At 44.5% G+C, this 72,089-nt stretch overlaps 2 protein-coding genes and 1 long non-coding RNA gene across 11 annotated transcripts; all 3 read right to left on the bottom strand.

Annotated features, from left to right (window-relative positions):
- Window positions 1-32,933: 32,933 nt before the first annotated feature.
- On the bottom strand, window positions 32,934-33,772 carry LOC120968371 (uncharacterized). Its single transcript, XM_040395065.3, has 2 exons — window positions 33,554-33,772; window positions 32,934-33,475 (listed from the first exon to the last, which is right to left on the bottom strand). Exons 1-2 carry the CDS (start codon window positions 33,666-33,668, stop codon window positions 33,120-33,122), a joined length of 471 nt encoding a protein of 156 aa, XP_040250999.1. The 5' UTR covers window positions 33,669-33,772; the 3' UTR covers window positions 32,934-33,119.
- A 15,798-nt stretch (window positions 33,773-49,570) lies between these two features.
- LOC109771240 (uncharacterized) lies at window positions 49,571-64,757 on the bottom strand. Of its 9 annotated transcripts, XR_012190178.1 has the most exons (10): window positions 64,383-64,751; window positions 63,824-63,936; window positions 62,625-62,766; window positions 60,925-61,018; window positions 53,501-54,153; window positions 52,737-52,838; window positions 52,560-52,659; window positions 51,185-51,750; window positions 50,346-50,436; window positions 49,571-49,924 (listed from the first exon to the last, which is right to left on the bottom strand). It is a non-coding gene; the product is annotated as an uncharacterized lncRNA (long non-coding RNA). The 9 variants fall into 9 exon arrangements; XR_012190177.1 differs by having other exon boundaries at window positions 50,346-51,750; window positions 64,383-64,754; XR_005761496.3 differs by having other exon boundaries at window positions 49,571-50,436; window positions 64,383-64,750.
- A 1,312-nt stretch (window positions 64,758-66,069) lies between these two features.
- Window positions 66,070-66,947, bottom strand: LOC109782779 (uncharacterized). Its single transcript, XM_020341395.3, has 2 exons — window positions 66,696-66,947; window positions 66,070-66,572 (listed from the first exon to the last, which is right to left on the bottom strand). The coding sequence occupies exons 1-2, from the start codon at window positions 66,880-66,882 to the stop codon at window positions 66,307-66,309; spliced, it is 453 nt and encodes a 150-aa protein (XP_020196984.1). The 5' UTR covers window positions 66,883-66,947; the 3' UTR covers window positions 66,070-66,306.
- Between the last annotated feature and the right edge of the window lie 5,142 nt (window positions 66,948-72,089).

The following is a 72,089-nucleotide window of genomic DNA, read 5'->3' as shown; positions in this document are numbered from 1 at the left end:
ATATCATGATGAATGTTTATTATTCATGCTACAATTGTATTAACCGGAAAATTAGTACATGTGTGAATACATAGACAAACAGAGTGTCCCTAGTATGCCTCTACTTGACTAGCTCGTTAATCAAAGATGCTTAATTTTCCTAACCATAGACATGTGTTGTCATTTGATGAACGGGATCACATCATTAGAGAATGATGTGATGGACAAGACCCATCCGCTAGCTTAGCATAATGATCGTTTAGTTTTATTGCTATTGCTTTCTTCATGACTTATACATATTCCTCTGACTATGAGATTATGTAACTCCCGAATACCGGAGGAACACCTTGTGTGCGATCAAACGTCACAACATAACTGGGTGATTATAAAGATGCTCTGCATGTGTCTCCGAAGGTGTTTGTTGGCATAGATCAAGCTTAGGATTTGTCACTCCGAGTATCGGAGAGGTATCTCTGGGCCCTCTCGGTAATGCACATCACTATAAGCCTTGCAAGCAATGTGACTAATGAGTTAGTTATGGGATGATGCATTACGGAACGAGTAAAGAGACCTGCCGGTACCGAGATTGAACTAGGTATGATGATACCGAAGATCGAATCTCGGGCAAGTAACATACCGATGACAAAGGGAATGACGTATGTCGTTATGCGGTTTGACCGATAAAGATCTTCATAGAATATGTAGGAACCAATATGAGCATCCAGGTTCCGCTATTGTTTATTGACCGGAGATTTTTTCTCGGTCATGTCTACATAGTTCTCTAACCCGTAGGGGTCCGCACGCTTAACGTTCGATGCGATTTGTATTATGAGTTATGTGTTTTGGTGACTGAAGTTTGTTCGGAGTCCCAGATGAGATCACGGACATGACGAGGTGTCTCGAAATGGTCAAGAGGTAAGGATTCATATATTGGAAGGTTATATTCGGACATCGGAATGGTTCCAAGTGATTCAGGTATTTTATCGGAGTACCGAGGGGTTACCGGAACCCCCCGGGGGAAATCATGGGCCTCATGGGCCATGGGAGAGAAGAGGAGACATCCCCCCCAAGGGGAGTCCGAATAGGAAAGGGGGCGCGGCCCCCCTTTCCCTCTTCCTCTACTCCCCTTCCCTCTTTACCCCTCCGTTGGAAGGAAAAGGAGGGGGGCCGAATCCTACTTGGACTAGGAGTCCAAGTAGGACTCCCCCCTTGGCGCGCCCCTCCTAGGACGCCGGCCTCCTCCCCCCCTTTATATACGGGGACGGGGGGGGGGGCAACCCAAAGGCACACCAAGATTTCTCTTAGCCGTGTGCGGTGCCCCCCTCCATAGTTTACCACCTCAGTCATATTATCGTAGTGCTTAGGCAAAGACTTACGTGGATCACATCACCATCACCATCGCCACACCGTCGTGCGGACGAAACTCTCCCTCGACCCTCTGCTGGATCAAGAGTTCGAGGGACGTCATCGTGCTGAACTTGTGCTGAACACGGAGGTGCCGTACGTTCGGTACTTGGATTGGTTGGATCGTGAAGACGTTCGACTACATCAACCGCGTTAACATAACGCCTCCGCTTTCGGTCTACGAGGGTATGTGAACACACTCCTCACATCTCGTTGCTATGCTCCTAGATAGGTCTTGCGTGATCGTAGGATTTTTTTTGAAATTGCATGCTATGTTCCGCAACAACTGTAACACGCATCGGCCGACGCAACCATTCTCCTCTTCAAGATTTCTCTCCTTGCCATATCATGCCTTGTTTCGGTGAGGTCGTCCATGTCATTGCGGTTCATTGAGATGATCTTGTTCTCTTTGGCGAGCAACTTGGACATGGCTATGTTTTCAGCGGCGCGTGCTCTTCTCTCCTCAATGGCCGCTTTGTGCAGCCCCTCTTCCTTGAGCAATTGCCACTTTTCTTGCTTCTCCTTTGCCTTCTTCTCGGCCAACTCTTTCTTGATCTCCAACGACTTCAACAACATCAACTCGTTTGATTGGACCATGGCATCAATCTTCTCCTTCAAGCTCAATTCTTCTTGCTCTCTCTTCATCTTCTCCTTAGTCTTCTTGTCGCCATCGGGCTTGTTCAAATTTCTTGGGCCATCATCATCCTCATCTTCATCCATGTTTGTAAGTGAGCCTCTCTTCGGTGGGTATTCTTTGTCGATCAACTTCCACTTCTCGCACTTTTGGGGCACCTCTTTCTGGGGCGGAGTGAGCAGATGAAGGAGGCGGCTCCTTTGTAGCTGGAATCCTCTTCCTCTTGCCGCCGACGGCCTTGGCGACCTTCTCCGTCGCCGGCCGATTGAGATCGCACAACAGCGTTGGCGCCCGGAGCGGGGGCCTTCGCGGTGGGGGCTTCCCGATTCCCGCCCTGCACGACCACGTTGCCCTGCCGCTTGAGGGCAGGCGCGGCGTTACCTTGGGCGACGGCGGGGCCAACATGGCCGGCGACGAGATCCGCCCGAGGGTAAGGAGCGAGCGCGACCTTGACGGTGATGGGGGACAACAAGGAGTGATGTCTACTACGCAACCTTCTTCTTGTAGACGTTGTTGGGCCTCCAAGTGCAGAGGTTTGTAGGACAGTAGCAAATTTCCGTCAAGTGGATGACCTAAGGTTTATCAATCCGTGGGAGGCGTAGGATGAAGATGGTCTCTCTCAAGCAACCCTGCAACCAAATAACAAAGAGTCTCTTGTGTCCCCAACACACCCAATACAATGGTAAATTGTATAGGTGCACTAGTTCGGCGAAGAGATGGTGATACAAGTGCAATATGGATGGTAGATATAGGTTTTTGTAATCTGAAAATATAAAAACAGCAAGGTAACTAATGATAAAAGTGAGCGTAAACGGTATTGCAATGCTAGGAAACAAGGCCTAGGGTTCATACTTTCACTAGTGCAAGTTCTCTCAACAATAATAACATAATTGGATCATATAACTATCCCTCGACATGCAACAAAGAGTCACTCCAAAGTCACTAATAGCGGAAAACAAACGAAGAGATTATGGTAGGGTACGAAACCACCTCAAAGTTATTCTTTCCAATCAATCTGTTGGGCTATTCCTATAAGTGTCACAAACAGCCCTAGAGTTCGTACTAGAATAACACCTTAAGACACAAATCAACCAAAACCCTAATGTCACCTAGATACTCCAATGTCACCTCAAGTATCTGTGAGTATGATTATACAATATGCATCACACAATCTCAGATTCATCTATTCAATCCAACACAAAGTACTTCAAAGAGTGCCCCAAAGTTTCTACCGGAGAATCAAGACGAAAATGTGTGCCAACCCCTATGCATAAGTTCATGGGCGGAACCCGCAAGTTGATCACCAAAACATACATCAAGTGAGTCACGTGATATCCCATTGTCACCACAGATACGCACGGCAAGACATACATCAAGTGTTCTCAAATCATTAAAGACTCAATCCGATAAGATTACTTCAAAGGGAAAACTCAATCCATTACAAGAGAGTAGAGGCGGAGAAGCAACATAAGATCCAACTATAATAACAAAGCTCGCGATACATCAAGATCGTGCCAAATTAAGAACACGAGAGAGAGAGAGAGAGAGATCAAACACATAGCTACTGGTACATACCCTCAGCCCCGAGGGTGAACTACTCCCTCCGAGTCATGGAGAGCGCCGGGATGATGAAGATGGCCACAGTGAGGGTTCCCCCCTCCGGCAGGGTGCCGAAACAGTTCCCGATTGGTTTTTGGTGGCTACAGAGGCTTGCGGCGGCGGAACTCTCGATCTATTCTGTCCTCCGATTGTTTTAGGGTATATGGATATATATAGGCGGAAGAAATACGTCAGGGGAGCCACGAGGGGCCCACGAGGGTGGAGGGCGCGCCCTAGGGGGGTGGGCGCGCCCCCTATCTCGTGGCTCCCTCGTTCTTTCCTGACATGCACTCCAAGTCTATCAGGTTGCTTTCCTTCCAAAAATAACTTCTCCAGAAGGTTTCATTCCGTTTCGACTCCGTTTGATATTCCTTTTCTTCGAAACACAGAAACAAGGGAAAAAACAGGAACTGGCACTGGGCTCTGGGTCAATAGGTTAGTCCCAAAAATAATATAAAAGTGCATAGTAAAGCCCATTAAACATCCAAAATAGGTAATATAATAGCATGGAACAATCAAAAATTATAGATACGTTGGAGACGTATCAACATCCCCAAGCTTAATTCCTGCTCGTCCTCGAGTAGGTAAATGATAAAAACAAAATTTTTGATGTGGAATGCTACCTAACATATTTATCAATGTAATCTTCTTTATTGTGGCAAGAATATTCAGATCCATAAGATTCAAGACAAAAGTTTAATATTGACATGAAAACAATAATACTTCAAGCATACTAACATAGCAATCATGTCTTCTCAAAATAACATGGCCAAAGAAAGCTATCCCTACAAAATCATATAGTCTGGCTATGCTCTATCTTCACCACACAAAATATTTAAATCATGCACAACCCCGATGACAAGCCAAGCAATTGTTTCATACTTTTGGTGTTCTCAAACTTTTTCAATCTTCACGCAATAGATGAGCCTGAGCCATGGATATAGCACTATATGTGGAATAGAATGGTGGTTGTGGAGAAGACAAAGAAGGGAGAAGATAGTCTCACATCAACTAGGCGTATCAACGGGCTATGGAGATGCCCATCAATTGATATCAATGTGAATGAGTTGGGATTGCCATGCAACGGATGCACTAGAGCTATAAGTATATGAAAGCTCAACAAAAGAAACTAAGTGGGTGTGCATCCAACTCGCTTGCTCACGAATACCTAGGGAATATTGAGGAAGCCCATCATTGGAATATACAAGCCAAGTTCTATAATGAAAGAGTCCCACTAGTATATGAAAGTGACAACATAGGACACTCTCTATCATGAAGATTATGGTGCTACTTTGAAGCACAAGTGTGGTAAAAGGATAGTAGCATTGTCCCTTCTCTCTTTTTCTCTCATTTTTTTTATTTTTTTATTTGGGCCTTTCTCTTTTTTTATGGCCTTTTTTTATGTCTGGAGTCTCATCCCGACTTGTGGGGGAATCATAGTCTCCATCATCCTTTTCTCACTGGGACAATGCTCTAATAATGATGATCACCACACTTTTATTTACTTACAACTCAATACGTAGAACAAGATATGAATCTATGTGAATGCCTCCGGCGGTGTACCGGGATATGCAATGAATCAAGAGTTACATGTATGAAAGAATTATGAATGGTGGCTTTGCCACAAATACGATGTCAACTACATGATCATGCGAAGCAATATGACAATGATGGAGCGTGTCATAATAAAACGAAACAGTGGTAGGTTGCATGGCAATATATCTCGGAATGGCTATGGAAATGCCATGATAGGTAGGTGTGGTGGCTGTTTTGAGGAAGGTATATGGTGGGTGTATGATACCGGCGAAAAGTGCGTGATATTAGAGAGGTTAGCATTGGTGGAAGGAAGGAAGAAAAATGCGTATAATCCATGGACTCAACATTAGTCATAAAGAACTCATATACTTATTGCAAAAATCTACAAGTTATCAAAGAAAAGTATTACGCGCATGCTCCTAGGGGGATAGATTGGTAGGAAAAGACCATCGCTCGTCCCCGACCGCCGCTCATAAGGAAGACAATCAATAAATAAATCATGCTCCGACTTCATCACATAACGGTTCACCATACGTGCATGCTACGGGAATCACAAACTTTAGAACAAGTATCTCTCAAATTCACAACTACTCCACTAGCATGACTCTAATATCACCATCTTCATATCTCAAAACAATCATAAGGAATCAAACTTCTCATAGTATTCAATGCACTTTATATGAAAGTTTTTATTATACCCATCTTGGATGCCCATCATATTAGGACTAGTTTCATAACCCAAGCAAATTACTATGCTGTTTAGGACTCTCAAAATAATATAAGTGAAGCATGAATCATGTTAGCAATTGCCGCAGTTTATGAAATCTGGCAAATGAATAAACAAAACTGCATTCCTTAATGGATTTATTAAAGAAGAGTTGTATATGATGCAACCAGAAGGTTTTGTCTATCCTAAAGGTGCTAACAAAATATGCAAGCTCCAGCGATCCATCTATGGACTGGTGCAAGCATCTCGGAGTTGGAATATACGCTTTGATAATTTGATCAAAGGATATAGTTTTCTACAGACTTGCGGTGAAGCATGTATTTACAAGAAAGTAAGTGGGAGCACTACAGCATTTCTGATAAGTATATGTCAATGACATATTGTTGATCGGAAATAATGTAGAATTATTCTGCAAAGCATAAAGGAGTGTTTGAAAGGAGTTTTTCAAAGAAAGACCTCGGTGAAGCTGCTTACATATTGAGCATCAAGATCTATAGAGATAGATCAAGACGCTTGATAAGTTTTTTTTCAATGAGTACATACCTTAACAAGATTTTGAAGTAATTCAAAATGGAACAGTCAAAGAAAGAGTTCTGGCCTGTGTTACAAGGTGTGAAATTGAGTAAGACTCAAAGCCCGACCACGGCAGAAGATAGAAAGAGAATGAAAGTCATTCCCTATGCCATAGGTTCTACAAAGTATGCCATGCTGTGTACCAGGTCTATTGTATACCCTACCACTGAGTTTGGCAAGGGAGTACAATAGTGATCTAGGAGTAGATCACTGGACAGCGGTCAAAATTATCCTTAGTGGAATAAGGAAATATTTCTCAGTTATGGAGGTGACAAAAGGTTCGTCATAAAGAGTTACGTCGATGCAAGTTTTGACACAGATTTGGATGACTCTAAGTCTCGATCTTGATACATATTGAAAGCGGGAGCAATTAGCTAGAGTAGCTCCGTGCAGAGCATTGTAGACATAGAAATTTGCAAAATACTTACGGATCTGAATGTGACAGACCCATTGACTAAAATTATCTCACAAGCAAAACATGATCACACCTTAGTACTCTTTGGGTGTTAATCACATAGCGATGTGAACTAGATTATTGACTCTAGTAAACCCTTTGGGTGTTGGTCACATGACGATGTGAACTATGGGTCTTAATCACATGGTGATGTGAACTATTGATGCTAAATCACATGGCGATGTGAACTAGATTATTGACTCTAGTGCAAGTGGGAGACTGAAGGAAATATGCCCTAGAGGCAATAATAAAGTTATTATTTATTTCCTTATATCATGATAAATGTTTATTATTCATGCTAGAATTGTATTAACCGGAAACTTGATACATGTGTGAATACATAGACAAACATAGTGTCACTAGTATGCCTCTACTTGACTAGCTCGTTAATCAAAGATGGTTGAGTTTCCTAGCCATAGACATGAGTTGTCATTTGATTAACGGGATCACATCATTAGGAGAATGATATGATTGACTTGACCCATTCCGTTAGCTTAGCACACGATCGTTTAGTATGTTGCTATTGCTTTCTTCATGACTTATACATGTTCCTATGACTATGAGATTATGCAACTCCCGTTTACCGGAGGAACACTTTGTGTGCTACCAAACGTCACAACGTAACTGGGTGATTATAAAGGTGCTCTACAGGTGTCTCCGAAGGTACTTGTTGGGTTGGCGTATTTCGAGATTAGGATTTGTCACTCCGATTGTCGGAGAGGTATCTCTGGGCCCACTCGGTAATGCACATCACTATAAGCCTTGCAAGCATTGCAACTAATGAGTTAGTTGCGGGATGATGTATTACGGAACGAGTAAAGAGTCTTGCCGGTAATGAGATTGAACTAGGTATTGAGATACCGACGATCGAATCTCGGGCAAGTAACATACCGATGACAAAGGGAACAACATATGTTGTTATGTGGTCTGACCGATAAAGATCTTCGTAGAATATGTAGGAGCCAATATGGGCATCCAGGTCCTGCTATTGGTTATTGACCAGAGAGGTGTCTCGGTCATGTCTACATAGTTCTCGAACCCGTAGGGTCCCCACGCTTAACGTTCGTTGACGATATAGTACTATGAGTTATGTATGTTGGTGACCGAATGTTGTTCGGAGTTTTGGATGAGATCACGGATATGACGAGGAACTCCAGAATGGTCCGGAAGTAAAGATTGATATGTGGATAGTAGTGTTTGATCTCCGGAAAGGTTCCAGAATCCATCGGAAGGGGTTCCGGATGTTTCCCGAAATGTTTGGGCACAAGAACACTTTATCTGGGCCAAAGGGGAAAGCCCACGAGGTTTTTGGAAAGCGCAAAAGGAAGTTTTGCGGAGTCCAGGGGCCAGACGCCAGGGTCCCTGGCGTCTGGGTCCAGACGTCGGGAACCCTGGCGTCTGGCCCTGGAGTCCAAGAAGGACTCTTGCCTTTCGGGTGAAACCGACTTTGTGGAGGCTTTTACTCCAAGTTTCGACCCCAAGGCTCAACATATAAATAGAGGGGTAGGGCTAGCACCCAAGAGACATCAAGAAACACCAAGCCGTGTGCCGGCAACCCCGTCCCCTCTAGTTTATCCTCCGTCATAGTTTTCGTAGTGCTTAGGCGAAGCCCTGCGGAGATTGTTCTTCACCAACACCGTCACCACGCCGTCGTGCTGCCAGAACTCATCTACTACTTCGCCCCTCTTGCTGGATCGAGAAGGCGAGGACGTCATCGAGCTGAACATGTGCAGAACTCGGAGGTGCCGTGCGTTCAGTACTTGGATCGGTCGGATCGTGAAGACGTACAACTACATCAACCGCGTTGATATAAACGCTCCCGCTTATGGTCTACGAGGGTACGTAGACAACACTCTCCCCTCTCGTTGCTATGCATCACCATGATCTTGCGTGTGCGTAGGAATTTTTTCGAAATTACTACGTTCCCCAACACTTATTCCATAGTCCATCAACTAAATAGCACTCTCCAGTAAAAAGTTTTAGCTAATCTCGTGAGCGCTAAAGTTTCTGTTTTTTACAGCATGATCATAAAGACTTCACCCAAGTCTTCCCAAAGGTTCTACTTGGCACAAACACTAATTAAAACATAAAACCACATCTAAACAGAATCTAGATGGATTATTTATTCCTAAACAGAACCAAAAGTCAAGAAACTAAAATAAAATTGGGTTGCCTCCCAACAAGCGCTAACGTTTAACGCCCCTAGCTAGGCATGATGATTTCAATGATGCTCACCTAAAAGACAAGAATTGAAACATAAAGAGAGCATCATGAAGAATATGACTAGCACATTTAAGTCTAACCCACTTCCTATGCATAGGGATTTTGTGAGCAAACAACTTATGGGAACAATAATCAACTAGCATAGGAAGGCAAAACAAGCATAACTTCAAGATGTTAAACACATAGAGAGGAAATTGATATTATTGCAATATGTAGAAGCATATGATCCTCTCTCATAATAATTTTCAGTAGCATCATGAATGAATTCAACAATATAACCAGCACCTAAAACATTCTTTTCATGATCTACTTGCATAGAAATTTTACTACACTCCACATAAGCAAAATTCTTCTCATTCGGAATAGTGGGAGTATCATAAGAGACTTGAATACTATACATTGTTTCCACATTAAAAGAGTAATGTTCAGAAAAAGGGTAATCATAATCATGACAAGTTTTATAAATATAATCATCACTACTTCTTATAGCATAAGTTTCATCACAATAATCATCATAAGTAGCAACTTTGTTCTCATCATAATCGATTGAAACCTCTTCCAAAATAGTGGATACATCACTAAATAAAGTCATGACCTCTCCAAATCCACTTTCAAAAATATTATAAGATTCAACATCCTCCAAAATAGTGGGATTATCACTTCCTAAAGTTGACACTCTTCCAAACCCACTTTCATAAATATAATCATCATAAGTAGGAGGCATGCTATCATCATAACAAATTTGCATATCAAAACTTGGGAGACTAAGAATATCATCTTCATTAAACATAGCATCCCCAAGCTTGGGACAAACATTAATTACAGCAAATATATTCTCAAAAACATCTTCTTCAAACATAGCACCCCCAAGCTAGGGCCTTTTCATATCATAAGCATAATCACTCTCATCATTAATAGTATGGATAGCACCAATAGTATAGCAATTATCATATTCTTCCAAGCAAGTGCCAAAAAGATTTTCAAGATCATAAGAAGTATCATTATCTTCCCAATCATAATCATCACAACAAGCAATAGGCATAACGGGATCATCATCAAGTGCATCATCTTCCACAATTATTTTTGATTCATTTTCATGAGGCACAACAATAATAGGAGTAACATTATTTGGGAGAGGTATCTTTTCACCTCTCTTCCTTTTTGTTTTCTTCTTCTTCACCACATCATGTGTGGGTTCAATCCTCTTTTTGGAGTTCCTTATTGATGAGATTGGTTGAATAGAAGGCTCCTCCTCGTTACCTGATTCATCATAAGAAATAATAGGATGATATTGGGAAGTCTCTTCCCTTTCATTAGTATTCTCTTCATCTTCTATTTGCTTTATTTTCTTTATGTAATTGGCAATATAAGGATTTTCAATGCAATTCACCGCACAATACATATAAATTTCCTCTAGATCAAAACCAAGAAGTTTATAACGGGCAAATTCTGGAAGATGCTTAGTTATACGTTTCATTTCTTCGTAACCCATAAGCAAACTGAGTTCATTATAATGTGCATGGGAAATCAAGTCATCACAATTTTTGGACACGATTAGATCATGAAACAATTTCCATTGGATAGCTAAATGACCATGTTCATTGCAAAGTCCACAAGTACGGCCAAGAAAATTTAAATTTTCAGCACAAACATCTAGCCTTTCTTGCAACAATTTAGTTTCTAAGTGCTTATGCCTCTTGCAATATCTATCTTCCCTATTTGGTGTGTACTTGCAAACCCAATGCACTCCACAAAAATTGACATGTTTATAGGAGACATTTTCATCATAACTAGTGCAATCATCATTAGTACTATGGATATTCAAAGAGTTCATACTAACAACATTGCAATCATGCTCATCAATCAAAGATTTAGTGCCAAATATTTTAATGCATTCTTCTTCTAACACTTTGGCACAATTTTCCTTTCCATCATACTCACGAAAGATATTAAAAAGATGAAGCGTATGAGGTAAACTCAATTCCATTTTTTTGTAGTTTTCTTTTATAAACTAAACTAGTGCTAAAACAAGAAAAAAAAGATTCGATTGCAAGATCTAAAGATATACCTTCAAGCACTCACCTCCCTGGCAACGGCGCCAGAAAAGAGCTTGATGTCTACTACGCAACCTTCTTCTTGTAGACGTTGTTGGGCCTCCAAGTGCAGATGTTTGTAGGACAGTAGCAAATTTCCCTCAAGTGGATGACCTAAGGTTTATCAATCCGTGGGAGGCGTAGGATGAAGATGGTCTCTCTCAAGCAACCCTGCAACCAAATAACAAAGAGTCGCTTTGTCCCCAACACACCCAATACAATGGTAAATTGTATAGGTGCACTAGTTCGGCGAAGAGATGGTGATACAAGTGCAATATGGATGGTAGATATAGGTTTTTGTAATCTGAAAATATAAAAACAGCAAGGTAACTAATGATAAAAGTGAGCGTAAACGGTATTGCAATGCTAGGAAACAAGGCCTAGGGTTCATACTTTCACTAGTGCAAGTTCTCTCAACAATAATAACATAATTGGATCATATAACTATCCCTCAACATGCAACAAAGAGTCACTCCAAAGTCACTAATAGCGGAAAACAAACGAAGAGATTATGGTAGGGTACGAAACCACCTCAAAGTTATTCTTTCCAATCAATCTGTTGGGCTATTCCTATAAGTGTCACAAACAGCCCTAGAGTTCGTACTAGAATAACACCTTAAGACACAAATCAACCAAAACCCTAATGTCACCTAGATACTCCAATGTCACCTCAAGTATCCGTGGGTATGATTATACAATATGCATCACACAATCTCAGATTCATCTATTCAATCCAACACAAAGTACTTCAAAGAGTGCCTCAAAGTTTCTACCGGAGAATCAAGACGAAAACGTGTGCCAACCCCTATGCATAAGTTCATGGGCGGAACCCGCAAGTTGATCACCAAAACATACATCAAGTGAGTCATGTGATATCCCATTGTCACCACAGAGACGCACGGCAAGACATACATCAAGTGTTCTCAAATCATTAAAGACTCAGTCCGATAAGATTACTTCAAAGGGAAAACTCAATCCATTACAAGAGAGTAGAGGGGGAGAAGCAACATAAGATCCAACTATAATAACAAAGCTCGCGATACGTCAAGATCGTGCCAAATCAAGAACACGAGAGAGAGAGATCAAACACATAGCTACTGGTACATACCCTCAGCCCCGAGGGTGAACTACTCCCTCCGAGTCATGGAGAGCGCCGGGATGATGAAGATGGCCACCGGTGAGGGTTCCCCCCTCCGGCAGGGTGCCGGAACAGGGTCCCGATTGGTTTTTGGTGGCTACAGAGGCTTGCGGCGGCGGAACTCCCGATCTATTCTGTTCTCCAATCGTTTTAGGGTATATGGATATATATAGGCAGAAGAAATATGTCAGGGGAGCCACGAGGGGCCCACGAGGGTGGAGGGCGCGCCCCCCTACCTCGTGGGTCCCTCGTTTCTTTCCTGACGTGCACTCCAAGTCTATCAGGTTGCTTTCCTTCCAAAATAACTTCTCCAGAAGGTTTCATTCCGTGTCGACTCCGTTAGATATTCCTTTTCTTCGAAACACTGAAACAAGGGAAAAAACAGGAACTGGCACTGGGCTCTGGGTCAATAGGTTAGTCCCAAAAATAATATAAAAGTGCATAGTAAAGCCCATTAAACATCCAAAACAGGTAATATAATAGCATGGAACAATCAAAAATTATAGATACGTTGGAGACGTATCAAGGAGTCATCCATGGCGGCGAACGACGGCTGGGGAAGATGCACTGGAGCGTGCGGTGGCGGGGCAATGGTGGCGGAGGGTGGGGGAGTGGGAAAGGCCGCGCGGAAATGTCCCTCCCGCAAAATCTCGCTGCGGATAGGGGTTGAGCTCAGGTCGTCCTCCTAGCCCGTGAATCTAGAGGTTGGGGGAGATGTTTTGCCGCGCCCCGCGAAAATATTTGCTGGCCAGGGCGGGATGCGGGGTCTGGTCGGGCAGGTTTTTGATACGTCTCCGTCGTATCTACTTTTCCAAACACTTTTGCCCTTTTTTTGGACTCTAACTTGCATGATTTGAATGGAACTAACCCGGACTGACGCTGTTTTCAGCAGAATTTCCATGGTGTTATTTATGTGCAGAAACAAAAGTTCTCGGAATGACCTGAAACTCCACGAAACATCTTTTTGGAAAATAATAAAAATACTGGAAGAAAAATCCACGTTAGGGGGCCCACACCCTGTCCACGAGGGTGGGGGCGCGCCTGCCCCCTGGGCACGCCCCCCTGCCTCGTGGGCCCCCTGCAACTCCATATATTCACTTTCGGGGAGAAAAAAATCAGAGAGAAGGATTCATCGCGTTTTACGATATGGAGCCGCCGCCAAGCCCTAAAACCTCTCGGGAGGGCTGATCTGGAGTCCGTTCGGGGCTCCGGAGAGGGGGATTTGTCGCCGTCGTCAACCATCCTCCATCACCAATTTCATGATGCTCACCGCCGTGCGTGAGTAATTCCATCGTAGGCTTGCTGGGCGGTGATGGGTTGGATGAGATCTATCATGTAATCGAGTTAGTTTTGTCAGGGTTTGATCCCTAGTATCCACTATGTTCTGAGATTGATGTTGCTATGACTTTGCTATACATAATGCTTGTCACTAGGGCCCGAGTGCCATGATTTCAGATCTGAACCTATTATGTTTTCATGAATATATGTGAGTTCTTGATCCTATCTTGCAAGTCTATAGTCACCTACTATGTGTTATGATCCAGCAACCCCGAAGTGACAATAATCGGGACCACTCCCGGTGATGACCATAGTTTGAGGAGTTCATGTATTCACTATGTGTTAATGCTTTGGTCCGGTACTCTATTAAAAGGAGGCCTTAATATCCCTTAGTTTCCATTAGGACCCCGCTGCCACGGGAGGGTAGGACAAAAGATGTCATGCAAGTTCTTTTCCATAAGCACGTATGAGTATATTCGGAATACATGCCTACATTACATTGATGAATTGGAGCTAGTTCTGTGTCACCCTATGTTATGATTGTTACATGATGAACCGCATCCGGCATAATTCTCCATCACCGATCCAATGCCTATGAGATTTTCACATATTGTTCTCCGCTTATTTACTTTTCCGTTGCTACTGTTACAATCACTACAAAACCCAAAAATATTACTTTTGCTACCGTACTGTTACTTCCATATTACTTTGCTACTAAATACTTTGCTGCAGATATTAAGTTATCCAGGTGTGGTTGAATTGACAACTCAGCTGCTAATACTTGAGAATATTCTTTGGCTCCCCTTGTGTCGAATCAATAAATTTGGGTTGAATACTCTACCCTCGAAAACTGTTGCGATCCCCTATACTTGTGGGTTATCAAGACTATTTTCTGGCGCCGTTGCCGGGGAGCATAGCTCTATTCTTTGAGTCACTTGGGATTTATATCAGCTGGTCACTATGAAGAACTTGAAAGACGCGAAAACAACAATTTATCCCTCAAGTACGAGGGGAGGTAAGGAACTGACATCTAGCTCTGCACTTGATTCACCTTCTGTTTTGAGTAAGCTTGCGACACCTAAACCCGCTTCTGCTATTCGTTCTGATATGTCGCATGTTATTGATGATGCCACTTCTGCTATGCATGATACTTATGATGAAACTACTTCTATGCTCGATACTACTGTGCCACTTGGTGAATTTCTTGATGAACAACTTGCTAGGGCTAGAGAGAATGAAATTATTGAAACTGATAATATCGATGAAAGTGATGATGAAGACTCTCCCCCTAATAAATATGAATTGCCTGTTGTTCCTGAGGGTTATGTTCTGGAAGAAGGAGCTGCTAGAGCTATTTTAGCTTGCAATGATAGATATGATCTAAAGAGGTTATTAGCTAAATGGAAGCAGCGATCTCTTAATGCTAGAATTAAACCTGACCCTGCTTTTGCTACTTCACCTATCTGTGTTACTGATAAGGATTATGAATTCTCTATTGATCCTGATATAATTACTTTGGTTGAATCTGATCCTTTTCATGGCTATGAATCTGAAACTGTTGTGGCACATCTTACTAAATTAAATGATATAGCCACCCTGTTCACTAATGATGAGAGAACTCGCTACTTTTATATCCTTCAAAATTTTCCGTTCTCATTAAAGGGTGATGCTAAGATATGGTTTAATTCTCTTGATCCTGGTTGTGTGCGTAGTCCCCAGGATATGATTTATTACTTCTCTGCTGAATATTTCCCTGCTCATAAGAAACAAGTTGCTTTAAGGGAAATATATAATTTTGTGCAAATTGAAGAAGAGAGTCTCCCACAAGCTTGGGGGAGGCTTCTCCAATTACTTAATGCTTTGCCTGATCCTCCTCTCAAGAAAAATGAAATACTTGATATCTTTTATAATGGACTAACCGATGCTTCCAGAGATTACCTGGATAGTTGTGCTGGTTCTGTTTTCAGGGAAAGAACACTGGATGAAGCTGTAATTCTATTGAATAATATGTTGACAAATGAAAATAATTGGACACTTCCTGAGCCAGCTCCTGAGCCAATTCCTAAGCCTATTCCTAAACCAACTCCGAAGAAAAGAGGTGTTCTATTTCTCATTCCTGAAGATATGCAAGAGGCAAAGAAATCTATGAAAGAAAAAAGTATAAAAGCTGAAGATGTTAAGAATTTACCTCCTATTGAAGAAATACATGGTCTTAATTTACCGCCTGTTGAAGAAACATATGATCTTAATCCATTACCTATTGAAGAAACTCATGGTCTTGATAACCCGACACGGGTAGTAAAGGTAAATTCTCTCTATAGATATGATAAAGCTGAAATCTCTCCTACTAAAATTGCTAGCCAATGCTTGGATGAGTTTGATAACTTTATGGTTAAGCAAGAAGATTTCAATGCTTATTTTGGTAGACAATTAAAACAAAATGCTTATATGATCGAACACTTAGGTGATTATATGTCTAATGTTAAAGGTGAACTTAAAATCATTAGTAAACATGCTTCTATAGTTACCACTCAAGTAGAACAAGTACTTAAAGCTCAAAATGATTTGCTCAATGAATTAAATAGTAAGAATAATGACTATGCTGTTAGAGTGGCTACTAGAACTGGTAAAATGACTCAGGAACCTTTGTATCCTGAAGGCCATCCTAAGAGAATTGAGCAAGATTCTCAGAGAAATAATATTGATACACCTAGTCCTTCTAAAAAGAAGAAAAAGAAAAATGATAGGACTTTGCATGCTTCTAGCGAACCTATTGCTGAAACACCTGAGAATCCAAATGATATTTCTATTTCTGATGCTGAAACACAATCTGGTAATGAACATGAACCTAGTGATAATGTTAATGATGATGTTCATGATGATGCTCAACGTAGTAATGATAATGATGTAGAAATTGAACCTGTTGTTGATCTTGATAACCCACAATCAAAGAATCAACGTTATGATAAGAGAGACTTTGTTGCTAGGAAACATGGTAAAGAAAGAGAACCATGGGTTCAGAAACCCATGCCTTTTCCTCCCAAACCATCCAAGAAAAAGGATGATGAGGATTTTGAGCGCTTTGCTGAAATGATTAGACCTATCTTCTTGCGTATGTGATTAACTGATATGCTCAAAATGAATCCTTATGCTAAGTATATGAAAGAAATTGTTACGAATAAAAGAAAGATACCGGAAGCTGAAATTTCCACCATGCTTGCTAATTATACTTTTAAGGGTGGAATACCAAAGAAACTTGGAGATCCAGGAGTACCCACTATACCATGCTCCATTAAAAGAAACTATGTTAAAACTGCTTTATGTGATCTTGGAGCCGGTGTTAGTGTTATGCCTCTTTCTTTATATCGTAGACTTGATTTGAATAAGTTGACGCCTACTGAAATATCTTTGCAAATGGCTGATAAATCAACTGCTATACCTGTCGGCATTTGTGAGGATGTGCCTGTTGTGGTTGCAAACGTTACTATTTTAACGGACTTTGTTATTCTTGATATTCCCAAGGACGATAGTATGTCTATTATTCTTGGAAGACCATTTTTGAATACTGCAGGGGCTGTTATTGATTGCAACAAAGGCAATGTCACTTTTCATGTTAATGGTAATGAGCATACGGTACACTTTCCGAGGAAACAACCTCAAGTTCATAGTATCGATTATCTTTGGAGGTTTTGAATTTCCTCTTCCTACTGTCAAGAAGAAATATGATATTCTTATTATTGGGGATGTGCATATCCCCGTTGAGGTAACATAGTGTTATTCGAAATTTCTCCGGTTTCATGTTATTCAGAATGAGTTTGTTAACAAGACTTGATCAACCTTGTTAGTGGATTCCTTTTGATGAGCATGAGATGGATGAAACTAGAAGGCACAACCTTCTGTACCCTCCTTCTACTTTCTGTTATTTAGTTGAAGTAAAGTAAAAATAGTATTTTTCTGTCTGTTTTCTGATTTATCCGTGCTATATAAAAATACCCCGAAAATAAAAGTTCTCCAAATGCCCTGAAAATGGAATATGATTTTTTCTGGAATATTTGAGAATATCTGGCACTGAGAACACAGCAGGGGGAGCAAGCACCTGGCCACGAGGGTCCAGGGCATGCCCACCCCTACAAGGCGCGCCCCCCTACCTCGTGGGCCCATGGTGGCCCCCCTCCACTTATTCCTGCACCCACACACTCCTTCTTCCTCCTAAAAAAATCACCATCCAGCTCAAGCACGAGTTCTAGCTCATTTTGCTGCGATTTTCGATCTCCTTGCTCAAAGCACCTCTCACAAAACTGCTTGGGGGGATTGTTCCTTGGTATGTGACTCCTCCATTGGTCCAATTAGTTTTTGTTCTATTGCTTTATTCATTGCAAATTTGTGCTGCCTAGGTGACCATGTTCTTGAGCTTGCATGTCAAATTTATATGGTTCCAAGTAGTTCTAATGCATGATATAGTCTCTAGGCACTTGTAGGAGTAGTTGTTATCAATTTTGTTGAGCTTGGTTCACTTTTGTTTGAAGTTACTAAAAATTTCAGAATTTTTCAGAAAATAATGAAGAGATTTTTTAGGGGCTCATCGAGCCGAAGCTCGAAGGAAAAGCAGAGTGAAGAAGCACAGAGGCCCAAATATAATTTGCCTCGCACCGCGGAGGTTCGGCCATGTGAATAGCCTTCCGATGACTTCTTGAGAGCAGTCGTGATATATAATGATTTTTATGAATTGGCTGAGAATGCAGGCCTCACCGACTTCCTCCGCAACCAATGCGAATAGTATCTCTTACTCACCAATACTTTTGTGCAAAACATCTACTATTATCCTAAGGAATCACCTCCTTCAGTAGAGTTTCATTTATATGATGTGGTTAAGAAGATGCCACTAGATGAATTTTGCAAGGTTTGCAGAATACCTTTTGAGGGTAGTTTAGAGGAACCACATCGTAAAGATGTGGACGGGTTTATTGACACTATTACAGTGGGGGAAACCAGGAAGGTTTCCGATGCAAGAATCACTAGCATACATTTTCCTGTTTTATGCTACTTTGCCATATTTGCTAGTCGTTGCTTAATTGGTCGCGGAAACTGCAGAAACCTTAGTGTTCCTGATATCATCATTTTGTTCCATGGTTTATTCTGCGATAACACTGTTAGTATGGGCGGTATTATTGCTAAACGGTTAGGTTTGAACCATACAAAGGGCCCCATCTTTGGAGGTATTTACACTTCACGCCTTGCTGCACATTATAACATACCTATTAGGCACTATGAAAAAAGAAGAAAAATTGCTGCCCAATGCTTATTTAGATTATAAGTGTATGGTAGCGCATGACTTTATTGTTAAGAATAGGGAAGGGGCGCTTAAATACAAATTGTTCTTTGATAAACATCACCCTGAGACTATTACCTTGCCCGCTCCTTCCTTGTTTGATTTATCTGCAGGCCAGTATCTCGTTCCGCTGGCGGCCATTCACGCCTACCGGAACCCTACACCAGCCACGGAGCCGGAACCACAATTTGAACCTCCACGACAGTCTAATTACCAGTGGGATCCGGAGATGATTTCCAACCAGTGGCAGTCAGAGTCTTCTTCATCTCAGAACGACCCCAGCTACAACTATGGATATCCGCCAGGCTATCCGTGGCAATAGACCAACTTAGGCCAAAAGCCTAAGCTTGGGGGAGTACGTATTTCCCACCGACATTACATTCATGTTCACACACTCATTGCTAGATTTCGGTGCTCATACTCTTTCACTGTAATATCCATGCTAGTTTATTTTATTTTTCTTGCTTTCTTCTTGTGTGTTTGATAAACCTTAAGAAAAACAAAAAAAATTTAGTGTAGCTTTTAGTTAGTTTACTTTTCTTGCTGTAGTAGTAATAATTAAAAGAAAACCCAAAAATATTTCCTGTTCTTCTTTTGCTTGTTGGGAGCTTTCCCGTGAAAATAGTTTTATTTCTTTTCTTTGGGGTCTATAGGAGAAAGACCATAATTAAATTGTTAAAGTGGCTCATATATGCATTATTGTTGATTTAACCAAGAGCCCATATTGCCTTGTCTTCTCCTGTTTATTGAATGCTCACAAATTCTAGCTTAGTCCAATGCACGTGCACTCTTATTATTATTCACATCGTTCGGTCGTGCAAGTGAAAGGCAATTATGACGATATATGATGGACTAACTGAGATGAGAAAAGCTGGTATGAACTCGACCTCTCTTGTTTTTGTAAATATGATCAGTTCATCGTTCCTGATTCAGCTTATTATGAATAAACATGTTTGCAATGACAATTAGAGATTATAGTTGCTCATGCCATGCTTGATTAGCTATGAGTTATAATGGTTTACCTTGCGTGCCAACATGCTATTAAAATGGTTGTGATGTGGTATAGTAGGGTGGTATCCTCCTTTGAATGGTCTAAGTGACTCGACTTGGCACATGTTCACACATGTAGTTGAAACAAATCAACATAGCCTTCACGATATTTATCTTCATGGTGGATTATATCCTACTCATGCTTGTACTCAATGTCTATTAATTTTAATGCATGTTCATGACTGTTGTCGCTCTCTAGTTGGTCGCTTCCCAGTCTTTTGCTAGCCTTCACTTGAACTAAGCGGGAATACTGCTTGTGCATCCAATCCCTTAAACCCCAAAGTTATTCCATATGAGTCCATTATACCTTCCTATATGCGGTATCTACCTGCCGTTCCAAGTAAATTTGTATGTGCCAAACTCTAAACCTTCAAATGAAATTCTGTTTTGTATGCTCGAATAGCTCATGCATCAACTAGGGCTGTCCGTATCTTCCATGCTAGGCGGGTTATTCTCAAGAGGAGTGGAATCCGCTCCTCATTCACGAGAAAATGGTTGGTCACCGGGATGCCCAGTCCCATGCTTTATGCAAACTAAATCAAAATAATTGCAAACAAAACTCCCCGGGGCTGTTGCTAGTTGGAGGCACTCGTTGTTTCGAGCAAGCCATGGATTGATGCTTGTTGGTGGAGGGGGAGTATAAACTTTACCATTCTATTTGCGAACCGCCTATAATGTGTGTAGCATGGAAGATATCGCCATCTCTTGGTTGTTATGTTGACAATGAAAGTATGCCGCTCAAAATATTATTTATCTCTATTTCAAAATCGAGCTCTGGCACCTCTACAATTCCCTGCTTCCCTCTGCGAAGGGCCTATCTATTTACTTTCATGTTGAATCATCACCCTCTTATTAAAAAGCACTAGCTGGAGAGCACTGCTATCATTTGCATTCATTACTATTAATTTATATTGGGTATGACTATGACTGGATCTCTTTTACCATGAATTACAATGTCTAGTCAGTCCTTGATCTTTAAAGGTGCTCTGCATTTATGTTTTGCGGTCTCAGAAAGGGCTAGCGAGATACCATCTTGTTATATCATATCATGATCGTTTTGAGAAAGTGTTGTCATCCGAGATTTATTATTATTGCTCGCTAGTTGATTATGCCATTGATATGAGTAAACATGAGACCTAAGAGTTATTGCGAATGTGGTTAGTTATAATCTTTGCTGAAAACTTGAATGCTGGCTTTACATATTTACAACAACAAGAGCAAACAGAGTTTGTAAAAGTTTTTCTTTATCACTTTTAGTTTATCAACTGAATTGCTTGAGGACAAGCAAAGGTTTAAGCTTGGGGGAGTTGATACGTCTCCGTCGTATCTACCTTTCCAAACACTTTTGTCCTTGTTTTGGACTCTAACTTGCATGATTTGAATGGAACTAACCCGGACTGATGCTGTTTTCAGCAGAATTTCCATGGTGTTATTTATGTGCAGAAACAAAAGTTCTCGGAATGACCTGAAACTCCACGGAACATCTTTTTGAAAATATTAAAAATACTGGAAGAAAAATCCACGTCAGGGTGCCCACACCCTGTCCACGAGGGTGGGGGCGCGCCCCCCTGCCTCGTGGGCCCCCTGACGCTCTACCGACCTCAACTCGAACTCCATATATTCAGTTTCGGGGAGAAAAAAATCAGAGAGAAGGATTCATCGCGTTTTACGATATGGAGCCGCCGCCAAGCCCTAAAACCTCTCGGGAGGGCCGATCTGGAGTCCGTTCGGGGCTCCGGAGAGGGGGATTCGTCGCCGTTGTCATCATCAACCATCCTCCATCACCAATTTCATGATGCTCACCGCCGTGCGTGAGTAATTCCATCGTAGGCTTGCTGGACGGTGATGGGTTGGATGAGATCTATCATGTAATCGAGTTAGTTTTGTTAGGGTTTGATCCCTAGTATCCACTATGTTCTGAGATTGATGTTGCTATGACTTTGCTATGCTTAATGCTTGTCACTAGGGCCCGAGTGCCATGATTTCAGATCTGAACCTATTATGTTTTCATGAATATATGTGAGTTCTTGATCCTATCTTGCAAGTCTATAGTCACCTATTATGTGTTATGATCCGGCAACCCCGAAGTGACAATAATCGGGACCACTCCCGGTGATGACCATAGTTTGAGGAGTTCATGTATTCACTATGTGTTAATGCTTTGGTCTGGTACTCTATTAAAAGGAGGCCTTAATATTCCTTAGTTTCCATTAGGACCCCGCTGCCACGGGAGGGTAGGACAAAAGATGTCATGCAAGTTCTTTTCCATAAGCACGTATGACTATATTCGAAATACATGCCTACATTACATTGATGAATTGGAGCTAGTTCTGTGTCACCCTATGTTATGATTGTTCAATGATGAACCGCATCCGGCATAATTCTCCATCACCGATCCAATGCCTACGAGCTTTTCACATATTGTTCTCCGCTTATTTACTTTTCCGTTGCTACTGTTACAATCACTACAAAACCCAAAAATATTACTTTTGCTACCGTACTATTACTTCCATATTACTTTGCTACTAAATACTTTGCTGCAGATATTAAGTTATCCAGGTGTGGTTGAATTGACAACTCAGCTGCTAATACTTGAGAATATTCTTTGGCTCCCCTTGTGTCGAATCAATAAATTTGGGTTGAATACTCTACCCTCGAAAACTGTTGCGATCCCCTATACTTGTGGGTTATCAGTTTTCCTGCCCCGACCCACATTTTGGTGGTTATTTTGCGGGTCGAGGCGGGATGCGGGGCTGCTAGGGATGCTCTTAGAGCAACTCTAGCAGACCCCGCAAAATGCCCGGCCCGCAAAAATTCTGGCGAGTATGCGGGCTCGGGCCAATTTTCCGGCCAGAACAGAGCCCGCATACTCGCTCGGCCCGCAAAATTTTTTGCCGCAGCCCGCAAACCGCACGCCTAGAGCACTATAAGTGCGGTTCCGCGACCCTTTTGCGGGTCCAAACCCTATCCCCCTGATACGTCTCCAACGTATCTATAATTTTTGATTGCTTCATGCTATATTCTATTTTGGATGATTAATGGGATTTGTTATACACTTTATATTATTTTTGGGACTAACCTATTAACCGGAGGCCCAGCCCAAATTGCTGTTTTTTTGCCTATTTCAGTGTTTCGCAGAAAAAGAATATCAAACGGAGTCCAAACGGAATGAAACCTTCGGGAACGTGATTTTTGGAACAAACGTGATCCAGAGGACTTGGACTCTACGTCAAGAAAGCAACCAAGAGGGCACGAGGTAGGGGGGCGTGCCTACCCCCCCTGGGCGCGCCCTCCACCCTCATGGGGCCCACGTTGCTCCACCGACGTACTTCTTCCTCCTATATATACCTACGTACCCCCAAACCAACAGAAGCATCCACGAAAACCTAATTCCACCGCCGCAACCTTCTGTACCCGTGAGATCCCATCTTGGGGCATTTTCCGGCGTCCTGCCGGAGGGGGCATTGATCACGAAGGGCTTCTACATCAACACCATAGCCTCTCCGATGATGTGTGAGTAGTTTACCTCAGACCTTCGGGTCCATAGTTATTAGCTAGATGGCTTCTTCTCTCTCTTTGGATCTCAATACAAAGTTCTCCACGATTCTCGTGGAGATCTATTCGATGTAATCTTCTTTTGCGGTGTGTTTGTTGAGACCGATGAATTGTTGGTTTATGATCAAGTTTATCTATGAACAATATTTGAATCTTCTCTGAATTCTTTTATGTATGATTGGTTATCTTTGCAAGTCTCTTCGAATTATCAGTTTGGTTTGGCCTACTAAATTGATCTTTCTTGCAATGGAAGAAGTTCTTAGCTTTGGGTTCAATCTTGCGGTGTCCTTTCCCAGTGACAGCAGGGGCAGCAAGGCACGTATTGTATTGTTACCATCGAGGATAACAAGATGGGGTTTATATCATATTGCATGAGTTTATCCCTCTACATCATGTCATCTTGCTTAAAGCGTTACTCTATTCTTATGAACTTAATACTCTAGATGCATGCTGGATAGCGGTCGATGTGTGGAGTAATAGTAGTAGATGCAGGCAGGAGTCGGTCTACTTGTCTCGGACGTGATGCCTCTATACATGATCATACCTAGATATTCTCATAACTATGCTCAATTCTATCAATTGCTCAACAGTAATTTGTTCACCACCGTAATACTTATGCTCTCGAGAGAAGCCACTAGTGAAACCTATGGCCCCCGGGTCTATTTTCCATCATATTAATCTTCCAACACTTTGCTATTTTTATTTCCTTTTATTTTACTTTGCATCTTTATTATAAAAATACCAAAAATATTATCTTATCATATCTATCAGATCTCACTTTCATAAGTGACCGTGAAGGGATTGACAACCCCTTTATTGCGTTGGTTGCGAGGTTTTTATTTGTTTGTGTAGGTGCGAGGGACTTGTGCGTGGCCTCCTACTGGATTGATACCTTGGTTCTCAAAAACTAAGGGAATACTTACGCTGCTTTACTGCATCACCCATTCCTCTTCAAGGGAAAACCAACGCAGTGCTCAAGAGGTAGCACCCCCCGCCGCCGCGAGCCACCCGATTCCCCTTTCTCCTCTCCCAATTTCTCGCCGCCGGCGACCCTCCGCCCCGCCTCCAGCCGCCATGTGGGGGCGAATGTGGAGCTCCGGACGCGGCTCCGGCAGCAGATCCGGCCGCGAGAGGGACCCGGAGCGCGAGCGGCACGTCCGGTCCGACGGCGCGAGGAAGCGCGGCGCGAGGAAGTGGACCAACCGCGGGCTTTCGCCGCCGGCGAGCTTCGACCGCCGCGAGACGGTGGAGTACGACCGCCGGCGCGCGTTGTTCTCCTCCGCGCGTTCTTTGTAGGTCGGATCCTCCTCCTCCTCCGCTGCAGGCTTCCTCCCGTTGAAGAGGGAGTGGTCGGACGAGGAGGAGGAGCCGGAGCCGTCGGCGCCGTTCGCTCGGCCGGTGAAGGAGGAGCCCGAAGAGCCCGCTCCGCTCGGCCGCCGCAGATTCCACTATTAAGAAACCTATGGGAAGAATTAATGATGTTCTTATTGTTGCAAATAGGAATTATGTGCCCGTAGATTTTATTGTTCTTGATATAGATTGCAATCCTTCATCTCCTATTATTCTTGATAGACCTTTTTCTTAGAACGATTGGTGCAATCATTGACATGAAGGAAGGCAATATTAGATTCCAATTTCCGTTAAGGAAAGGCATGGAACACTTCCCTAGAAACAAAATAAAATTACCTTATGAATCTATTATGAGAGTCATTTATGGATTGCCTTCCAAAGACGGCAATACCTAGATTTATCCTTGCTTTTATGCCTAGCTAGGGGCGTTAAACAATAGCGCTTGTTGGAGGAAACCCAATTTTATTTTTAGTTTTTTGCTTTTTGCTTCTGTTTAGGAATAAATATTTGATCTAGCCTCTGGTTAGATTTGTTTTTATGTTTTAATTAGTGTTTGTGCCAAGTTAAACTATAGGATCTTCTTGGATAATAGTTATTTGATCTTGCTGAAAATTCCAGAAACTTTCTGTTCACGAAAACAATTGTTAAAAATTATCAGAACGTGATATAATATTGATTCCAATTGCAGCAGATCAATAAACAAATTATTTAGGTCTTCCTATTTTGGCTGCATTTTTAGAGTTCCATACGTTTGCGTTAGTTACAGATTACTACAGACTGTTCTGTTTTTGACAGATTCTGTTTTTCGTGTGTTGTTTGCTTATTTTGATGAATCTATGGCTAGTAAAATAGTTTATAAACCATAGATAAGTTGGAATACAGTAGGTTTAACACCCATATAAATAAAGAATGAGTTCATTACAGTACCTTGAAGTGGTGTTTTGTTTTCTTTCGCTAAAGGAGCTCACGAGATTTTCTGCTAAGTTTTGTGTTGTGAAGTTTTCAAGTTTTGGGTAAAAGATTTGATGGATTATAGAACAAGGAGCGGCAAGATCCTAAGCTTGGGGATTCCCATGGCACCCCAAGATAATCTAAGGACACAAACAAGCCAAAGCTTGGGGATGCCCCGGAAGGCATCCCCTCTTTCGTCTACTTCCATCGGAAACTTTACTTGGAGCTATATTTTTATTCACCACATGATATGTGTTTTGCTTGGAGTGTCTTGTATTATTTGAGTCTTTATTTGTTAGTTTATCACAATCATACTTTCTGTACACACCTTTTGAGAGAGACACACTTGATTCGGAATTTATTAGAATATTCTATGTGCTTCACTTATATCTTTTGAGCTATATAGTTTTTGCTCTAGTGCTTCACTTATATCTTTTAGAGCACGGTGGTGGATTTGTTTTATAGAAACTATTGTTATCTCATGCTTCATTAGATTATTTTGACAGTCCTACCAAACAGCGTGGTAATTTGCTTTAATTATGATAGGCATTCAAGATTAGTAAAAAATTATCTTATGAGTGTGTTGAATACTATGAGAAGTTGGATGCTTGATAATTGTTTTGAGACATAAAGATGGTGATATTAGAGTCATGCTAGTTGAGTAGTTGTGGATTTGAGAAATATTTGCGTTAAATTTTGTGATTCCCGTAGCATGCAAGTATGGTGAACAGTTATGTGATGAAGTCGGAGCATGATTTATATATTGATTGTCTTCCTTATGAGTGGCGGTCGGGGACGAGCGATGGTCTTTTCCTACCAATCTATCCCCCTAGGAGCATGCGCGTAATACTTTGCTTTGATAACTTGTAGTTTTTTGCAATAAATATATGAGTTCTTTATGACTAATGTTGAGTCCATGGATTATACGCACTCTCATCCTTCCACCATTGCTATCCTCTCTAATACCGCGCACTTTTCGTCGGTATCATACACCCATCATATACCTTCCTCAAAACAGCCACCATACCTACCTATCATGGCATTTCCATAGCCATTCCGAGATATATTGCCATGCAACTTACCACTGTTACGTTTATTATGACACGCTCCATCATTGTCATATTGCTTTGCATGATCATGTAGTTGACATCGTATTTGTGGCAAAGCCACCGTTCATAATTCTTTCATACATGTCACTCTTGATTCATTGCATATCCCGGTACACCGCCGGAGGCATTCACATAGAGTCATATTGTTGTTCTAAGTATTGAGTTGTAATTGTTGAGTTGTAAGTAAAAAAAAGTATGATGATCATCATTATTAGAGCATTGTCCCAAGTGAGGAAAGGATGATGGAAACTATTGCCCCACAAGTCGGGATGAGACTCCGGACGAAAATAAAATAAAATAAAAAGAGGCCATAAAAAGAAGAGAAAAGGCCCAAATAAAAAATAAAAAAATGAGAGAAAAAGAGAGAAGAGACAATGTTACTATCCTTTTACCACACTTGTGCTTCAAAGTAGCACCATGATCTTCATGATAGAGAGTCTCCTATGATATCACTTTCATATACTAGTGGGAATTTTTCATTATAGAACTTGGCTTGTATATTCCAATGATGGGCTTCCTCAAAATGCCCTAGGTCTTCGTGAGCAAGCGAGTTGGATGCACACCCACTTAGTTTCTTTTGTTGAGCTTTCATATACTTATAGCTCTAGTGCATCCGTTGCATGGCAATCCCAACTCACTCACATTGATATCAATTGATGGGCATCTCCATAGCCCGTTGATACGCCTAGTTGATGTGAGACTATCTTCTCCCTTCTTTGTCTTCTCCACAACCACCATTCTATTCCACATATAGTGCTATATCCATGGCTCACGCTCATCTATTGCGTGAAGATTGAAAAAGTTTGAGAACACCAAAAGTATGAAACAATTGCTTGGCTTGTCATCGGGGTTGTGCATGATTTAAATACTTTGTGTGGTGAAGATAGAGCATAGCCAGACTATATGATTTTGTAGGGATAACTTTCTTTGGCCATGTTATTTTGAGAAGACATGATTGCTTAGTTAGTATGCTTGAAGTATTATTATTTTTATGTCAATATTAAACTTTTATCTTGAATCTTTCGGATCTGAACATTCATATCACAATTAAGATAATTACATTAAAATTTATGCCAAGTAGCATTCCGCATCAAAAAATCTGTTTTTATCATTTACCTACTCGAGGACGAGCAGGAATTAAGCTTGGGGATGCTTGATACATCTCCAACGTATCTATAATTTTTTATTGCTTCATGCTATATTATATTCTATTTTGGATGATTAATGGGATTTGTTATACACTTTATATTATTTTTGGGACTAACTTATTAACCGGAGGCCCAGCCCAAATTGCTGTTTTTTTGCCTATTTCAGTGTTTCGCAGAAAAAGAATATCAAACGGAGTCCAAACGGAATGAAACCTTCGGGAACGTGATTTTTGGAACAAACGTGATCCAGAGGACTTGGACTCTACGTCAAGAAAGCAACCAAGAGGGCACGAGGTAGGGGGGCGTGCCTACCCCCCTGGGCGCGCCCTCCACCCTCATGGGGCCCACGTTGCTCCACCGACGTACTTCTTCCTCCTATATATACCTACGTACCCCCAAACCAACAGAAGCATCCACGAAAACCTAATTCCACCGCCGCAACCTTCTGTACCCGTGAGATCCCATCTTGGGGCCTTTTCCGGCGTCCTGCCGGAGGGGGCATTGATCACGGAGGGCTTCTACATCAACACCATAGCCTCTCCGATGATGTGTGAGTAGTTTACCTCAGACCTTCGGGTCCATAGTTATTAGCTAGATGGCTTCTTCTCTCTCTTTGGATCTCAATACAAAGTTCTCCACGATTCTCGTGGAGATCTATTCGATGTAATCTTCTTTTGCGGTGTGTTTGTGGAGACCGATGAATTGTGGGTTTATGATCAAGTTTATCTATGAACAATATTTGAATATTCTCTGAATTCTTTTATGTATGATTGGTTATCTTTGCAAGTCTCTTCGAATTATCAGTTTGGTTTGGCCTACTAGATTGATCTTTCTTGCATTGGGAGAAGTGCTTAGCTTTGGGTTCAATCTTGCAGTGTCCTTTCCCAGTGACAGCAGGGGCAGCAAGGCACGTATTGTATTGTTGCCATCGAGGATAACAAGATGGGGTTTATATCATATTGCATGAGTTTATCCCTCTACATCATGTCATCTTGCTTAAAGCGTTACTCTGTTCTTATGAACTTAATACTCTAGATGCATGCTGGATAGCGGTCGATGTGTGGAGTAATAGTAGTAGATGCAGGAAGGAGTCGGTCTACTTGTCTCGGACGTGATGCCTATATACATGATCATACCTAGATATTCTCATAACTATGCTCAATTCTATCAATTGCTCAACAGTAATTTGTTCACCCACCGTAATACTTATGCTCTCGATAGAAGCCACTAGTGAAACCTATGGCCCCGGGGTCTATTTTCCATCATATTAATATTCCAACACTTTGCTATTTTTATTGCCTTTTATTTTACTTTGCATCTTTATTATAAAAATACCAATAATATTATCTTATCATATCTATCAGATCTCACTTTCGTAAGTGACCGTGAAGGGATTGACAACCCCTTTATTGCGTTGGTTGCGAGGTTTTTATTTGTTTGTGTAGGTGCGAGGGACTCGTGCGTGGCCTCCTACTGGATTGATACCTTTGCTCTCAAAAACTGAGGGAAATACTTATGCTGCTTTACTGCATCACCCTTTTCTCTTCAAGGGAAAACCAACGCAGTGCTCAAGAGGTAGCACCCCCCACCGCCGCGAGCCACCCGATTCCCCTTTCTCCTCTCCCAATTTCTCGCCGTCGGCGACCCTCCGCCCCGCCTCCAGCCGCCATGTGGGGGCGAATGTGGAGCTCCGGACGCGACTCCGGCAGCAGATCCGGCCGTGAGAGGGACCCGGAGCGCGAGCGGTGCGTCTGGTCCGACGGCGCGAGGAAGCGCGGCGCGAGGAAGTGGACCAACCGCGGGCTTTCGCTGCCGGCGAGCTTCGACCGCCACGAGACGGTGGAGTACGACCGCCGGGGCGCGTCGTTCTCCTCCGTGCGTTCTTCGTACGCCGGATCCTCCTCCTCCTCCGCCGCGGGCTTCCTCCCCGTGAAGAGGGAGTGGTCGGACGAGGAGGAGGAGCCGGAGCCGCCGGCGTCGTTCGCTCGGCCGGTGAAGGAGGAGCCCGCTCCGCTCGGCCGCCGCGGAGTCGTCGGGCCCGAGGACTACGTCGCGGAGTTCGACGCCGTCGCCGCCGCCATCGCCGAGCAGAGCGTGCGCGAGGAGGAGGAGCGCCGGCGCCACGCCGAGGAGCTCGAAGCCCTCGAGTGGCGGCAAGCGGTCGCCGACAACGAGAAGGCTGACGAGTGGCGCGGCATCCGCGCGGAGCAGGCGGAGAAGTACGTCGATCTCTGCAGCTCCGGCGGGGAGGATTGAGCGTCCGGCTCCTCCACGGCGTCGTCCGCCAGTTGCCGCGACCTCGCCGCCGTCAGATCGGACCCCCTAGTACTAGTTTAACGTAGTATGTAGTATAACTATGCTTGTAGTTTGTGATGAACTATGTAGTATGCGCTGAACAATGTAGTATGTGATGAACTATGTTTGTGCAATTTCTCCCGCGAAAGTATTTTTTCAAATTATGCAGGTTTAGATACGGATTCTGCTCGGCCGCGTATGTTTTTGACCCGCAAAAGCGATCTTCGTGAACCCGCAAACGCGTTTTGCGGGTCGTATTTTTGCGGGGTCTGCTAGAGTTGCTCTTAGCGTCGTCTTGTCAGTTTGGAGTGCGAAGTTTCAATGGATGGGTACATTGTGGATTTTATTTCAAAGATGGTATTTTTAAGTTTTGAAAAAATCCCAAAGAATTTTGTGAAAGCTTATACATATTCATGATGTATCTGTAAAATTTCGTTCAAAAAATATTATGATGTGCAAGCTGCACAAAAAAATCCGGGCCCAACAACAAAAAAGAGAGCCCATTTTCATGTATGTATTTGTTTTTTTGTATAAATCACGTATGAAAGTATATTATTATGAAAAAAATTCCTGAACGTTCTTTTTGCATGGCAAGTTTCCTGAAAGTTTTATATATGTATTTGTGTATGTAAAAAAATGTTTTTTTGTGTGATGTCGAAATATGTATTTTTTTTTAATAGTTCACCATGGAGCCCGTCCTTCATTTGCTCTTGTCGACTCAGTTTGTTGCTTTTAGCTTTGTAACAAAGACACGTGATTTCTGATAATGACAATCGGAGGGCCCTCTTTAAAAAAAATAAAAAGCAGACTGCTACATGCCGTCCATCGGTTGCACTAAAAACCAAGTGATAATTAACATGCAAGGAGTGAAGCCAAGTTTCCAGCCGAATACACAGAGACCCATCAAATGTCTACTCCCTCCGTTTCTAACTATAACATGGTTGAAAGGGTTGATAAATGATCAAGAAAAAACTTTTCTATTTTTCATTCTGAAATGTTCTTTTTATTATAATAAAGAGTAGGTGAATCAAGTTACTAATTAAAAAAATTAGTAGAACTTCCTCTTTGGAATAGAAATTGGCTATTTCTAACCCTTGAATTCGGAATATGGGAAAGTCGCCCCGGGTTGGGGGACTAACTATAACATGGTTGAGACATTGCAACGTGGACTATAAACAAACTAAAATGAGTGAGCATACACACTAAAACGCTTATAGATGTATGTGAATCTGAGAAAATAGAGAAAAGCTAAAACATCTTATATGTAGGAATGAAGGGAGTGGTAGCTATAGTAGTGATGCTAACTGAATCTCTCTCGGAACAGACATGCATTTCTAGCGGCTTACCAGGGCCGGCCCTGAGGGGGGGCAGAGGGGGCGGCCGCCCCGGGCCCCCGATGACTAATCACTTTGTTCCCTTACGTTGGGATATTTAGGAAACACTTGTGATTTTTAGGAAAGAATTCTTTCCCATGTTAACAGATTGACTGATTCTTAAAAAGGTCATGGATTATTTTGTATGTTACATATCGACTGATTTTTTGCATGCGTGATGTTTAGGAAATAAGTCTTTTCCATGTAACAGATTGACTGATTCTCAAAAAGGGAAAGAACTATAACAGATCGATTAATTCCGGCCTTACCGCACGCGCGTGGTCTTCTCGTCTTTCTACTTCATCTCTGGAACGAAACAGCGATGCTATTGCCAAGGTCGCCTGCGTCATCTACTTGTGATTTTCGAAGATTCCATTAACCTCCTCTTCAACGCAAATCTCCTCTTTTTAGTCATGTCAGATTGCTCGGTTCGTGAAGTTAATCCTCGTACATATCTCTCTCACACTCTAATTTCTTGTATTGTTTGGGAATAGAAAATGGAAACTGGGGCTTCTGTTCGTGACTAGCAAGCAGAAGCAAAAGCTTGCAATTTTTAATTTCTAGCCATCCAGGTACATCGCTCCATGCCTCTTTCTTACTATTTATATAGTATTCAATCGGCAGTGTTCTTAATTTCTTGTATTGTATGTTTGTGTCCTAACTAGTAGCAAGAATTCTATTAATTTAGCAAGATTTTATCTGGAAAATATCATCTAACAATGAGAAGAAAAAAGAGAACATGCAAATGAGTTTATTGAGTGCCAGAAAAGTACATCTACTAATTCCCCGCAAATAAAGTAAGTACTTCTGCTAGGGTTTTTGAGGAATTAGCTTTAGTTAGTTACTGTTGAATAACAACCTAGCGAAAAGTTATAGGATGATAAAAATATTAGTTGGCACCGAAGGTTAATTCACCTAATGGAAAAAATATACAACTATTGATTAACAAGAGCGACCAAATTTTATGTGAATGATTATGACCCCAGTTTTTCTAAATAGTCGACATGACAAGGCAACATAAGTTCTAGTGTCATGAGTATTCACTTGCATTTGAAATAGAAAAAAAAGTATGTGGGTTTAGGGCCCATTTTGTTATCCAGGACCGGGCCTGCGGCTTACGGCTGACCTACGCTCATTTTTCTTTGGCACCGGGCTTCCCTCTTTTCATTAGTTGGATTACGAAAATACAATATTCAGACAGCAAGAGATACATGAAAAGGGAAATAGAAAGAGCAAGTCCGAGGCATTATCATCAACCAGAAAAGCCTATCAATAGACATATGGCGCACAAATTACCCAGGCACACAGGCCAACAGCAGAGTTACCGCACATTCATGCCGAGAACCAACTCTCTGTCCAACCGGGCAAGCTCAAGCTTCTTGGTGAGGATCTCACGCTCTTTCAGAAGCCCCTCCTTCTCCCGTGCCACCTTCATGGCGAGGTAGGCGGCCTCGAAGCCTTCCAGATGTTTCCCCTCGTTCCATGCCTCCTCCGCCGTCTTGGCTGCGAGCTTCATCCTAACCAGGCAGTCCTCCGCCTTCTCCTGCAGGGCCCTCGCCTCGTCCTGACACTCCAGTAGCCTCTTCTGCACCTCAAATGCCTCCTTGTAGCCCAGAGTGGCCTCGGCCTTGCCTTCGTCGGCGGTGGCCAAGGCGTTGAGTAGGCCATCAAGATATGCTATACCACTCAACATGGTTACTACGTGAGCTATTTATGCACAGGAAAATGCATGCAAAAAGGGAAAACGTTGCTTACCTAGGCCATCCATGGGACTCATCGCTGCCGTCTCCCTCATCGCTACTATTAGGGCGCCCCGCTTGTTGCCCGCCAACCGCTGTTGGTCTTCATGGTCCGGCTGCCTCCCCGCCATCGCCTCCTGAACACGCTCGGCCGGGTGGCTCGGACAGGGTTGCTAGCTAGCTCACTTTGATGGAAGTGGGAGGAGGAGTGGAGGTGGAAGGACTGATGGAGCACTCGTGTTTTATATAGACGTCATACGCGCCGGTGTAGTAGACGAGCCCGGCCTTCGAATTGAATTACCGTGCATAGATGCGGTAGCAACCCAATGTCCCGCGGGCTTTGCACTTGCACTTGCCACTTTGCCAGGCGCAGCATTCACTACTACTACTCCTGCCCAAGAGCAGTAGAATCACTTGCTGGACGCACCTGCCTCCCTGCCTGCCTGGCTCACACCTCACCTCCTCCATGCCTTGTCCAATCAACCTGTCTTCCACTCGTGTTTTCACAAGCAACAGGCTACGGCTAGCTAGGCCTAAAGACAACTTCTCTCAAACCAAGACATATAGTAATTTGCTCACATTAATTCTTCCATTCCACTCCCAATACACTCTCTCACATGCATGCAGCCAATGATAAAGCACGCATGAAGTGTATTAATTTTTCAGTCATGGCACCAACAACAATGGCTTTCAATGCAACCAATGAAAGGTTGCATGCATGCACCTTTCCAAAGCGAGGCCTTATAAAAAGAGACATGCTTGTGATGCTAAGAGGCCTAATAAACCCGGACGAAGGGAGTAGCTAGCTGGGCTCGCCGCTCCATCGCACGTCGACTCTGCCGAACGTGCTGCGTTACCACCGCATAGTGCGTGCCTTGCGCAGCTCCTCGAAGAGACGAGGCCGAGCGGGAGCAGCAGTCGCTTCGAAGTTATTGCATCGATGAATCTGGAGCGTCAGGCCAACTCCACCCTGCGAACCCATCCTGTCAGCGTGCGTTCGTTTGGGGGTAAAACGGATGAACCAGACGGCCCAGCGCGCGGGCGCAAATGGACTTTTGCCCGTTTTCTGTCCGCTTTTGACCTATCCCGACCCAAGTTTTCGCCGCTTTTGGGGTGAAACGGACAGCACACGGACGGGCGGGGCGTCTGCGCGTGTCCTCCCCTGGCCCGCCCGTCGGTGGCACAGGGGCGCCTTTTTCAATCCGCCCACCTCCCTCCCTCCGGCCGCACCGCCTCCACTCTTCTCCGCTCTTCCCCACTCTTCCCTCGCCGCCGCCGCCGCTGCCATTGCAGCTATGCAGCTCGGACGCGCGCTCGCCCAGCCCCTTCCCTCGACGCCCCCGAGCTACCCAACCACGGCCACCTGATTTGCGCACCCGCCGGCCGGATTTGGGGCGGATCCGGTTGGTCTTGAGCTCGCCCGGCTGTGGGAGGCCGCGCCGCGCCATGGACTGGCCGGGCACCGGGCCGGAAGGCCCTGGCAGGGCCGCAAGGCCACATGCAGGCTGTGGCTCCTCCTCTAGCCGCTCGGATCTACACCGTCGATGGTCCGTCGTGTGGCCGCGAGCCGGCTCGAAGTTGCAGTGGCCTACTCGAGTCGCCGGTGACACCGTCGAGGAGGAGCTCCTACCCCAGTTGAAAGCACAAGTGCTCCCTGGGTGATTTTGGTAATTAAGGTCAACATATCTAAAATTGGACTAATAGTTTCATCTAGTATATTTCAGATGAGTTCAACAATGGAGTGGCAAGGACAAGAGGATGTGGACCCCTTCAAAATGCTAAGGACAAAGATTGGCTAAAGCTCAAGACCTCTTCATTTGTATTTTAGTGATCCAAGATCACATTGAGTCCATAGAAAAGCCAATACTATTAAAATGGGATGATGTGTTGGTTAATGGTCTACTTGCTCAAATGCTTAGGGATATTGCTCCAAAACCCTCAGCCACTTTGTCCATCCAAATATGTCCAAAACCCAAATACCAACTCGGCCTCACCGATTCTTTCTACCCGGATCCACCGAGTTCATTTGACATAGCCACTGCCAGAAACCCTAACAGTTTAGTCACACCGATACGGATCTCGGTCTCACTGAGATGGCCTTGCAAAATCTCTGTGGTGAAGGAGGGCACTTCATCCATTCAAGTGGAAGCCTCAACTTCACATCAAGGTGAACCACAAGTTGACATGGAGGCATCCACAAGTGGAACACGTCAAGACGAAGGAAATGAGGAAGTACATCAAGATGATCCACCTCGACCTCCTTCTCCACCTCCACAAGTGAACGACAACAACACCAACAATGAAGAAAAAGAAGATGATGATGAGGATGTTCCACCTCAACCCAAGCAAAAGCTCTCACGAGTTAGAGAAAGAGTCTTAAGAGATCATCCCGTCGAACAAATCTTCGATGGCATCCAAACCGGGAGAATCACTCGCTCTAAAACTTGTTTAGCTAACTTTTGTGAACATTACCCATTCATTTCTAGTATTGAACCTATGAAGGTGGAGGAAGCTCTTGAGGATCCGGATTGGATAAATGTTATGCACGAAGAGCTCCACAACTTCGAGAGAAACCACATGTGGACATTAGTGGAGAATCCCGGCAATGATCAAAACATCATTCGTACAAAATGGGTGTTCCGAAATAAGCAAGATGAGGATGGACAAGTGGTACGCAACAAGGCACGTCTCATTGCTCAAGGCTACACTCAAGTCGAAGGTATGGACTATGGTGAGACATATGCCCCTGTTGCTAGACTTGAGTCCATTCGAATTTTACTTGCTTATGCCAATCACCATGATATCACCTTATACCAAATGAATATTAAAAGTGCTTTTCTAAATGGTGAGATTGAAGAGGAGGTTTATGTTAAACAACCTCCCGGTTTTGTTAATCTCAAGAAACCCAATCATGTTTACAAACTTCACAAAGCTCTTTATGGTCTTAAACAAGCTCATAGAGCATGGTATAAATGCTTGACCAAGTTCCTCACTGAAAAAGGCTTTGAAATTGGGAAAATTTATTCTACTCTTTTTACTAAAAGGGTTAATGCAGAATTATTTGTATGCCAAATTTATGTGGATGATATCATATTTGGTTCTACTAACCCCCATTTTAGTGAAAAGTTTGAAAGGCTAATGTCGGAGAAGTTTGAGATGTCTATGATGAGTGAATTCAAAATTTTCCTTGGTTTGCAAATCAAACAAACTAAGGAAGGTACCTTTGTCTCACAAACAAAGTATACCAAGGATCTTTTCAAGAAGTTCAACATGCAAGAAAGCAAAGGTAAACACCCATACCCACTAGTGGACATCTTGACTTGACTAAGGATGGCAACCCGGTTGACCAAAAGTTTTATCGATCTATGATTGGTTCATTATTGTATCTTTGTGCCTCCCTTCCCGATATTATGCTAAGTGTGTGCATGTGTGCTTACGTGATTAGATATCAGTACAGAATTATCACTGTTAATGTCATGATCATGATTTATCTCAGGATTATATTAATATATTTTTTCCTAATATACTCAACATGTACGTGATTTCACACACGGTGCCTTCTCTCCTCATGGAGCCAAGGAAGGAGACAGACAGAGGACATAGTTTACTATTTGGAGTTTGTTCCTATGGCTAAGAAATTGTGAGCAGTGATGCAATCTTTTGTGAATTGTCTAGATCAGGGGCGTGAAAAATTCCATTCCCATGGTTTGAGTTGCTTAGGCTGGTCATAGTGGGAGTAACATAATAAGTAACATAACACATCCCAAGAAAAGTTTGCTACATGGCATATATTTAATGATGAGAGAGATGGATGGAGTAACATAATATGTTATTGTAACATAACATATCCTAAGGCAAACATGAGTCTACATCTATATCTATACCTAATATTAAAATGAGGAGGCTTTCATAGTTCTTCATAAGTCATCCTCTTATATCCGTTGATTTCATGTTAGTCATAAAGATTGACGGATAAGATTTAAAAGTAGATCTATGTTATTTTGTCTCAGTTTTTTCCACATCGATTTTGATTTCCATCCGATTCCTTTCATCTGTCCACCCCTGGACTCCTATTGCATGTAGGTCTGATATTTTTTTTCTATAGACAAGGTTGGTTCACCTATCAACAAACAAACGCGGCCATGGCAATTAAAAAAACAATTGTAAACGCAGCTATGGCGGCCCACGCAAGGCGAGGGAGGGCAATTCAGTCGGGTCAATGCTGCAGGGCTCGACGCAGTTCGATGCAGTGGGGGCGACGGCTCCAGGCGATCCAGGGAAACGACACGATCTGCTAGAGTGGTCCGAGTTGGACTGGATCCACGACGATAAGCAGGTTCCGGCGGCGAAGTGCTCGAACCGGTCGATGGGGTGACCTGCAGGCAAGCAGCGGCGGCAGCTTGGGACGGCGATGTTAGAAGGGAGAAAGGGATTTGGTGGAATTGTTCGATGTATTGCTTGAGCCTCGTGGGCATATATATAGGAGTACATGATCTACTTGGAGTACAAGGCAAGCCAGAATAATTCCTAATCTAACCTATGTTTCCTAATACAATCACGTTACTCAACATCCCCCCGCAGTCACAACGGTAGCGACGCAGACGGTGAGACTGGAGAAGAATCCGAAGGCAAGCCGACGGACACCCCCCACAGTCTTAACGGTCGACGCATCGCGGAGTCGTGGCTGGAGTGGAAACCAACGAGGTTGCTCAAGCAGGCGGTAGCCCTTTGTGCCGTTTGTCGATGTAGCCGAGAGCGTGGGTGGTGGAGCCGTGGTCGAGGTAGCCGTGCGAAGAATGTCGTGGTCGATGTCGAGTCGGGGTAGCCGGTGTCGAGGAAGTCGCCGTGGAGCCGCGGGCGCAAGGGGGCGCCGAGTTAGCATGGGCGCAGTGGTGTCGAAGTAGGGGTGCACCGGGAAGAAAATGTTGTTGACAACGCGTCGCGGCGGGTTTGCCAAGCCCGGGGACACATCGTGGACGAAGGCACGCACCGGTGGTGCCAGCACTGGGCATGTGTAGACGGACGAAGACGAAGTTGACGAAGCGCCGACCAGGCTTGCCAGGCCCGGGGACACGTCGTGGATGAAGGCACACATCGGTGTTGCCAGCACCGCGCATGCGTAGACGAGGGACCTGCACGAGCTGTACGCCATGTTGGAGAAGTCGGAGGGGCCAGCAGAGAAGAACTCGACGACGATTGCAGCGTCCATCGGCGCGGGGCCAATGTCGCCCGCGGTAGTCGGAGTAGATGAAGCGGTCGGGTAGATGATGGCGACGCTGGTGACGAGCTGGTGCTGGACGAAGACGAAGGGGGTGGACGGGCGGCGGCGGCTACGGAGGTAGCGGCGGCGGCCAAAGAAGAGCGGCGGCGGTGGCTAGGTTAGGAGTGCGGCGGCGGTGCTCGAAGTAGGCGAAGAACCCTGACAGCGTGACGAAGACCGACGCGGACGGTGGCATTTCGGCGCCAAGGGAGAAGGCGCGGCGCATACCACGGGAAGTCGATGCGCGGTGACGGCGGAGTGGACCGCGGGCCGCAGCTTTACGGCCCGAAGAGGCGACGCAGCGGCGGTAGGCGGGTCGGGGCGACGGCGGGAAGACCTCTGGGCGGCGGCGGGGACCACGGGCCGCGACGCTGCGGCCCGAAGGGGCGACACAACGGCGGTTCGCCAGTCGGTGCAACCGCGGGGACGGCCTCGGGGCAGCGGCGGGGACCGCGTATCGCGACACTACGGCCCGAAGGGGCGACGCAGCGGCGACGCACGAGTCGATGTAGCCGCGAGGAGAACCACGGGGCGGCGGCGCTGCGGCCCGACGGGGCGACGCAACGACAGCCCGATGCTCGATCGGTGGAGAGGCGCGCTGAATTTGGGGACGATCTTCACGGGACCTGCGGAGGCGTGCGTAACCGACGGGCCAGGTCGGTCGTGCGGCGTAGATGAGGCGGATCGCGGCGGCGAGCGGGTGATCAAGCCGATCGCGCGTGAGGTCGGGGACGCCGCTCGGTGGAGGCGTGGTGGCGGCAGAGTCCCAGATGAAGCCGGCGACGATGGACAGCGTGGGACGTCGTGCGAATGAGTTTGTCAGCACCGGCACCCGGGCTGCGAAAGCAACGCCGGCGCGCGGGCAGCGAGGCCCGAGCGACCAATGGAGCAGCGGCGCCTGAGTTGAGGCAGCTGACGAGCCTGACGCAACCGTCCCGACGCAGCCGAGGACGAGGCCGGCGAGGTAGACCGCCGGGCCGCCGTGGAGACGCGGCGGAGGCGGGTGATGTGGATCGATGGGCGGGCCAGCGCGCTAGCGACGGCTATGATTGGCAGTCGCATGGCGCAAGGCCGCCGGGTCGGGGCGATGCAGGTGTCCCGGTCGAAGCAGGGCGGTGACGGCCGGCGCAGGGCGACGGACGGACCGACGCGCGGACGGTGGCTGGCCCTGACGGGCCGTCTCGGCGCGCGTGGCCGCCGGGTCGGAGGAGAGACCGGCTGGTCGCGCCAGGGTCGGAGTAGAGGCGCTCGGGGTCGACGCCGGCGGTGGGCGACGCAAACCGATCAAGAATAGATCGGAAAACCAAAAAGAAACCGCGCGGTCAAGATGACCGGCGGGAGAGAGAAAACCCCGGAGCAAGGCTCGGGGAAAAAGACTCTCTAGGGCAGCCGGCCAACACGACCGGCGGACGAACCCTAGGTACGGGCGGCGCAGCCCCCGACGGCAGTCATGGAGGCCGACCGCCCCAGGGGCGGCGCGCGGGTGCGGAAGCGGCGGCGGCTAGGGTTTAGGATCGACTTGCGATAGATACCATGTTAGAAGGGAGAGGGGGATTTGATGGAATTGTTCGATGTATTGCTTGAGCCTCGTGGACATATATATATAGGAGTACATGATCTACTTGGAGTACAAGGCAAGCCAGAATAATTTCTAGTCTAACCTATGTTTCCTAATACAATCACGTTACTCAACAGGCGACAAAGCTGCGACTCGGTAAGCACCATGGCTCCCTGTGCAGAGAAAATGAGATGAGGGAGAGGTTAGGGAGGAGCAGCAGGAGGAGGGATGGAAATAAGGCGGCAGAGAAGTCCCTGCTCATCGGAAAGCTAGGCTGGTGGCGATCTCCGAGGCGGCGGCGCTGGCTGTAGCGGGAGAGCTCCGTGTATAAGTTCTGGAAGGCCCGTCCTCCTTCTACTGGAGGAAGCAACTGAAGTGCTAGCGTGCACGCGGGAACGTGAGCTAGCTGCCTCGACACCAAGTCCGCCGTTTGGAACGAGGACGCTGGCCGCGCACAGCTGGATAGCTCGGTGGTTTGGTTCGAGTGCAAGGTATGCACGATCCCTGAGTTGGTACTGTAAGTTCAGATTGATCAGGTCGTCGGAAAGTGCCCTAGAGTAAATTCTACGTATCTCGGTCCACGCACTAGCCCTCGCCACAGCTGCCGACTATTCTCGGAGAACGGTGACGGTGGAGTCGGCTCCTAGCACAGAGCATGTGGTGGCCGTCGGTTTGGCTCCCTCCAATGAGACGCGACGCCATCCGCGCAGCCCCCTCCGGAGCGAGTGAGACGATGGTCTTCGGCTTGCAGTGTCCTGCTGCATGACACACTCTAGCCCGAGGTAGCCGGCAGCCTCGACGCCAGGGAGAGACTACCCACGAACTGGAGCCACAACTATTTACAACAATGGCCCTGTTTGGATACTCTAACTCAGTTAGAGGTTAGAGTTAGATTCTAAACCTAAACTAACTCTAACCAAAAAGGTGTTTGGATGGCAGGGTTAGATTGACAATAAATGCTCTTTCTCAATCATTTGGCTACTTTAGACCTTATTACATGTCAGATTTGGCGGAGGCAGACGGGGACGCGCCCGGCAAGGAGCCGCGCTGGCCTCTCGCGCAGCCCGCCGACCGAATCTGCCGTCCCTGCGCAAGGAGTCGCGCTGGCCGAGGCCGATGGGGACGAGCCGCGCAAGGAGCCACGACTGCTTACCGGCGGGCGGACGGGCCCCGGGAAGACGAGGGGGTTGGAACGGGAGGTTAGGGTGGGGATGCTTACCGGCGGCAGACGGGAGCGCGGATACGGCGAAGCGCCTTCACGGGCGGTGCGAGAGGGAGGGAGGGAGAGGACGAGAAGCTTCGAGGAAGTGGGGAGAGATCTGTTGCGCGGAGAGCGAAAAAAAAATGTGTTTTTTTAGTGGTCCCAAGAAAAACTAACCCAAATAAGCACCTTTTGGATGGGTTAGATTTTTTGTGTGGGTTAGATGCATCTAACCCAAACTAAACCCTCCTGTTTGGATATTTTTAGGTTAGTTGAATCCAAACTAACCTATACTAACTCTAACTCGCGGAACCAAACAGGGCCAATGAGTTAGGGGTAGGAGATAGGCCACCCACTTTCACGTGTTCGGCTTCATGATGGTCCTGGCTCTGTGTCCATTCAGAGGTGATCATGCTCATGTAGCTTCAACTTCAGAGCCGATCTGAGCCATAGGGCGTTATTGTGTCACGCTGCTGACCAGTGCGCCGCACACGCCGCTGTGACATCTTCTTGGTGTTGTCATCAACGTCGATGGCACCCCCTGCGAAGTCACCGAGAGATTCGCTGCCGTCTAATGTCCGATACTCCATATTGGCAGAATATTACTGAATCTAATATACAATACGATTTTTTATCTCGCAAATTGTGTTACTATTGCGGGCCTACAGTCTGATGGAACCATCTAGCTCTATGGCCTCGGTGGTATGGCTGGAGGAGACTCTATGGCGTATGGTTCCATCAGAGAGCTGGCATAGATTCATACACCGTTGAGGAGCTCGGGCCGGGCCAACGTGTCAAGCTCTAAATTTGGGCCAGCCGTCATGAAATTAAGGAGAGAACCGACATCAAGTTAGTTATTATTCTGACCACTAAGCACATGTTTGACCTAAATGGTGGTTTGATTTGCTTACTGTAGTTTGAGTGTTTAGATTGTGCATGTGAGAGTACAATATGATAGTGTTAAGTTTCTATTAGTTAAAAAATTATTTGTAGTTCAGAGTTAAAGAGAAACTAAGAATTTCCATGTGAAGTTTGATGAACTTGGACGTTGTTTCACAGTGTCACCATTTTGTGCATAGCATAATTTTAGCAAGCTAGGGAAACACTAGAGTGCTTGGAAAAAATAGGCCTGAGTAGAAGGGATAATTTTTTTTTTTTAGAAAAAGAGGATGCACCCCCGGCCTCTGCATCTGGACGATGCATACGGCCACTTTATTAATTATTAAGCACAAAAGACCTTACAAAGTAGTACATCAGTAAGCCTGAAGCCACCATCTAGGCAACATCTGTCGCTACTCCTACCCCCTTGATGCAGTGGTGCCGAATGTCCGAGCCTAATACCAAACAGACATCGCACCAAATCCTAACATCTAATGCCGGATGCCCCATCCTAGCCACATACCGGGACTGGGTCACACGCCGGTCCGGCGCACTCACCGAGGCTGCCGCCGCCTTCTTCCACCGATCCATCTCCAGAGCAGGTACCGACGCACAAACCTTGCCAGGCCTGCTGTCGACGTCACCATGGCGCTAGACAGCTCAACCACCCTGCGCTCGTCCATCCAGCCGCATCCGTCGTCAATATGCAGCTGCACCATGCCGCCACCACTCGTCGTCAATGACGCGGTAGATACAACGCCGGACCACCTGGCAACCTCCACACCATCGCCACTGCTGGAGCTACTCGGAGCCCACCATCCACAACATCTCTTCCCCGAACAGCAGTTCCTCCCAAGACGGCGCCTCCATGGAGGATACGACGCGCAGGACGCCGCCGCCGCCCAATCCAGACTGAATTTTGGACTTTCGTCCGGGAGGGGTTCGGGGGTGGATAGGGGGAACCTCGGCTTCGCCTCCAGGAAGGGTAACGGCGTCAAGTGACGTCGCCGATGCCGGGCCGAACACGCCAACCAAAGTTTCCTCCGGTCCCCATCCTATGCCACCAAACCTCCGTGTACTCCGGATCCGGCAAGCCACGATCCGAAACCCGCGAAGATGAAAGAGCCATGGGGCTCAACCCACCAGAAAGGAGGATCGAGAAGAACTCCTTGTAGCTCTCCAGACGCCGAATCCAACGATCCGACGTGGCCAGCGACGATCATCACCACCCTGCGGCGCCCGATGGAGTCCGAAGAAAGGATCCAGATGGATCCGATCTGGATCCGGCGGCACCCGCGACCACCGGTCAGGCCAACGCGGCCACCACCTCACGACACGCAGGTCGCCACCGCCACACCGCGCACGACGCCGATGGGAGACCCGCCCGCCGCGCCGCCGGACCCCACGTTCGCCCGGCGTTCCTCTGGATCCCACTGTCCCGGGCCAGCCAAGACGGAGAGGATGGGGAGAAGCCCCGCCGCCGCCCAGCCGGCCAGGCTTCGCCCGGCGGCGCTATGGACGGCGGCGAGGAGGGGGAGAGGAGGAGGAGCCTCGAGGGGCGGCGGCTAGGGTTTTCCCCCCGGGTCGCCCGCGGGGGCGACGCGAGGGGCGAGGGGCCCACAAGTGACTGCTGAACTGATTACCAGTAGAAGGGATAAAGTGCATGGACAAACAGATGTTCCCATATTTGTTTGATCCTCCATTCCAGCAACCAAACGGTATTCTGATCAGTGCCTGCTAAAAATAGCATGATTTAGAAAGTTGCCTGCGACATTAGAAAGTACTCCCCCAGTCACAAAATATATGTCTTTGATTTAGTAGAACTTTAAGAAAACCAGACTGCAAAATAATCAAACTGTCCTTTCAATATTTGTTCTTATCCGTAGGCTTTGACTCTATTAAGAAAATCGCATAATTAAAGTCAAGATGTTTTTGTATACTTCACGTTGCATCGGCATCTCAATATCACCACAAGAAGTTTTTGTATGCTTTTTGTACAGCAATATTTTTTCTGTATCCTTCTATTCTAAATGACACTACTTGCGTGACTGTCTATTTTTCTATTCTGGATGTAGCATATGTGACTGTGAGCATATATGCAGCCAATATTTTTCTATGGATAAAGTTTCAGAATGATAACACCAATACGCTGAGCTGCTACAAAGTAATACATTCTCTCAGATACTCAGTTTAATTTTGCTTATGTTAATTTGGCTGGAAAATGTGAAATCAATATACCAGGTTGTGTACATGTCCACGTTATGTAGAGAACAGTCATACTATGCTATCAATACTATGGACAAAGACTAGAGACATACGAGATAGCATGTTTCCATGTGTTAGTAAATATATTGCTGGACAACCGCAATTCTAAAGCTTTCAATGTACTATGAAGTGTTGTAGTCAAGAGTTAACTACAGAGTGCCAAGATATTAAACTCCAATTTCAGATGGACCTCACGTATTTGAATTTCTGGTCAGCTCCTTATGTTTTTCCTTATTTTCATTGTTAATCATGCTTAAGGAATAATTTTTTTTCTCTCTGCTTTCCATAAGGAGTTTATCATGATCAGTTGAGAATACATATTTATCAACCTATCATGATAAACTAATTTTCTCAGTTGCAAGAATAACATGTAGTACTCTCATGTTTACTCCCTCCGTTCCTAAACATATGTCTTTTTAGATATTCCAATATGGACTACATACGCAACAAAATGAGTGAATCTACACTCCAAACTATGTCCATATACATCCATATGTAGTCCGTATTGAAATCTCTAAAAAAGATTTATATTTAGGAAACGGAGGGAGTATGTCTTCGTGCAATACCATTTATCATGTTGTTTCTCTTCTTGTAGCATGTTCGGGAGTTTGTTGATGCCCTCGAGTGTGTGGGTGAAACCGAGGTGGGGGGGGGGGGGGGGGGGGGGGCTTGAGCTATCGGGAAGATTGAGATATTCGTTGCAACGCTCAGGCATGTTTGCTAGTCTTAATAAATGATGGCTTGCATGATACGACATACATGTTACTTCTCACTATGAAGGTGGTAACATAGACTAGTAATATATGCATGTTACTAGTCTAAGTTACTCCCCACTATGACCAGCCTTAAAGGGAGTCCCAAATAAAATAGATGAAAGGTAAATTGCATGGCTGGAATTGCAGAGTAGTAGTAAACAGCTCGAACACTTTCCTCCATGTGTATCAATACTAGCAAAAATGCTACACCTACGTGAGTTATTAATGTAAAGTTACGTTCTTTCCTCCTCAACTAATCCCCCACACCTTTTTACATGGGGTGAGGCTGGGCTTTTTGTGTCTTCCAACCAAATCATGCCAGATCACCTGGTACGTAAGTTACATATCAATATTTAGGTAGACGCAGCAAAGTTGGCACTACTAGTGCACAATATTTCTGAGCTAGTCATAATGGGAGTAACTTAGGTAGTAACATAACACATCCCAAAACAATTTTGCTTACGTGGTATGGAGTTAATGAGGAGAGAGATGCTTGTGGTAACATAATATGTTACTGTAGCATAACACACCCCGAGATAAAATGAGTCTATATGTCAATTAATAAAGGCTTGCATGTTATCATCCATATGTTACTACCCATTATGAAGGTAGTAACATAGACTAGTAACATATGCATGTTACTAGTCTAAGTTACTCACCACTATGATCAGCCTTAGGCTAGTCATAGTAGGAGTAACTTAGATAGTAACATAGCATACTTCAAGAAAATTTTGCTTATATGACATGTAGTTAATGAGGGGAGAGGTGTTTTGAGTAACATAATATGAAATTAATGAGGAGAGAGATGTTTAGAGTAACATAGCGCTTTCTGAGAAAGAATGAGTCTACAAGCTAATAAATGAAGCCATCTATGACACTAGTATTATGTTACTTTGCACTATGAGAGTAGTAACTTAGACTAGTGACATATGCATGACACTAGTGTAAGTTCCTCCCCACTATGACCAGCCTTATAGGCGTTCTCCTCGATCTTCGCTCTCATGAAGCCCGTTCGTTCACTGGGGAGGTAAATAAACGAGACATTAATTACGGGAGTTGGTTGGCCTTTGTAGCCGCGGCTTTGGAGAGACAATGCCGGAAGACGGCTGGGGTCCCTCGGGGGAGTAGCTAGAGTAGAATTTGCTGGTGGCAGTATTTCTGCGTTTTGAAAAAGAATTTCCTGAGAAATCGAAGAGGCTAACGGAGTGAGATTTTACTAGTGCGCGGTAACACTGTTTGAAAACAACTGTGGCCCTGTTTGGATCATGGGGTTAGAGCTAGTTTGGGTTAGTTGGGGGCTCAAATAACTCAAAAGTATCCAAACAGGGAGGGTTAGAGTGGGTTAGTTCTATCTAACCCAACTATCCCGGTGAAGAGGTGCTTATTTGGGTTAGAGTGGGTTAGAAAATAGAGTAAAATGCATCTGTGGTCATTGTGCCCGAGACGCTGGTCGAGAATGCAAGACGAGATGGCACGGGAGAGACTGCAACTATATTTATCTGGATTCATTCACCGGCTCAACTGTATTCACCATTGTCGCACGAGAGAGAATGTACATGGATGACAAGCACGTAGGTGCGGCCACTACGTTGACAACCTCCGTATCTACCTCATCTAGATAAGCTCATGCAATAATGTACATGAGACTAGGTCTAGTTGTTACAGTTTCTCTAAAAAAAGGTCTAGTGGTTCCAGGGAGAGAGCTACGTGAATGAATCTCACGCTGGTGCATGCAGCCGGTCTTCTAGGGGCATCCCAACAGAGAACACGCTATTCCTCGTTGTTGGCTGCATGCATAAGCCTGCACGTGGAGCTCATTAGCTCAAGAAGTGAAGAAGAGGATACTGGTACCTACTGTTGGCCTGGTCTGTATCGCTCAGTACTTTTCGACGACACATGACGAACGACAACGAATGACACTGACGATTCCGATGAAGTTCTTTTACGCCGAGAGGTACCGTAGAATGCAAAGCTAGCTTGTAGTACTAGCCAGTCTGCTCCCGATCGATCGTTTCACATGCAATACCAAAACACACACCCCCGTACACAACGGCGAGCCGCCGGAAGACAAACGCACGCACGCGATATTTGGATAGTCACATGAACGTGCAGTTCCTGTTTATCTTTATTTGCTTCACGTCTCGATGCAAAACAATTCAAGGAGATATAGGAGTATATACTAGCTCTAACGGCTGCGCAATGCAAGCGGCTATGGTGGCCGGGCTCGTCGGAGTGCAGGTGGCGATGGCATGCGGCATGGAGTGGAGCGGGGCGTCCTGGGGATGCGTCTGCGTGGGAGAAGACGGCGAACGTCCTACATACGTACGTAACATGCAGAGGGAGTAGGAAGCCACGTCCCCCCGCACCGCACGATAGCATGCATGCATACATGCACACACGCGGCGGCTACTGACACGACAAATTGTGCACACCTTGATCCTACGGTGCCGCGGCTGAACCCTGGTTTCTTTCCCCTTCAAAGCATAGTGTTTTATTTCTTTTTTCTGCTGAAAAGTGGGACCCACATAAAGGTAGAGAGAGGGTTTTGTGATGTTTGACCCGTCAATAGAGTAAAATACGGAGCTATATAATGAGGGGTGACCGTAGAATCACCTCAAGTCGTATATAGTGACCGTATTGACTGTATTTTTATGTAAAGTGATCAAAGTGAGCTTTTGATACAAGTTCAATCACCATGAATGCATTTTACTCTAGAAAATAACTCTAACTCTAACACTATCCAAACAATGCCTTTTGCTGAGATGACCAGACGACGGACGCACGCAGTGCGAGCTACCGGGCTGCAGGGTGCAGGCACGGCACCGCTATGGAGTAGGAGTATTGACTGCACGAGCAGCAGGGGCGGCGTCCATTGACCAAAATACCTCCTCTCCCGTCCCATCCATCACCCGTCTGGTAATTAAAGACTTCTGTTCTTTGACCATATTTTGAGGGGAACTTTGACTAAAATTGCTACTCCTGCAGCAGAGCTAGACTTTCGGCATCACGGGTTCCCAAGGACGCGTGCGTGCAATTCCACGAACAAAGAGGCTAATGTAGCAGAAAGAGATGACCGGTCAATGGTCGGTCGTTTCTCAATAAATGCAACTTCAACATGTCTCGTATCTATGAAAAATACGCAAGGGAAAACAGCTCCGCTAAATCTATTTTTGTACAGGATATCGTATAATTACCCTCAACTCCCGTCAAAGCAAGTATAATAAAGCTGAGTCAGCGGGCTATAAGAAATAAACTAGTATATTTCTGCTTAGTTGTAGAAAAGAGAAGAGTAAAGAGAAGGTAAGCAGGCTCTTTGTAAAGAGTCAGCTCTAGCACATCCTCTTAGGCATTTTATGAGAATGAAAGATGGGCCACATAATAAAAAAATAGTACACTCTTTTAATCTACTATTGTACATGTTAGCTATAAGATAGACTGTAGATAACATGGCACTGACTTATAGCCATCAGCTGGCTATACTATTAACCATGCTCTCGGGCATATCATATTAGATCTTACGATACATAGTACTCTCTTCTTTCCAGTTTAGAAGGCTTATCCTAATTTTTTTCGTTTTTCTGATTTAAAGGGCTCATCTCCATCTTCCTTTAAGATTTCAAGGCGCATTAAATCTTTACATGCAAGAATTAAAAAATACTCATGCACCAATGCATGCAATGTTTCTACTCATCTACTCCCTCCGTTCTTAAATATAAGTCTTTTTAGTTTTTTCAAATGGAACACAACATACGAATGTATGTAGACATATTTTAGAGTGTAGATTCACTTATTTTGTTCTGTATGTAGTCACTTGCTGGAATCTCTAGAAAGACTTATATTTGGGAACGGAGGGAGTAGTAGCCAAGCATGCATGCACTGTAATTAATCCAAATTAATGCATCGGTTTAATTTGGTAAGCTTTGTAAAGTACGAGATACATTCCTCCACTCATAATTTACCTTGGTTGATGAGATTTCATATTTGAGCTATGTCAACCCGAAAGGAGGGAGTGTCATACTTTCTCCGTCCACGAATAAGTATATGATTCATATTTAAAACTAGATGATACCCCGTGCGGTGCTGCGGGAACTCTTAGTCCTATGAAGATGATGATAGATAAATTGAATAACTTTTTGCATAATGTATTAAGAACTTAAGATGAGAAAACTGCAATGGACACATCTTGATATGACATAAGTAATCTCGTTTGACTCGCATGAATATTAATGTATATAAACACACTAACAGGGATTCGAAAAGAGACACAATATGAAAGATTATGTACAAATGTTGGAGCTGTTGTTGTAAATCAATCTTCATATATGCATTATTGGCCACTGTACTTGCTTCAGTTGCTTGCTCGCAATACTTGACAGTGAGTGATGGAGCTCCAATAGCAACAAAAAAACATATTCCTTTCTCTCTGTTTGCCAAAGTGAGTACCAATTCCTTTTGCTCAAAGCATTAGGCTGAATACAGCATGAGTAACTATACACATAAACACTGAGATCCAAATTGTCGAGTTGAAAACAGAATTTGTTGCAGCAAAAAGAAACTATGCATGAAACCTTATAAGTTACATTAAGCGAATAGAAAAATAGAGAATAGCAATTTTTGTGGTTTAAAATCTCAAACATGACGAATTAATTTGTTCAAACCTTGGACAAATAGGCATATTTAGTCAGTTCAGCATATGCAAATTGCAGAATAGCTGGGAAGATAACACAGTCAACACTGATTAATTTGTTTGGATTTATAAGCAAGATACTTAAACAGAGGAGGGCATGTGGATGTACGATCCATCAAGGCTTAGTGCACAGAGATGGGTAGCAAACTGTCAACTACAAAAAATATAAAATAAAAGGGTTCAAACTTAAACTGAGCGCATACCATAGATAACCTGGAGAAAAGTTGGACAACTGCCGTTTTCCTTCTCCTGAATACACTGCGGTAATCTGCTCTTTCCCTTGTTCTGAATATACTGCAGTAAGCTTAGAAAATGAATACATTGATGTGAATAACCAAGATAATAAAGTAAATAGTACAAAATGCATCCATGTATTCCGTTCTAAATTGACGTATTTGACTCTTAGTTGTTGTCCACATATTCGATTTAGTTTTCTGCGTGTAGTGTCTCTACAAATCCCATAGAATAGAAGTGCTTGCAATTAGCTGCTTCTTATGTCTTCTTATACATGTCCTGCCTCTAATGCTGCTAAAATGATGAAATATACCACCTCCTGAAGAGTTTTTCCCTTTGTTTCATCTCTTCAGTCGGACTGGATGGGAGGGCAGATGCTTTGCTGATGATTTGTTCAAATATACCTACCTTCCTAGAGAAAGCATCAAAAGAATTTATGTCATCGTCATTTGTTTAAATATCCGAGAAACTACTTTCAGTATCCTGTCCATACTGTAGGTTGCAACATAACAAAGGTCAAATGCTAGACAATAAAAATTATGCAAAGTTCATTAAATCTTCATTGATCCTCTAGAAACAATCTTCCCATGACTGTAGTCCTGAATGTATGAAATATTTCCATACAACTGGACATCATACTTCTCTATTAATCTGATCAGTTCCTGGGATTTGCAAGAATACGTCATGGGGCAAAATTAAACATAATAGATCCACACCCCTTCTGAACAAACTCAATGAAAGTGACCATCTCATATCATTACCAAAGCTTGTCGAACATAGAAGCCTATGATATATAGTAGTTACATACCACCTCGGTTTCATGGAGTCCATACAGAAATTTTTCCTCTGATCATAGATGACGTTGGGTGTACCTTGAATCAGTGCCCTGTGAGGCGTACCTCGAAGATTTTTTATCAGGAAACAATAGGCATAGATGTCATCATCCCTTTGACAGATGGAATAAATTCGTTGATGAATGGGTGAGGTTCAATTCCTGCTTATCATGTTTTGCCAGCACATAAGCAATTCCAGGTCTGAAACAAATAATATGCCTTTTAGCAAACTAGATCACTGGTGAACAACCTGCACAGAGAGTTGAATGCTATGCACGCTGGAAGAACTGAATGAATTTATGTGCTGATATCATTGCCAGATTACAGGAGAGGATCAAAGAGGCTTAAATCTGCAACTGTAATTGCGTCAATGACAATGGAGAGGAAAAGAGCAGCATCTAGCCATTGTGAGTGGGCATTTTATAAGGTGATGATGTCCCCTGACGGTTGCAACTCTCGTCGTTGCATGTCTCTGCCCTAGCTTGCCCTCGCCATGAAACAACCTCCAGTTCGGCCATGCCCTCCCTCGCCTCATGTGCTCCTGTGAAAACCCCTTCCCCTTTAAGCGATAAATATAATGATAGAGAACACATAGCATTTCAGCATCTATTGTCAAATTTGTGCAGCTATAATAGTCGGAAAGACTTGAGACCAAAAAGCTAAAGGAACCACATGTTAAAAAAAATAGCTAAAGGAACTAAAGCACAACTACCCATTGCTGCAACGTAGAAACTGGAGATACAACAATATTATTCGTTCCAAGATTCAGATGGATCGTTTCACAACAGCTTTGGCAGGCAGGCTGCTCGCCATTACATTCAGACCCACACTGAATGCAAGACTGTAAAAACAGGCACAGTAGCTTCGCATGATTATCAGAAGCATACAAGTGAATTCGTTCAATTTAGTTCCTCAAGTATTTGAAAGACTTCTACTCAGCATGCATCTCATTTTCAGGATTCACTTTGAAACACTTGTGCTCCAAGTTTTAAACTCATCAATCTTATGTTCATAATGAAACTGAAATGGTGCTACAACACAGTAATTTTTTTGGGTGTGTGAAAACAATGCAAATTCTGTCTCAATTTCATTCAGTTTCCTGCCGAGGAGGCTTTCTTCACAGGGCAGGCTCGCCCAAAGAGGCTGCCGAGTGGCATCATAAGAAGATGCTTTGCCCAACTATATATTTGATTAGTATGCATGTACACCATTTTCAGCATAGGTTGAATAGACCATCTCATTTAGGTACCTCATGCAGCCGAAACTGAGCAAACACAACCGCAACAAGAAGAAACATGCATGGTAAATAAATGTCTCCAGACAAGAATTGGATTATGGATAAGTGCAGACCTTTGTTGGTACGTAATCTGCTTCAGCTAATCGGTCCGGATTCTCCATGAAGTACTCTGCACAGTCAGGAACTTGCAGCACACTTCCACAAGTAAGTTTCCTACAAATGCATTTATTTATAATAAAGCTGGTTGTTTGACAGTATACACATTTACAGAAATATGAACTTCTTTTCACCTGGATGGATGGATCCTCCCATAGATTTCTTACATCCTGTATGACTTCTTTGTTAAGGGGTGGGTAATCCAACCTGATTTCTGATAGTTTTGCTCCAATCTCCTTAAGATAGAAGAGCAGTACACTATAAATAAACAAACTTCATACTCTCAATAATACTTTATACTTGACAAAGTATGGATCGTAGTAGCCTTGCCACGGGATGAGCCACAATATATTTCTCAGTTATCAGAAGAACAATGTATAAAGTTAGTATTCTTTCTCCGAAGAAATCAAGTGTAATACCCCCTCGATCCAAAATAAGCGTCACAGTTTTGAACTAAGGTTAGTTCAACCTTAATTCAAAGCTGCAACACTTATTATGGATCGGAGGGAGTAACAAGCGAGAATATATTCCTCAGTCATCAGAAGAATAATGATTTCGTGGGAAATCAAAGGAGCGATACATAGAAAGGACAGGTTAGAGACAAAACTTTGTATACTTCATTTGGCTGAATCATCTACAGTTGAATGCATATCCGAGAATGACAGAGGAAAAGCAGCAAAACACGCAGAGCTTAAAGCAGGTGCAAGGTCTGAACAAGTTCGATTATAGCCTAGTTCTGAGTGTCAATTGTAATGCTGCTTCAGCTGTAACAAGTTGTTCATGTTGCAAGATATTGGTGTTTATGCCCAGCCCAAATTTAACTCTACTTACTGAACAAAATAGGATGCCTACATGATCCCCACCAAGCAATAAGAGGAAAAATTATATTAAAACACACCCGTTCCAGTATTGGCATACTTCGATTGTCTGGTACACACTGACGTGGATGACTGCCGTATAGCCCTTGAGTTCCACCTCGTCGAAGCCAGTTCAGAAAAAAAGCTTTATCTGGAGATAGATGTTCAGAAAAAAAAACGCAAGGCATACTATTTGTCACAGGGATAGTGACTTTCCAGGGAAGAATACAATGGGATTCTTGCCTACTTAAATATCATGGACCTTCCTGATTCTCCAGCCCAGTCTTTCCTGATTCTGATTCTGAAGCAGGTTAAAGAAGACGGCTATCGGGAATTGGTCCAACCAATATTTTGTTGCTTCATTGATCTATTAATGACAAACATGATAAAGCTTGCATTTTTTTTTTTTCAAAACAAAGGTGATACACAAATGAACCTGAGTAGAAAGATTTAGTTCAGTAAACCAATAAATAGTGAAGATAGAAATAATTTAGGTCAGTGAACCAGTGAATTTGCAGCTGCCCATCTCGACCTGAGTAAATCAAAAGCTACACTCAGGGTGATTCTATTTTGCACATGAAAAATCATATAGTGCAGTGCAAGTATTTATATTACATTCATTGCTTCCAACCCTGCCCCTCCTCCTTCAGACCTCTCAACATGCTCCTTAACAAGATCATAAATCTTCTTGTATCTTCACACATAAACCACTAAATGTCCAGATTACTTGAAGCACTGCATAAAAGCGTATGTGTGCATGCATCTAACCAAAAGAGAAAATCTATAGCATATAAATTACTAATAGCACGTGTGAGGTCGTGGGATCTGCCTTTGCAAGCAACGAGAAGGGGGTGCACCGAGGCATATTTTATGAGTGCCAACTCAATCTTTGCAAGCAACAGAGGAAAATAACCTACGAAAATCAGAGTGAGATCACCTTGTTCTCAACTCTTCCTCAAGATCCTTCCTCTTCATCGTCATCCGATAATCAAGAAAACAATGAAACGAAGAGGCAAAAACTGGGGGAAGAACTGTCATCAAAACCAACGCTCAAACCGAAGCTTTCCGAGCAGTTGTTTATTTCTCACTTTGCGCAGCCTAGATTGGGAATGAAGGACGACGACCGACGAGCAGTGATCGGTAGCATTGGTTGGGAGGCACGAGCCCCGGCGGACCACCTTCCCTTCAGCAGCATCGTGGCCAAGCCCAACTTCGCCCGCCGCTGCTCACCCTGATGACCCGACCACGCTATGGCACCAAGCCTACTAGTTAATCCTTAATCAAGTGCGCGGCACACAACTCGCGAGAAGGAGAAGAACACCAAGCCGAATCGGCAGGCTGCAGAGAGTGCACAGGCACATGGGATGCTGGATCAAGTCCCTCTGCCGCCGCCACCGGTCTCTGCCACTGTTGCCTTGTCTACCAGCTATTTTCAGCAGTGGCATCATCGCCTTGGGACCCTTGTGATCTCTCATCCTTTAGTTCAACGTGGTCTTCTTGGATCCATCTCCGACGATGTCTCTAATCCGTGGTCCAGTTACCTAGTCATAGCGAGACAGTGTCTCAGCGTCCTTTCGACCTTGTTTACTCTGATCTCGGGGGTCCATCTCCCTTTGCCTCCGCTAGTGACTTCTCTCGCCACACCTAGATATACTTTATTTCTTCTCGTAGTGAGGTCTTATCTATAAGCTTTTTGCTGTCATGGTTCACACTCAGTTCTCTATGCTTATTCACCATAATGCTTTATATTGTTTTAGAAATCGTAGGGAGGTTTGCCTAGATGTCAAGACCCATGTCTATACTCTACAACACTGTACGTTTGTAAACAAAAAGGTGTGGCTTAATTTACACCATCGTAATCTCTAATCCAAGCTAGCTTACTTATGGCTTTCCAGCTCGCCCGCTTGTGCCTATTGACTGCTATGGTTACTGTGCAGCTCTTCCCAAGACGACTTCTTATCTTGAGGTTGTTCATCCCAAATGGCTGGATGTGATGGCATCGAAGATTGATGCTCTTGCCCGCTCGACACATGGAATCTCATTTCCCTTCTTCCCCGTGCTCATCTCAGCACTTGTAAGTGGGTTTACAAGGTTTAGTGGTGAGAACATGGTCATGACTACGATGAGACATTTTCTCGTATATATATATGGCCCACACGACCACTCTCCGCACACTTCTCAATGTGGCTTCTATTCGCCGCTCATCTGTCTCTCAGCTTGATGTCTGTCAAGAATGCCAACATGTAGCCACCACCTGGGTTCTCTTCCTGACGGCATGGTTTGTCGTCTTCCTCGCTGTCTATATGGCCCTAAGCAAACCCTCGTGCCTGGTTTGAGCGCTTTGTCTCAGTGGTGATTGCGAGTGGTTTTTGGCGAGTGCTCATGATCCTGCACTTTCGGTCCACCATTCAACTCGTGGTCGAACACTTCTTCTACATGTCGATCATCACCAGCGACGACTCTTAACTACATTACCTTTGTGAAGGCTCGTCGTAGTTAATTTTGTAGGTCTGATCTTGGTCCTCTTCGCTACTTCCTTGAGATTGTTCCGTATTTCCTGGAGAAGTATATCCAGGATCTTCTTGCTCATGTTGCTCTTACTGATGAGCGCATTGTTGAGACTCCTATGGAGCCAACATCCACATTTATGACCACCTCCGCTCCGCGAGTCTGCATAGGAACCTTTACCTTGCTGCGTGTGTTATGAGCACTGTCTCGATCCCACATCCCGTGTTCCCTTGTTGTGCGACACCATAACCGCACGCTCGAGCACCACCAATGGTGAGCAGGAGCTCAGACAGTCGACGCGTACCTGGATTATGAACGAGGCGAGCCGACGACAGGCGCTACCTAAAATCGAGGCCAAGGGCGCCCAATAGGAGAACCTGGGGTGCTTAATCAAGTGCGTGGCACACAACCCGCAAGCAGGAGAAGAACACCTAGCCGACTCACAGGGTACGGAGAGTGCACATGCACGTGGGATGCTGGATCAAGTCTCTGCCGCCAGTCTCTGCCTGCCTATTTTCAGCAGTGGCATCATCGCCTTGGGTCACTTGTGATCTCTCATCCCTAGTTAAACGTGGTCTTCTTGGATCCGTCTCCAACGATGTCTCTAATCCGTGGTCCAGTTACCTAGTCATAGTAAGACAGTGTCTCAGCGTCTTTACGACCTTGTTCACTCTGATCTCAGGGGTCCATCTCCCTTTGCCTCCGCTAGTGACTTCTCTCGACACACCTGGATATACTTTATTTCTTCTCGTAGTGAGGTCTTATCTATAAGCCTTTTGCTGTCATGGTTCACACTCAGTTCTCTACGCCTATTCACCATAATGCTTTATATTGTTTTAGAAATCGTAGGAAGGTTTGCCTAGATGTCAAGACCCATGTCTATAATCTACAACCCTGTACGTTTGTAAACAGAAAGGTGTGGCTTAATTTACACAATCGTTATCTCTAATCCAAGCTAGCTTACTTATGGCTTTCCAGCTCGCCCGCTTCTGCCTCGCTTGTGCCTATTGACTGCTATGGTTACTGTGCAGCTCTTCCCAAGACGACTTCTTATCTTGAAGTTGATCTCTCATCCTTGGTTTAACGTGGTCTTCTTATATCCGTCTCCGACGATGTCTCTAATCCATGGTCCAGTTACCTAGTCATAGCGAGACAGTGTCTCAGCGTCCTTACGACCTTGCTTACTCTGATCACAGGGGTCCATCTCCCTTTGCCTCCGCTAGTGACTTCTCTCGACCCACCTGGATATACATTATTTCTTCTCGTAGTGAGGTCTTATCTATAAGCCTTTTGTTGTCATGGTTCAAACTCAGTTCTCTATGCCTATTCACCATAATGCTTTATATTGTTTTAGAAATCGTAGGGAGGTTTGCCTAGATGTCAAGACCCATGTCTATACTCTACAACATTGTACGTTTGTAAACAGAAAGGTCTGGCTTAATTTACACCATCGTAATCTCTAATCCAAGCTAGCCTACTTATGGCTTTCGAGCTCGCCCGCTTCTGCCTCGCTTGTGCCTATTGACTGCTATGGTTACTGTGCAGCTCTTCCCGAGACGACTTCTTATCGTGAGGTTGTTCATCCCAAATTGCTGGATGTGATGGCATCGAAGATTGATGCTATTGCCCGCTCGACACATGGAATCACATTTCCCTTCTTCCCCCTGCTCATCTCAGCACTTATAAGTGGGTTACAAGGTTAAGACTGATGATACTCTCGAGCGTTACAAAGCTCGTTTAGTGGTGAGAACATGGTCATGACTATCGCAATCACCACACGACCACTCTTCGCACACTTCTCAATGTGGCTTCTATTCGTCGCTAGTCTGTCTCTCGACTTGATGTCAAGAATGCCAACATGTAGCCACCACCTGGGTTCTCTTCCTGATGGCATGGTTTGTCATCTTCGTCGTTGTCTATATGGCCCTAAGCAAACCCTAATGCCTGGTTTGAGTGCTTTGTCTCAGTGGTGATTGCGACTGGTTTTTGGCGAGTGCTCATGATCCTGCACTTTCGGTCCACCATTCAACTCGCGGCCGAACCCTTCTTCTACATGTCGATCATCACCAGCGATGACTCTAAAGTATAGTGAATTTTGTATGTCTGATCTTGGTACTCTTCGCTACTTCCTTGAGATTCTTCCGTATTTCCTAGAGAAGTATATCCAGGATCTTGTTGCTCATGTTGTGCTTACTGATGAGCGCATTGTTAAGACTCCTATGGAGCCAACATCCACACTGGTGACCACCTCCGCTCCCTGCGAGTTTTATGAGCATTGTCTCAATCCCACATCACGTGTTCCCTTGTTGTGCGACACCATAATCGCACGCTCGAGCACCACCAATGGTGAGCAGGAGCTAGGACAGTCGACGCGTACCTGGATTATGAACGGGGCTAGCCGACGACAGGGGCCACCTAAAGTCGAGGCCAAGGGCGCACAGTAGAACCTGGGGTGCTTAATCAAGTGCGTGCCACACAACCCGCAAGCAAGAGAAGAACACCAAGCCGAACCGGCAGGGTACGGAGAGTGCACATGCACGTGGGATGCTAGATCAAGTCCCTTTGCCGCCACCACCAGTCTCTGCCTCTGTTGCCTTGTCTACCAACTATTTTCAGCAGTGGCATCATCGCCTCGGGTCGCTTGTGATCTCTCATCCTTAGTTCAACATGGTCTTCCTCGATCCGTCTCCGACGATGTCTCTAATCCGTGGTCCAGTTACCTAGTCATAGTGAGACAGTGTCTCAGCGTCCTTTTGACCTTGTTTACTCTGATCTCAGGGGTCCATCTCCCTTTGCCTCCGCTAGTGACTTCTCTCGACACACCTGGATATACTTTATTTCTTCTCGTAGTGAGGTCTTATCTATAAGCCTTTTGCTGTCATGGTTCACACTCAGTTCTCTACGCCTATTCACCATAATGCTTTATATTGTTTTAGAAATCGTATGTAGGTTTGCCTAGATGTCAAGACCCATGTCTATACTCTACAACACCTTTGATACTTTACAACACTGTACGTTTGTACAAAGAAAGGTGTGGCTTAATTTACACCCTGATAATCTCTATTCCAACCAACCTACTTATGGCTTTCGAGCTCGCTTGCTTCTGCCTCGCTTGTGCCTATTGACTGCTATGGTTACTGTGTAGCTCTTCCCAAGACGACTTCTTATCTTGAGGTTGTTCATCCCAAATGGCTGGATGTGATGGCATCGAAGATTGATGCTCTTGCCCGCTCGACACATGGAATCTCATTTCCCTTCTTCCCCGTGCTCATCTCAGCACTTGCAAGTGGGTTTACAAGGTTAAGACGATGATACTCTCGAGCGTTACAAAGCTCGTTTAGTGGTGAGAACATGGTCATGACTACGATGAGACGTTTTCTCATGTATATATATATATGGCCCACACGACCACTCTTCGCACACTTCTCAATGTGGCTTCTATTCGCCGCTAGTCTGTCTCTCGGCTTGATGTCAAGAATGCCAACATGTAGCCACCACCTGGGTTCTCTTCCTGGTGGCATGGTTTGTCGTCTTCGTCGTTGTCCATATGGCCCTAAGCAAACCCTCATACCTGGTTTGAGCGTTTTGTCTCGGTGGTGATTGTGACTGGTTTTTGGCGAGTGCTCATAATCCTGCACTTACGGTCCACCACTCAACTCATGGCCGAACACTTCTACATGTCAATCATCACCGGCGATGACTCTTAAGTACATTACCTTTGTGAAGGCTCGTCATAGTGAATTTTGTATGTTTATCGTTGTCCTCTTTGCTACTTTCCTTGAGATTGTTCCGTATTTCCTAGAGAAGTATATCCCGGATCTTCTTGCTCATGTTGCGCTTACTGATGAGCGCATTGTTGAGACTCCTATGGAGCCAACGTCCACATTTGTGACCACCTCCGCTCCCTGCGAGTCTGCATAGGAACCCTTTGCCTTGCTGCGGGTTTTTATGAGCATTGTCTCAATCCCGCATCCCGTGTTCCCTTATTGTGCGACACCATAACCGCACGCTCGAGCACCACCAATGGTGAGCAGGAGCTCTGACAGTCGACGCGTACATGGATTATGAACGGGGCGAGCCGACGACAGGCGCTCCCTAAAGTCGAGGCCAAGGGCGCACAGTAGGAGAACCTAGGGTGCTTAATCAAGTGCGTGGCACACAACCCGCAAGCAGGAGAAGAACACCAAGCCGAATCGGCAGGGTGCGGAGAGTGCACAGGCACGTGGGATGCTGGATCAAGTCCCTCTGCCGCCACCGCCGCCAGTCTCTGCCTCTGGTGCGTTGTCTACCGGCTATTTTCGGCAATGGCATCATCGCCTTGGGTCGCTTGTGATCTCTCATCCTTAGTTCAATGTGGTCTTCTTGGATCCGTCTCCGACGATGTCTCTAATCCGAGACAGTGTCTCAGTGTCCTTTCGACCTTGTTTACTCTGATCTCGGGGATCCATCTCCCTTTGCCTTCACTAGTGATTTCTCTTGGCACACCTGGAAATACTTTATTTCTTCTTGTAGTGAGGTCTTATCTATAAGCCTTTTGTTGTCATGGTTCACACCTAGTTCTCTACGCCTATATTCACCATAATGCTTTATATTGTTTTAGAAATCGTAGGGAGGTTTGCCTAGATGTCGAGACCCATGTCTATACTTTACAACACCTTTGATACTCTACAACACTCTATGTTTGTAAACAGAAAGGTGTGGCTTAGTTTACACCAACGTAATCTCTATTCCAAGCTAGGGGTGTGCATTACGTGATGAAAAATCCAAAAATCTCTGAACTTTGCCAAACTTTGAAAAAAAACTTACGGAAGTAATTGCAACTCAAATAGTTATGTTTGCTACTTCAAAAGGAAGATATAATGATAAGGTGTTTAACAAATATGCATGCATGTTGTATCGTGCTTATCGAGTGAACAAAACAAATATCATGATAGATGCTAAGAAACAAAATGCATACCATCACTAGCTCCGTTAAGGAATGTTGCATGATAAATAGCCTGCCATGCTAACTCAGCAGCTTCCTCAACTGACATGTTGAATTTAATTTGTAACTGAAATGTAAAGCAAAGAGATGTTAAGTTCTGGTAAAAATCCTGATGCCACTATATCTACCATTGTTGTTAAACTGAATCAAGGAGGTCAGCTTATAAAATTGCAAAGACATATCACAATAAGTATTCCTTGTACGTTTAACAAAGAAGCCATATAAACCATACTGCAAGCAAGATAAAAGGGGCAGCCCCAGTGCATGTAGCTCCCGCTTGCGCAGGGTCTGGGGAAGGGTCCGACCACTTTGGGTCTATTGTACGCAGCCTTTCCCTACATTTCTGCAAGAGGCTGTTTCCAGGACTTGAACCCGTGACCTCATGGTCACAAGGCAGCAGCTTTACCACTGCAAGCAAGATAAGTACCACAAAAACACTAACTGTTAAGCTCCTGCTGAGTAGGGTCATACACATTAATCACAACGCAGGAGAATTTCTCTTTTATCCTTGTTAGCGGCACACAATTATAATGAGCACCAGACCCCACAAATACATCATCTAACTAAATCATCCAAACTCACATGTATCAACAATACACCTGCAGAACACAGAGGGATCTGCTGATACAGAACCATTTGACAACCGAATAGATAAAAATACATTATGTCATCCAACAAATAACATAAAATGAGCAGGTTGGCTTGTACCATATATAATTCCTCCCCTCCCGCTGCACAAAAACCAATTAACCTATTGTTTTCAATCCAACAGCAACCCAATTGTGTTTCGCTCGCAGCAGCTGCTAAATTTAGTTGTAATGTCCATAAACTTCAGAAATTTAGATGGGATATACATGGCAACATGAAAACTAGAAATTAAGTATTGGCCATGTTTTGAATTAGGTAAAACCTGCCACACTCGCCAATATTTTGTTAGCAGTATGCTTAAAATCCATGATCAGAATAGGAAGACAGCACAAATGTTTACATGTTAGTTAGTAATAAGGTCGAGCGCTTCTTTCATGCATGAAAATAACACTGATTTGTAGTCCAGTTGAAAACAGCCTACCCAAAAAAGCATAGTAAAAGGCCATGTAAAAATATACTCGGTTGATTTATGTTCATTCCAATCCAATTAGCATAACTACAGAAACATAGTGTACACTGATTTTAGATATAATCGACATCATATTAGGGCTGCAATCTAGAACTACAGCTTGGCAACTAACAAGTATCAGATCAGACAAGGCAACGGCAACTTAGTAGCAGTATAGGTTACCAACCAACAAGCTAATCAGAATGAAATTATATACTCTCAGCACAGCGCAAGAAAGGCAGGTGTGCATCTTTGCTCCCTAAAATAATAATAATCAAATAAAGAACCTGAAGTGTGTTGTTTGTCAAACCTGTGCTGTTTGAGTTCATAGTAAACTTGATATGTCCCTCTCTAAACTTGCATACTACCGTCTAACGTTTGCAGTCATGAAGATTTAATCCTGGTAATTAAATAGATATAATACCGTAGTCATCACTCATCATTATAGTTTTCACTTTTTGTTTGCAAACTTTGCAGACTGTACGTACATGGCAAGGTAATAACGATGGAAGCTAAAAATCATGTCTTTTTCAAAAACAACGGAGATGCATTTAGCTTGGCATGTGATCCAGCATACCTCAGATGGAGCGGCGGTCGGTGTTCCAGCGAAGTAGGTAGAATGGCAAGATTATATGACGGTATATGGAGCATTGGCAGTCAGCGTTCAGGCGAAGTTGGCAGAGCGGCGAGATTGGATGCTTCCATAGAGTGCTCGATGCCTTCTATGTGGCAAAGGAGGGCAGTTCATGTGGACAAAAGAGGGACTTAACACTTTTCGTGATGTGAAATAAGGAAGATGTAAATTAAGGATAACCACACATTAAAGAATGGCTTCTACCCGTTCCATCCAACACGTGCACAAAGAATAGCAGCTCTTTGACTACAACGACATTATGCCCTAGTACATCATTAAGAGACCTCCATTACATAACTGACCGTTATGCAAACAGACAACCATATCATAACTGACCATCAATATATGTATAAACAATTACAACACAAAAACAGTAAACATGCTGGACGAACACGTCAAAATCATTGATCGAAAAGCATGGAATGCAACAAAAATGTCTGGCTGTACAGACCAACACACCATTGTTTTGTTGGAAGCTAAAGTTTAGTTGTGCACTTAAATCCCACATTTAAACCACAATATATTATGACCAGACAGGAATCCTTGAAAAGAAGGATGCACATCTAGATCTCACGTGCTTCAAAGATAGATTTGTGTATCTTGCAGGGCATCCAGGTCCCTAGTAACTTAGTTGATCTTAACTTAATTGGAGCAACTTCCAATGGACTCCAATATCACCTATTCTGATATGTTTGCTCTGTATTAACAGTCAAACAATTTGCTTGATGGATGCACTTCATCGTAAATTAGGTGCTATGCTTACCAAATAAAAACGTAACCTAGAGGCTACACTAATAATCCAGAATTAAACCGGGAACTTGCATTGGGCAGTAAGGGAAAACTGCAGGTTTAGCCCCTCACAGATTTTCCTACCAACTATGTATCATCAATTTTTGCACGGAGAGGATCCAGTCATGTACAAACTAACTGGAAATTTTCTGTGTACATCTACGTCCTAGTGTGTCATCTTTATCAGATTAAATCATCAAAGCAACACCCATCTGATAAGTAAGCGGAGAGAATGTTGATTGCCTAAGATCAGCAAGACTGTCACTGATGCCGAGTAAGTATATATAGGTCACAAAGGAAAATTGTGGTGGACGGTTGCATAAGTTTAGTGTCGAGGAAGCCGCAATGCTGACCTGGATACACTGCGGCAGAAGGTAGAGGTGACTACCGGCCGACCACCGTGCATCAGAGAAAATGGTATTAACAGGGGGCGGCTGCACTAAACTTGACCAAGCATATCAGACTCCTGAAAAGTGTGAAGTTGCAACAAAAATTAACATTTTATTAGGAATTCATCAGAAGTAGCATAAACCTATGGTTATGAAATACAGACCACTATTGAGCCTGGACACCTCCTTGACTATTATAATTCTTGCAATGGACTAGTATTAAACATGGGGTCTGTGATCTATGAAACATTGAAAATTGAAAGCATGACAGACTATCTAGCAAGGATTGAAGGGTTAGCAGCTTATAAGAACAAAATTCTGAAGTTTTGATGGTGCGTTGACATCTAACAGCAAATACTAATTGCATACCAGAATAGTAGTTGGCGCATGAATAATCAGAATCAATTGTGTTCGTGAATGAATGAATTGTATTGCATAAGGACAGCAGCAATAGCATCGGGGCATCAACGACAGAAGGGCCAAGAACAGAGGGGGACTAGCGCTACCAAGGTCAAAATCATACATGTGCACGCACAGGCACGGCGGTGAAGAGGAGGGCAGCAACAGCAAGCCTCCACCTCCAAAGCCCTCGGGGGGGAGCGGCGCGAATCCTGAAGGTGTAGACGGAGGAAAGATGCGGGCGGGGGACGCGCCGAGCGGCGCAAGCCTCCGAAGCGCGGCGCCAGGGAAGGAGCCGCCGATTCAGCCGTCCTGATCTGGCAGTCGCTCCAGAGCTAGGGTTCCGCCGGCAGGTGCGCAGACTGGCAATTTAGGAGGATTTTGGGGGGGAGGGGTGAAGGAGACGGGGAAGTGGGGATTGGGGGATCGAAGAGGAAGAGGCGGCGGCGGCGGCTCTCCTGGTATGGTATATTTTAGGACGCGCGGCGCGGGGAACTCCGTGGGGAAGGAGGACTCCGGCCCGGTTCCTGCTTGCTCGCTTCTGGATGGGCGGTGCCGTGCCAAAAGAAACTGGGTTGGAGTTGGGCTTCGTTGGGCCATATCTTGAGGCCCAGGCGGCTTAGTTGGAGAGAGGATGTACAAGACAAATCCTAAACGGCCTTAACACGCCCGTTTCGTCCCCGTGCCGCGCTGGGCCGGCCCATATCCCCTTCCTATTTCTGTTTTAAACTGCTCCCAAAAAACAGAGGCGGTAGCCAACTAAACCATCATACCGATGTGAATTTTTTTAAAATCACAGCGATGTGATTAGTTACAAACTTTCTATTCCTTTGTTCTTCTTTCTTTTCTTTTTATTTTTCCTTTTTCTATCCCTTTTTCCTTTTTTCTTTTTTCTTTTTTTTTCAATTTTTAAATTTCGCGAATGTTTTTGAAAATCGATGAACGTTTTCCAAAATTGATGCTTTTTTTAAAATTTGATGAACTTTTTTAAATTTGATGAAGTTGTCTTCAAAATCAATGAATTTTTTCAAAACTGATGAACTATTTTTCAATTCTATGACCTTTTTTCAAAGTTTATGAACTTTTTTCAAATTCATTAATTTTTTTAAGTGTGTGAATTTTTTTTCAAAATCCATTAACATTTTTTAATTCACGACTTTTTTTTGCAAATTCTTTTTACTGTTTTTCTTATTTTTATAAAAAGTTCAACTGTGCACGAGCGACCATGGGGGAACCCAGCGCTCGCCTTACATGGGCCAGCCCAGCGTCGAGGCATAGTATGAGCTCCCGATGTACAGCTAGTGCAAATTTCTCCCCCCATCCCGAATTGTCATCGTCACAGCTTTCCTACACGCCACCACTTTGATTTCCTGTCTGGTGGCCCGACGGCAGCAAGAGGGCTGGGGACCCGTTCGTCCCATTTATTCATTAGGTTTTGTTTTTCCGGTGACATTGACGAGGGTGGCGGCGATAGCATGTTGGAATAAAGTTTCTCCGGTCTCTTCCTACCTCGGCGGTGTCTGATTCAACGCTGACGAAGAACTGTGAGAGTTTGTGTCCCCAGATCTATAGGTTCCCTCCAGATCTTGGCAATGCGCGTGTCTTTTAGGAAGAGCTATTAGCTGGCTATTGGTGTGGCGACTTTGACATTTTCTATGCTGTTCTATGGCTTGGCCTGATTTTTTCAATACTCTTTGCTAGCCAAATTTCTCTGTACTAAGTGGGAATATTACTATGCATTCTAAATCTTTGAGTCAAATTTATTTCATGAGTGTCCACCATATCTACCTATATATGATATTACCCTGCCATTTCAAGTAAATATGTATGTGTCATCTCTAAAACCTTCAAATGAAGGTTTGCCCGTATACTGTGACCCGGACGTTGTCATGCCATCCCACGACTCTGGTTCACGACGCGTTGATAGCAAGCAGCAGGGACTCCAAACAAACCTGCTCGCTATACGTAGCTCGATGCAAACAGGCTTGCCATCGAGTCCGGCAGTCATCAGCAAACTGAACAAAAGTGCGGTAGTACTACTAGTAGGTTTACTTGAACACCCGGAGGGCTTGGTGCAGCGCCTGCTGGGCTTCGTAGTCCGCCTCTCTGGCTTGGTACTCCGCCAGAATCGCCTTGGCCAGGCGTTCGATAAGACACGCGTCGACTGATCCATCTGCGTCGAGGTCGCCGTGCAGCGCCTCCACGGCTTCGCACAGCGCCGCCGTGGTTTCCTGCCCCGCCAGCGCGGTCTCACGCGCCGCGAGATGCTCCGGCAGCCACCACGGCTCGGGTGTTGGCAGGTCCTTGCGCACATCTGGATGGATACAAGAATTTACTTGAACTAAAACCACGACAAGTATTTTGGAACGGAGGGAGTAGTACTAATAATCAAAGGAAACGAAGTAAGCAAGGAACGACCGTTGTTAGCTTTGCTTACCCTGGAGGGTCTTCTTCAACGCCGCCGGCTCGGGCAGGAGATGTTGGTCCGGCCGCAGCAGCTCGGCCGCCGGCCCGAACATCTCCATCATCGTCTTCTGCAGCGCCGCCATCGACTCTTGCCTTGCACGCCAGGCCGCGTCTAACTCGGCTTCTTCATCTTGCGTTGCACGCGGCTCCCCCGCCATCGTCCGTTGCACGTTGGACGCAGCGGTTTACCTAGCTAGCTTGATTCGTTGGTGAGTGAAAGGAGGTGGAGAAGGGGAGGAGGAGTAAATAGAAGCTAGTGCGTCCTTTACCAACGCACGCGTGGCAGAGCCGCGAAGGTGAAGGACACATGGCAGAGGATAGTTGAATGCCAGAGGAAGTGAAAAGCTTATGCGAGAAGCTATCTGTTCAAGTTAGCAGTGCTACGGCTATAGCTAGCTACCTCTGCCAAACACGTGGCCTCGTGCATGCAAGCTAAGAGCAACTCTAGAAGAGTCGTGTACATATCGTTTCGACTGTTATAATAGCCGTTATTATGACGATTTTGATTGAAAATGCCGTTCGATTGTCATAACAGCCGTTTTTATTTTGATTTTGATTAAAAATATTGTTTCAGCAGAATCGTCATCGCGCGATCGAAATAATTTTTTAGGAACATGAATATCCAGCAAACGTCAGAATTTAGACATGGCAAATCGAACATATTTTATGGTAAATTATGTTCACCGAGGATGGCAGTTTTAGTTGGCGAGGATGATAAATCCGACTCAGTTCATTCTTTTTTGCCAGGAAATATCCGTGTTTTCAAACTAAATTTGTCATCATTGCGCCAATATAAATTTTCATAAAAATGTCACATCTTTAGCCAAATATTGACGCCACAAATGTTGTAGGACTCACTTTCTTTCTATTGCTGCCCACATGTCCATGCCGCTGCCTTTTCGTGTCACCTCTCCTGTGCGGACCGTCGCGATTTGGCCTTGGTCGCCTTCGTTGATACGCTCCCACACCTCAAAATATTCGTTGCTTCCCACGTTCCGATTGTGCTACCACTTCTGCCACGCGACATTAAGGTGTTCGACGACTTGCCCGAATGTCGTGGTTTTGTCACGGCAGATGTCCTAGTGTAAGGACTTAGTCGTGAGGCCAACGCATCTATGCGGTAGCTTGAGAGGAGTTGGGCGGAATCGAGAGACGCAGGGCGGATCAACGCACAAGACAAGGGTTTAGACAGCTTCGGGCCCCGGGAAACATCATCCGGTAATAACCCTACATGCTGTTTGAGGCTAGGTCTCATTATGCTTATGAGAGAGTCGCCGGTAAGCCGGCTCTTTGTGTCTAGCCCTAAAGATTGTTTTTTTGTTGTCTGTCCCTCTTTGGGGTGCCCTGCCCCTCCTTATATAAGTTAGAGGGGCGGGTTATATGTGGAGTCCTAGTAGGACTAGGACTAGTCTATCTTCTCTTACAAGTTAATTACAAGTCCGGGTCTTGCTTCCTCGTAAAGGAAATATTCGTCATCCCTTTCTCCTTAAGCCGGCCCACCAGAGTATAAGCCAGCCTGCTGGGCCTTGGGCCTTGTCGTCCGTCTGATCCGCCCGCCGGGTCTCAAGTGAGTCACAATGTCCAGGCGGGTTACCTGTGAGAATCGCCGTGTTCGGGCGGATCACCAGTGAGTCGCCAAGCTCTAGCCAGGTCTCTGGTGAGTCGCCAAGTCTGGCCGGGTCATACCGCGGGGTATATCCCCGACATTAGCCCCCAGTTTAATTTGGATTTATCCATGTTAAACTGATCCTGCAAAATAAACACCAGAACAACTTTGACAGGTTGTGCTCCGGGTTAAATATTCTTGGTAAGCCGGCACTTGATCATCCTTAAGTCCTTGTCATCTTCCTTCTTAATATGTATCCATAATCTCATAGCAAATCTCTTTAGCAGATATGTTCAAATTTTGCCAATGCAAAAAATCCAGATACTTCCTTTGAAAAATCCGGGTCAATAGGCCAGCTTCAGAGTCAATTTGCTGACATTGGTCTCTTTGTTGAGAAATATTGTAAGAGATAATCCACTTGAGTCGGCTTTCAATGCTCTGACTTGACAAAAATATTGGTCTTCAAATATTCAACTTATATTCATCCGGCTTAAAGATATAAAACTTGCCGGTTTATGAGTACCAAAATTGCCGGGTTATAAATAAATGATGCCAAGTCATAATTGTCGCCGACGCCGGTTTATGATTTTTGCAGACACCAGGTCAATCTGATTTACTCAAAACTGAGAATTTGAAGATATTTCTTCCTTATATCCATATTACCTGTAGCCCCCAAGGGCCGGTTTAATCAGCATGAATAATCCGGGACTTATCACCATGGCTTTAAATAAAATCCAGTTGTGTAGCCCCCATGAGTCGGCTATAGTCATAGTAGTGTAGCCGGGTCATCCTAGAATTGTCTTGAATTTTTGACAGGAGCAATTAGTAGTCTCCAAGGGTCGACTCATTATGATATGATGAGTCGGGTCTTCAATAAGATTAGTAAAAATGACTTTGCATTAGCCCCCAAGTGCCATGGTGCATGCTGGCAGTGACATGGGACTTGCATATTTGATGTAATCTCAATTTGAATAATGTAGCCCCCAAGTGCTGGGTTATAAGCCTGTAGCGACTCGGGACTATTCCTATCATTGTAGAATAAATCATATCCATTGATAAAATAATAGCCATTGCGCTGAAGCGACTTTGAAAACCTCAATCATAATATTAGTTTCTGATAACCATAATAAAAATCCAGCCATGTTGGCTATTAAAGATTTGACTAACCCGGTTTGAAAACCTCAATCATTCAAATCATAATGAAAATCCAGCTAAGTTTGGCTATTTAAAGATTTCAAATACCTTATCTGTTGACAAGTAAATCCGGAGTTTAGATACCCGGCGGCTCTTGGCCGATGGCGATTTATTACGCCTCCATTGTAAGCCGGAAATTTTATAACCCGGCTATTTATAGCCTTTTGAGAAAATCAAGAATTGATAACCCTTTTGAGACACCAATGTCAATCTTTCGATGACGGGCTTGGACTTAAACATTTATATAAGTCATAGTTCTGCAAATCCTGCACAGAGTTTAAACAACATATGCCCTGACGACTTAACGTCAAAAGCCAGGGCGGGTACCCAAATGTAGTCTTATCCTGCACACAAGTAGATCACAAGACACCTTGGTGGTTTACCGCAAGGCGGGTCATAATATCTTACATATGACCACGGATGTGTAAAAAAGGAGTCACAGATAAGCCTGTTATGAATCATAACTTTGAAACATAACAATAATATCATACTTGTGATATTGAATTTGCATTTGTCGGTTTATATGACCTGCACAATAAGGGTGATAACCTAATCTTTGATACGCGCATGATTCCAATGGCGCAATTCAAAACATACCGGCGGCTTAAAGCCCATAGCCAGGGCTAGTTTAAACATAATTATGTATAAACAATATCATACCTGTGATATTGAACTGTACCGCCGGCTTATGATATCTGTGCAGTAAGTGTGATAACCCAATCCTTAGAAGTCAATGCTTCCACATAGATGATGATTGTCATAAGTCGGCGACTTATCATCGAAAATCAAGCCAGGTTTAAATAGAAACCACTCATATACACTTTAGATGTGTTTAAAAGAGCTTCAAATAAAATCCCAAAAATTATTTGCAAAAAGAAACTTCAAAAAATCTTGAGGCTTCTGATTCGAATACGATCAGAAAACCGTCCCAAAGGGGTTAAGCTAAGATTCGAATACGATCATATAGCCCCCAGTGGCTTTGGCGTTGCCCATCAAGAGGGTACCGACAGCTATGTTCTCTTTGGTTCGAATACGACCTATGTTTGAACAGAAAGCCCCCAAATGACCTTTGAGAGTTGTTTAACGACGCTGATTCGAATACGATCCACGTCGATTCCCAAAAGGGGTTGAGCTATGATTCGAATACGATCAAGAAGCCCCCTAGTGAGCTCGGCAGTGTGCCGATCAAGAGGGTATCGACAGCTATGTTCTCTTTGGTTCGAATACGACCTATGTTTGAACAGGAAGCCCCCTAGTGATCATGAGAATATTTAACGACTCCGATTCGAATACGATCAGGGTCACACCAAAAGGGTTAAGCTAAATCCGAATACGATCAGCTCCCGATGGTCATTAAAGCAGGGTACCTATATTTGAGTTGTGCTTTGTAACAGACTCTCTTTGGTCCCTTTAATTTTTCCTGAGAACTCGAACTTTGCGAGAGACAACCCCTTTTTTAACCGGAAATTTGTAAACCGGATATTGAGAGCTTCAAAGCTTTATAAGATACAAATTTACCTTGAGTTGGACGTTTGAACCGGATTTGAGAGCTTCAAAACTTTGCGGGAGAAAGATATCTCTTGAACCGGATTTTAAACCGGAATCTTTATTTGAACCGGCAATTTTCTGACGGCCTTTAAAGTTTCATCAATATGGTAGCAGCCTCCGGAACCGGGTTATTTTTCCCTCCAATGACCCGGAGCTCTTGAATGCATTGAAACCGACCAATGCTGCCGAGTCATATCATTGTAGCCCCCGAGTCTCAAGTCGACTCGAGGAGTTGGCTTTGAGATTCTCCATATTGATTATAGCCTAAGGTGTATATCATTGGTATTGATAGCGCGATGTGAATCCACAGAAGGTTGAAGTGACTGCGGCGGGTTATAAAGGATCCCATATGAGCCGTGTCAGCAACTCGGCCAATGGTTCCTTCCAAATGGATGTTTTGAAGTTAACCAAACCGTAGTGGCGGCGACTTGTGCGCCTGCCCATCGAGCCGTCCAGTGCAGACGGCGGCTGATAACACATGATAATTTTCCTCCAAGTGTTGGAAGAAAACCGGGCTTCCCAAGCAGTGACTTGCTCATATTCAATAACAACTCATGCAGACAGGTACGGCCCGGTGGGTTGAGGTAGACCAGGCCGCGAGAGACGGACGGTAAAGACGACCGTAGCATCAGAGGCGGCACAGACAGATGAGTCGGCCGCGGTATTGTAAACCGGTGTGGACGGGCGAATTAGCCACGTCATATTGATGTAAACCGGTCTGCAGAATGGCGGTTTGCACATATATTCATCGAGCTTGATGGCATGATAAGATACTAGCGCATTTATAATGGTAGCGCGAGTTTATACATCCATGACACATCCATAGCTTTTGCAGTGAACAATTGTCCTGCATAACAATATTGCAGACCAAGGCAAAGGTAAACTGTTCTTTGGCAAAAATAATATGTGCTAAAAATATATTTTAGATGGATATCACCTGATGTGTTTAGGCCAAGAATAATCCACCATGAAGTTGATGATCACTGGGTGAAACTGAAATCAATCACGGCCGAGCCG

The sequence above is a fragment of the Aegilops tauschii genome, chromosome 7 (genome assembly GCF_002575655.3).
Source record: "Aegilops tauschii subsp. strangulata cultivar AL8/78 chromosome 7, Aet v6.0, whole genome shotgun sequence".
NCBI classification, from domain to species: Eukaryota; Viridiplantae; Streptophyta; class Magnoliopsida; order Poales; family Poaceae; genus Aegilops; species Aegilops tauschii.
Note: the sequence above shows the minus strand (reverse complement) of the source record. Positions and strands in the feature narration are given on the sequence as shown.

Coding starts and splice junctions, on each gene's coding strand:
- LOC109782779 (XM_020341395.3), bottom strand. CDS start 66,882: ATGGCGGGGGAGCCGCGTGCAACGCAAGATGAAGAAGCCGAGTTAGAC. Junction 66,573..66,695: donor GTTGAAGAAGACCCTCCAGG/GTAAGCAAAGCT, acceptor GTATCCATCCAG/ATGTGCGCAAGGACCTGCCA.
- LOC120968371 (XM_040395065.3), bottom strand. CDS start 33,668: ATGGCGGGGAGGCAGCCGGACCATGAAGACCAACAGCGGTTGGCGGGC. Junction 33,476..33,553: donor GAGTCCCATGGATGGCCTAG/GTAAGCAACGTT, acceptor TGAGTGGTATAG/CATATCTTGATGGCCTACTC.